This window comes from Gorilla gorilla, chromosome 13, assembly GCF_029281585.2.
Source record: "Gorilla gorilla gorilla isolate KB3781 chromosome 13, NHGRI_mGorGor1-v2.1_pri, whole genome shotgun sequence".
Taxonomy (NCBI): Eukaryota; Metazoa; Chordata; class Mammalia; order Primates; family Hominidae; genus Gorilla; species Gorilla gorilla.
Window position 1 is genome coordinate 61,959,235 of NC_073237.2, and position 72,089 is coordinate 62,031,323.

At 41.5% G+C, this 72,089-nt stretch overlaps 1 protein-coding gene across 4 annotated transcripts; it reads right to left on the bottom strand.

Annotated features, from left to right (window-relative positions):
* Positions 1-15,232: 15,232 nt before the first annotated feature.
* On the bottom strand, positions 15,233-48,383 carry VLDLR (very low density lipoprotein receptor). 4 transcript variants are annotated; one of them, XM_004047752.5, is made up of 19 exons: positions 47,456-48,383; positions 34,159-34,278; positions 29,761-29,883; positions 28,243-28,365; positions 26,211-26,582; positions 25,992-26,114; positions 25,783-25,905; positions 24,879-24,998; positions 24,650-24,775; positions 23,987-24,158; positions 23,179-23,397; positions 22,148-22,266; positions 21,393-21,532; positions 20,930-21,071; positions 19,220-19,366; positions 18,221-18,304; positions 17,761-17,841; positions 16,760-16,929; positions 15,233-15,885 (listed from the first exon to the last, which is right to left on the bottom strand). In XM_004047752.5, exons 1-19 carry the CDS (start codon positions 48,324-48,326, stop codon positions 15,850-15,852), a joined length of 3,411 nt encoding a protein of 1,136 aa, XP_004047800.4. In that variant the 5' UTR covers positions 48,327-48,383; the 3' UTR covers positions 15,233-15,849. The 4 variants fall into 4 exon arrangements, with proteins under 4 accessions (XP_004047800.4, XP_004047799.4, XP_018889673.3 ...); XM_004047751.5 differs by lacking the exon at positions 18,221-18,304; XM_019034128.4 differs by lacking the exon at positions 28,243-28,365 and having other exon boundaries at positions 47,456-48,175.
* Positions 48,384-72,089: the final 23,706 nt, after the last annotated feature.

Genomic DNA, 72,089 nt, shown 5'->3' on the forward strand with positions numbered 1-72,089 from the left:
TGAGTTTCACTTTATTGCATTGGCTCTCAGGGTAGGATAGGCCAGGCCAGTGCCAACTTAAAAGTTTAGTAAGTTAAACTAAAAATAATAATATGAATTTGTCTTAAGTCTGAAACCATCATATTTTATAAGCCCTTTTCAGCTTATGAAAATATTTCCCCAAATATAAGTTTTATGAAAGCATCTTTCAGCATTTCCTTCTGAACTGCAACCCAAACAATGCCTAAGCACATTTCTAATATAATAAAGTGTTGTTGGGAAAAAACATTGTTAGGGAATGGCTTTCACTTGGCATTAGTTTGAATGACTTGGCATTGTCAACATGGGTGGTGTTATTTTAAACACAGAACATCCTGCACAGTGATTTTCATTGTAAAGTCTGTGATGTCAAACCTCAATAAAATTTCTTTCTGGAAATTGAACCTGCAAAATGCACCCATGGCAAATGTCTTTTATTCAAGTGCCTTAAAAACAAAACAAAACAAAAAAGCTCATATTTGGATCGTATACATCTGTTATCCCATCTGGTCCTCATAACAACTATGTGAAGCAACTAAGTCAAATTTTATCATTCACTCATTGTACAGATGCAGAAATGGAGGCATGGAGATGGAAGATAATTGACCACTACTATAATAAGTAAGTGGCAAAACTAAGATCAGAACTCAAATCTCTTAACTCTGGCTTTCATGCTTCTACATATGGCATACTGTCTCTCCAGAGGGACAATACAGAGATGGTGATAAAGTGATTCCTAGTTTCCAAGATTCAAAATATACACACTTGGTATATTCATAGCGTAAGCCAATATTACACTCCTGGAGTTGAATATTTTGTCAATACGTTTCCAAATGTTACAATTCCATAAAGAAATGTCTATGTTTTACTTTTAAATAAGATATTTTTTCCACCCATTAATACTCTGTTTTGATGGTATCTCAGAGAATTTACGTGTGGGATTTTAGAAAAAAAAAAACAGGCATAGATAATGTGAATTTATTTAAATGTACATAAAACAGAGGTTTCTAACTTCTGATATAGACCTTTTTAGAATCCCCATATACATAGACACCAGGAGATACAGGAATTCCTGAAATTAAATGTAAAATTTTATGAGTTTAAATGTTTTCTGAGAGGATCTTTTGGTTTCATTGGGCTTTTAAAGTGGGGTTTGTTTCTTGAAAAACAATTACTCTGATAGACACAAAAAATAATTCCTCCTGTCCTCCACCAAAGCAGCCCACAAAGATATCTCTATCTCCTGAGCTTTCAGAGAGTGTGCTATCTGTCTGGCATGTTTATTTGGGACCCACTGAGCTTTGCTTTGCCATTAAACTGTTATACATAAGAGGGACTTCATCTCAATAATCTGTTTCAGAGTACACAGAACCCTTTTGTGCCTGTAGTAGATGCTTAATAAATCATAGACTTAAATGTTGACTTTAAACTCTCTGATAACTAGGGTAAGAACCCATGAGGACTGTGGGATCAAGCAATGCTTAATTAAGGTACTTAGTTGGCAAATCAATTCTAAACACACAAAAACTAAGTAACAGGTGTGATTATCAAGCTATAGGATAACTTTAAAAATAACCCCACCAGTGTATAGTAACCTAGATGACTGTTACCATTTCAATGTAATTCCTTTTCCTGGTTATGTGTTTTTTCGAAGATGATGCTTGTATTAGTCCATTTTCACACTGCTGATGAAGGCATACCCGAGACTGGGAAGAAAAGGAGGTTTAATGGACTTACAGTTCCACGTGGCTGGGGAGGCCTCACAATCATAGCAGAAGGTAAGAAGAAGCAAGTCTTGTCTTACATGGATGGCATAGGCAAAAAGAGAGCATGTGCTCCCATTTTTGAAACCATCAGATCTTGTGAGACTTATTCACTATCATGAGAACAGCATGAGAAAGACCTATCCCCATGATTAAATTATCTCCCACCAGGTCCCTTCCACAACATGTGGGAATTATGGGAGCTACAAGATGAGATTTGGGTGGTGACACAGAGCCAAACCATATCATTCCACCCCTGGCCCCTCCCAAATTTCATGTCTTCACATTTCAAAACCAATCATGCCTTCCCAACAGTCCCCCAAAGTCTTAAGTCATTTCATCATTAACTCAAAAGTCCATAGTCCAAAGTCTCATCTGAGACAAAGCAAGTCCCTTCTGCCTATGAGTCTGTAAAATAAAAGCAAGTTAGTTACTTCCTAGATACAATGGGGGTACAGACATTAGGTAAATACAGCCATCCCAAATGGGAGAAATTGACCAAAACAAAGGGGCTACAGGCTCCATGCAAATCCAAAATCCAGTGGGCAGTCAAATCTTAAAGCTCCAAAATGATCTCCTTTAACTCGGTGTTTCACATCTAGGTCACGCTGATGCCAGAGGCAGGCTCCCACAGCCTTGAGCAGCTCTGCCCCTGTGGCTTTGCAGGGTATAGCTCCATTCCTGACTGCTTTCGTGGGCTGGTGTTGCATGTCTGTGGCTTTTCCAGGCACACAGTGCAAGTTGTTGGAAGATCTACCATTCTAGGGTCTGGAGGATGGTGGCCCTCTTCTCACAGCTCCAGTAGGTGGTGCCCCAGTAGGGACTCTGTGTGAGGGCTCTGACCCTACATTTCCCTTCTGCACTTCCCTAGCAGAGGTTCTCCATGAACGCCCCACCCTTGCAGCAAACTTCTGCCTGGACATCCAGGCATTTCCATACATGCTCAAAATTTAGGCGGAGGTTTCCAAACCCCAGTTATTGACTTCTGTGCATGTGCAGGCTCAACACCATGTAGAAGCTGCCAAGGCTTGGGGCTTCCATCCTCTGAAGCAAAAGCCCAAGGTGTACCTTGACTCCTTTTAGTCATAGTTGGAGCAGCTGGGTTGCAGGGGACCAAGTTCCTAGACTGCATACAGCAGAGGGACCCTGGGCCTGGGCCACAAAATCATTTTCTCCCTCTAAGCCTCTGGGCCTGTGATGGCAGCGGTGGGGGGGCGGAGTGGGGGCGGCTGCTGCAAAGGTCTCTGACATGCCCTGGAAATATTTACCCCATTGGATTGATGACTAACATTTGGCTCCTTGTTACTTAGGCAAATTTCTGCAGGCAGCTTGAATTTCTCCTCAGAAAATGGAATTTTCCTTTCTGTTGCATTGTCAGGCAGCAAATTTTTGGAACTTTTATGCTTTGTTTCCCCTTTAAATCTGAATGCCTTTAACAGCACCCAAGTCACCTCTTGAACGCTTTGCTGCTTAGAAATTTTTTCTACCAGATACTCTAAATCATCTCTCTTGCCAGACAGCACACTCTCTGAAAGCTCAGGAGATGGAGATATCTTTGTGGGCTGCTTTGGTGGGGGATAGGAGGAATTGTTTTTGTGTCTATCAGAGTAATGATTCCTCAAGAAACAAGTTCAAAGTTCCACAAATCTCTTGGGCAGGGCAAAATGCCACGAGTGTATTTGCTGAAATATAGCAAGAGTCACCTTTACTCTAGTTCCCAAGAAGTTCCTCATCTCTGTCTGAGACCACCTCAACCTGGATTTCACTGTCCGTATCACTATCAACATTTTGGTCAAAGCCATTCAACAAGTCTCTAGGAAGTTCCAAACTCTCCCACATTTTCCTGTCTTCTTCTGAGCCCTCCAAATGGTTCCAAACTCTGCCTGCTACCCAGCTCCAAATTCACTTCCACATTTTCTGGTATTTTTTCAGCAGCACCTCACTCTACTGGTACCAATTTGCTCTGTTAGTCTGTTTTCATGCTGCTGATAAATACATACTCAAGACTGGGAAGAAAAAGAGGTTTAATTGACTTACAGCTCCACATGGCTGGGGAGGCCTCACAATTATGCCAGGAGGCAAGAAGGAGCAAGTCACATCTTACACAGAAGGTGGCAAGCAAAAAGAGAGATTGTGCATGGAAACTCCTGTTTTTAAAACTATCAGATCTCGTGAGACTTATTCACAATCGGGAGAACAGCATGGGAAGGACCCACCCTCGTGATTCAATTATCTTCCACCTGGTCCCTCCCACAACACATGGGAATTATGGGAGCTACAAGATGAGATTTGGGTGGAGAAACAGCTAAACCATATCAATGTTATTAGCTCTACATAAAGTCTGTAGGACTTCCTCATTAGGACAGCTATGGAGGGTCTCAAAAGGGCATTAACCAGCATGACAAATTACTATGTTCCCTGATGGAAAGTGCAACGATTTTGCTGTTTCAAAATCTTAAGTCTACCTTCAAAGATGTAAGGGTTTTTTTTTTATAACAATATGTATGCAAAAATCAGCTTTGTGCTCCCTGAATATAAATCCACAATAGGACCTGTAACTTGTGTGCTGAGTAGGAAATCACCGGGATAGGCAAACAACCTCTTATGAAAACTTCTTTCAAGAGACAGTGGTTACTTGGAGGCCTAAATACTGGGATGCTTATTTACAAAATAATCTATGGTTTGCAATCATGGGATCAATTTAGTTTTACAATCCAGTATTTGAGCACTTAAAAAGCATTCAACTTTGTGCTATGTACTCAAGGCACAAAGATTGCAAAGACTAAATTCTTATATAAAAGAAGCTTGTGTTTAATTCAGTCAAGAAGTTATATACATATACATAATCTCAACCTGATGTTATACATGTTATTGTAGAATTATATGCTGGATATACAAGAGACTCATGACCCAAACTGGGACAACAGGGAAGGCTTCCTGGAAGAAGAGACATCTGAGCCCAGACCTGGAAGAATAAGAGCCAGGTAAGTAAAGGCCAGAAGGGCACTTCAGGCAGATGGAAGAGGAGGAGCAAAGGCGCACAGCCTTGTACAGGAAACAGCAGTAAAGGAGAAGGGGAAAGGGGAGTGGTTGCAAAGAGTTGGGCATTACTGAGTTGGGCTGGGGAACTGCAGGGCATAGCGGGGCTGAGCAGCAGGCTCCAGGGTCAGGTCATGGTGATCTTGAGCCTGAGTCTAGGGACCTTGGCCTTCATTCTGTAGGCATCAAGAAGTCATCTTAGATAGGGAGTGACATGGTCGTATTCACACTTTGGAAAGATGATTCCATAGTTCAAGATATTCCAAGATCCTACAAGCCATTGCTATACTTAGTTCTGTATCCTGACTAGCAAAATGCTGGGTGTATAGTATTTAAAAGCCACCTGATCCCATCTAACACATTTAATAGCTTGTGACATCATCTGGAGTCATTCTGCCCTTGAATATCCAGATAATACAGGGATGAACTTCCATTCCACATCCTGCAGAAAGTCCAGTGTCCCAGCCAGAGTTCTAAGAGTCCCTAGGTTGCTTATGTTTTCTGACTCTAAGCTCTTCAGTGACTTAATTCGTTCAGTTAACAAATTGTTCTGAAAGTTCCTTCTCTGTTCTGTTGCCATATCAACCCAGGTCTAGGACTGGGCTCCTATCTATGATTTTCATCAAAAGCCACTCCCACAACGTGTTACTGTGTGCCACAGACGTTACTGAAGGATCAGGGAGGTGATAGGGCTTACAGTGCCAAAAATGTAAGCCATCCAAAATTGCATATTGGATATTCTTGTTTGTCACCTTGAGCTCCAAATTTCCACAGCACACCATGTGCCTCTGCCCTCTTTTCCACCTTGCTGCTTCACAGCTACTTCCTCATCCCTGACTTGACTTTTCTCTCTGCAGAATACAGAGCAATGCAGCCATCTGTAGCCTACTTTCCAAACTTGGCTCAGGACCTCCTTTGGCAGATCCAGATTTTCCTTCCCTTGTAGCTATAGAGAAATTTCTCTTCCCAGGGGCATTCCTAGCCCTCCTACCAAGGCAAAAGAAGCTACAGTTGGTTTTGGTTTTAGATAATCTTTTTCCACCCCCATTTCACTGGATTTCTGAGAGACTGGAAGTTGCATACAGACCGGTGTGCCACTTTTGGTGAACTAAAAATATTAAGTAGGCCCATTGAAATATTATCTGTCTCATAATAGAGACAGTTCACAGAGTACTGGGAACACAGTGCCTGCTGCAGGGGAGGGAGAAGAGAGGGAGAATGGCACGTAGTCTCTGTTCTCAGCATAGTCCTCCCCGGAGGTTAGTGGATCCTGACATATGGGAGGTTGGCCTTCTTTTCTGAATGGAAATAGGCACTGGGGCTAATGTCTGGGAAGAGGCTGCTTTCTGTTTCATAAGCTGTTTGTTACTATTTGGCTTCTGTGACATGCATGGATGCATTTCAGAGACTCACCTTACTTCCTAACATAAAAAGAATCCTTCCCTGAAAGTTTTGGCTTTAGGAGGCTTTGTTTTCCCAAACAGCATCCATTCCTGTTTTGTTTTGTTTTGTTTTGTTTTGTTTTTATCTTAAAGAGTCACAAGTTATTGTTGAATTTACAGGCTTACTATGAGAGCAATTCTTACTCTGTGGGTGACTTAAGACATTGCTGAATGAGGTCTCCTTCCTGGTAATGTTAGGTGGCCACTTTCTGCTTCCTCAATGGGGCCTGTTGCCTCCTGTATCAGACAACTATCAGAGACTCAATGACCTTTGGGTTCCTTTTAACTCAGAAATACCAGGATTCTAAAATGTCTTAGGGAAAGTAGTTTTGATAGTTCTCCAATATTTTTAGAGACCAGACAGGTAACAGGGAAAATATAAAGCAGTTGGATAGATAGGATATTCTGGACCCTGCCTAAAGCCATCATATTTTTTAAAAATGATGCCATTCATACAAACATTCCTCCAGAGACCATTACTCAAGAGCTAGTATGGAACTCCATATTAAAATGATGCTGCCAAAATAAGTCCCTTGGAAGGCCTTTACATTGAAGGTAGAAAATAACTTCCTTTGAATGGTTGAAGCCTTTGAACTTTTTGGGGGCTGGAATTCATGCTCTGGGCTCTTCTTTTCTTCTGGATCCTGAATTCTTTTGGTTAGAGAGGAGAGGCATGGCTTTTCTCCTGCTTTCCACGCAGCCTTGTTTTTTTCCAGCCTTCCTGGTGTTGAGCCTATCATCCCTGCCCAATCAGGGAGGCAGCCAAACAGATATCCCACAGGCAGAGGGCACAGCTGAGATAGGAACTGGTGAGATTCTCCTGGATTAAGGGACCATCTACAGGCTGAATTCCCCCTACTCTGGGGAGATAGCCTGTGCACACACCCCCTGTGATGGACTGAATCTGGAGTAGAGCTTTCTTTCATCCCCACTGGCTTAGCTCACATCATGTCCATCTACCAGGGCCACTACCAGAGTCTTCTAATTTATCTCCCTATTTTCACCCTTGCCTCCCAGCCGTCCATTCCAAACAAAGCAGCCAGTGTGAGCCTTTTAAAACTGGATGTCATTCTATTGCCCCAAGCCCACTAAAAAAGTTCTGTCACTTAAAAAAAAATTGAGTCCCAACCACAGCTCTTGAAATTGACATCACTTGGTCCTCTTCCTTTCTCTCCTCCCACTCTGCCTCTGCCACCTCCTGCTACCAAGGCCACCTTGCTTCTTCTTAGAGGAATCAGGCATGCTCATGCCTCAGGATTCATTATTCATTATTCATGGCTTCAGTCTTTACTATGCCTCAGTGGGCTCATAACACATTTCCACCAGGTTGTCTGCTAAATCCTCTCTTTGGAGAGCTTCCTTGACCACTTTATCTAAAATAGCACATTCTGCTATTCTCTAGTCCCTTACTCTGTTTTGTTTATCTTTATAGATTTTATCACTGCCTAACATATAAATGTCTGTTTAGTGCCTAACTCCCAGCTAGAATGAGCACCATGAAGGATGGGGCTCTGGCCTGTCATGTTCTCTCTGGTTCCCCAGAATCCCGAACAATACCTGGTACATAGCAGGCACTAAACAAATGAATGAAGTAAAGACAGCACATATAGGGGATGTCTATGTGTGGCTATAAGGAGGGATACCTTCTGATGTGGCTGATCCATATATCCTTCCTCAATTTTGTTAAAAGTTTAAGAAATGTTTGTGCTTCCCCATAACTGATGTTTCATCTAGGATGTGCCAATTATAAAACTGTTCTGGAACCTTTTAGAAACTGTTACTTTAAGTCCCTTGAGGTCTGAGGAGGAATGCCAGTTGCTATCTAGTTATTTAAAATTATCTTCCAGCATTTAGAAGTCCTGCTTAGCAAACCACAGGGCTACTTGTTTGGGGTCAGGTCAAAAGGCAAATTTCCCTGAAACTTTAAAGAACTAATCCTCAGCAAATCTCACATGTAAGTGAGTAAATTTAAGAAAACATAAACAATGACTAAGGGTATAAAATATACTCTCTGCCCTCAAAACCAGTAGGCAAGACATGCCTCTGAATTGAACACTATAACATTAAATGTTCATGCCTAAAATCTAGCATTCCACATTTCCTAGATTGTGGGCCAATCATATTTGCTGAGCTTGATAAATCCAAAGAGTGTGCTATATCTTCTAGAGTGGTATGAGGTATAGTCTGTCTTCTTACCCCCACTAATTAAAAATACATTTCTGAATAATTGGTGAACTTAAACCAATCATCCGTGTTCTTTAATCAGCAGAGGGTCACACACGAGACTTTCTGCAAACCTAATAGGTGCAGGATGATTAATCATTTTAATTTTTTTGAGTAAAAAAAGATCACCAAATGCTAGCATTTCAAGGGGAGATTTAACAAGGAATACTTGCAAATGGAATTTTAATACAAGAGTACAGATCAAAATCAGATCTCCGAATAGACATAAGGATTTTTACTTTAAAAAAGATGAATCATTTTTTGTTTTGTTTTGTTTTGTTTTGGTGCTAGAGAGGGAAATAGCTGTTGTTTGAATGAAGCACTTTATACGTGTTGCCTCTCTCTTTTATGAGAACTCTATGAAAGTAGGTGTTGTGATTTTCAGAAGAGGACATAAGCTTGGATGGTAAGCAGCTTACTTGTGGCCACAGCTGATTAAGTAGTGGAAAAACATCCAAACTTATATCCACTTCACTGCAAAGCTGGTGAGATCAACATCTCAAACAAAATGCAACATCTCACTTATTACAGACTCACTGTTAAGCTTTAAAATATTTTTTTGACTGTTTCTCTTTCCTTCGATTTACTTATTTTTCTCCTACTCTTTTGGATCCTCTGAGTCAATTTCAAGGTTTAGTGCCCAACTAATTCAAACAACTGGGGCCATTGCTTAGAAAAGTTTTAGGTGGAATATAGCTACGACTCACAAAAGTTTTAGCCTTATAAACGAATTTCAACACAGACCATCTAAGAACTAACGAGGAGACAGCATCAAAATGATTTTACTTGTAATGTCCTTTCCTGTCCTGCCGCCCTGGGATATGCCCCCCTTTAGCCAGGTGTGGCCTGTTCTCAGTCACCTACAAGAAGGAAGTGCTAGGCTAACATTCCTAACTAAGCAACAGTAGCTTTGACTTCTGTCTTTTTCATGGGAAGGGTAGAGAGGGGAAATTTGAGAGGATAATATACTGGCTGTCCATGGTGAGGCACTAACTGTACTAAATATGGCAAGAAAGGGAACATCTCTCAGTTTTTCAGCCTGAAGAGTCCAGACCTGGGTGGCCCTACTTGTTTCCTAGAAAAGGGTGACTGAGTCATCTTCAGTGATTCAGTTGAGAAAAGGAAAAAGATTTGAGTAAAAGCTTTTATAAAAGGTCTCTAGAAAAAGGAAAGGCTCACAACAATTATCCCAAAAATAAACTTTTATTTAAATGTACAGTTCATTAGTAAAAAAAAAGTTTATTGACAGGTCATCAGGACTCTGCATTCTAACATGTGCCTTTAGAATTCTGAAGATCCTGAGCATGATAATTTGGTTGTATGTGCCGGACTCCTGAGGCATTACATGCTTTTAAATCGCATTCTAGTATCAAGTGACATTTAAAAAGAGCAAGATAGTTTTGTCAAAGCCAGTCATTTTGTTCAAAAAACTCTCTTCCTCCTTGCATGTGTGTTAATTGAGAAATACCCAAGTCTGGTAGTTCTACCAATCTGGTATATTCCAGAATACTTAAGATCCAGTCCTGGAGTTATAGCATCATTGAGTTACAAGCCACAGTTCTTCCTGTCTTTTTGGCCATGTCTCTCCCTATAGGAGAGCCTTGAAACTTAAGATTTGTTGTGGTACAGTTTGTTTTCTCCCAATATCTTATACATAAGAATGAAGTTGCCTGCTTATAAATTCCTTTAGGGAATCTTTATCATTTTCTTTGCTATCCAACAATCTACTTCTACTTCACTTGGATGGCCAAGGAAAATAATTCTGGAATGTCTAGCGTCTTGAAGGTATAACACGTAACTGAGTTAATCTGCGCTGACCTGATGTAGTTGTGGTAGTGGTACACTTCCATTACACCACCATACTGGATGCCAGCCATAGCTGGCATCTGAGGAACTGTTGAAGGATCCTAACATCAGCAATGAGGGGGACTCAGCAAACATGCAATGCAGCATCCAGCTCAATCTTTGTACAGTACTGCGTCCCCTTCTAAGAGAAGATGGCAGTAAGCACATAGGATTTGGAATCATAGATTGTTTGCAGCCTCAGTTTTTACCTATGTAAAATGGAGATACCTATTAGGGTTGCTGTGAAGAGCAAGTAAAAGACTTGGGAGCATTTACTTAGTACAAAAGTAAGCATATGGTAAGAATTTAAAGGAGATTTTAAGTGCTTTGGCAGCCATCTAAAGACTGTGCAGGCTCCCAAGTATTTGTTTCCATGTCCTAGGAGGTAGTCAAAAGAACTGAGGCAGAAACATTCCATTTATGTTTCTAGGGTTTAAACCATGCAGTCTTTTAAGCCTTCTTAACTATGCAAGATGCTATCACTCCTTAAATATCAGACTTAGATCTCTTTAGACAGGTGTAGTGGAGAACACTTGGGTCAGCATCTAACACATTACATTCATCATAGATAAAGGTACCTGTGACTTTCACCGGTAAAGTCACTTACCGGTGCCTGTGTGCGACAGTAAATACAGCCCTAGCATTGATGTGATATTCAGTAGTGACATCTGCCCTGCACATATTAGATGCCAGACACTGTGCTGAGCTTTTTGTGTGCATCTCACTAAAATCTTACCTTGTCACAGTGAGACAGTCCCGATCGTCTCTACTTTACAGAGGGAGTTAGTAACTTGCCCAAGGTACCACACACAAGACACAGAAGTCTATGCTGTTAACTACATTGCCTGCTGCTTCTAAACAGAACCACCTTGCCACCCATCTGACTTTTTCCTTGAGCGCAGTGAAGAAAAAAGCCATTTTTGATATGCCATGAGGTAACCTGCAGAGCACAAACTCCCCATCCGCAGCTGGTCTCACTCCTGTCTCAGTGTTTTTACATTGAGATTTTTACAGTGAGATTTACAGGAGAACACTGGGTCATGGTCCCACTTTGTTCTTTTTCTCATTAGCCAGGCTCAAAAACGTGAAACAGACTCAGGAGACATGATAGAGAGATGGAACACCACTGTTATCAGTTTGTTAGTAGCTTATTTATCTATGGATCCCTAAGTTTCATATCTAGAGCCTCACTGGTAAAATGCATTCAGCTTTCGTGTGTGAAGGTAGATATGAAAGGGATATGCAAAGATGTCTGATAATCCTTCACATGCAACTGTTTTGAGCTAAAAATCCTCCAGGCTGGATTAGAGAGAAATAAGTTCGAAAAACGCCATTATTCCATCTTCAGATTCATTCCCTCCATATTTGGAAATAAGTACCTTTGAAGATTTTTGTACTTTTATATATTTCTGAACTCTCATAGTTTAGGTCCATGATATGGCTGAAGCATGGATGTACAATTTTTAGTTTTCCCAAGAAAAATCTTACTTGTTAGGATACTTACTCGAGTAGTTTTTTAATATTACAATTCTAGAAGAGAAGAGAAGTCATTAGAAGCCCCTTTTGGCCTTAGAGAATAAATAATACCAAAAATACCTAAAAACCTTCTATTTAAGAGAGTGAAATCGCTTGATGTGCCCTCCCACTCTGGTTAGATGCTTAACAGACGACAGCAGACAATGCACCTCAACCAGGGCTAAGTGTGCACACTTGGCCAACAGCCGCCAACAGAACGGGCAGCAGCAGCAGTTAGCACTGACGCAACTATCGCTGCTATTGCCACTACCATCTCCCCACTAACAGGGCTTGCAGAATATGTAATACCCAGGGGATTATATATATGTGGTTTTTAGGCACCGCCTCATCACCCACAATAAGGGAAGCTTCTTTCTACTCTTTTGCTAGTTGCTACTCCTACTTGTTAGGAGTTTGATGTATCAGACCCTTTTGAGAAATGTCTATGTCACAACTACATTCAGGATAAAACAATTATGAAACTGAAGGGCTCAGATTTGGGGATCAAGATTAGCAGGTTGTATTCATTGTACTTGAACTTAAATTAGCAAAAGTATATCTGCTTTTTGCAAGTTTTTGCCACCATTGAAAGCAAAAAGTATAGTTTTCATTTGGATTCAAAATAATAAATTGTTTTACTTGGGTAAGATTTCACTAGTAAGAATTCTAGGAAATTATTCCAGTTAGATTACGTAATAGAGATAAGTGACCCCTAGAATCTTTAGGTTTGGGGTAAAGATTGTTAAAAGGTAGACTTTAAGTTGGTCTACCATTTCTACAGTGTTCTTAACTGAAGAGTTAGTCTTTTAATACCCTATAGTTTGCTATTAAAAGCTTGGCTTCTCATTTTTGAAAAGGGCTACTTGACTTCCACCAATACAAGGAACAGAAGCAAATGCCAAAGTGCAAGCCTCAATTTTTTTTTTTTTTTTTTTTTTCCTTGTATTCATCAAGAACTAAAGAGGCAGCGATACCTAGGCTTTAAAACACCTACTAGAATGTTTTAAGGGAGCTAGTTGAACAACTGGGACTATTTTTTTGCCAAATAGATAGCTTGCACAAGGGCACTTAAAAATTTGGACAGAGGAACTTGGCTGGATTTCTTTACCAGAGGCCACAAATCTGTTTATTCATCTATCATCAATCTTTGTGGCAATTCCTAAAATTTCTGGAGGGTCCACTTTCACTTTGTGTGACAGGCTCATCTAACTCCAAATATTCTCCTTTAGTGTATGATAAGCTTCATATTTTACCTCTTATTATCTTCTACATTGAACTCTAGAGACACAGCAAACTTATCCTAACAACACATTTCACATAGAATTTAAGTTATTGTTTGGGTGATAAAGCCGAGGCCTGTTATCATTCATGCACTATTATTGCAAGCTGTATTGACTAGTAGTTTAGTCATATAACTATTTTTTTCTTTTATTTTTATAAATTTTTTTTTTTGTAGAGACAGGGTCTCACCATGTTGCTCAGGCTGGTCTCAAACTCCTGGCCTCAAGTGATCCTCCTGCCTTGGCCTTCCAAAGTGCTGGGATTATAGGCATGAGCCACCATGCCTGGCCCACCAATATATCTATTCTTATTTCAATAGGAATATCTAGTTACTTTGTTTCTACAAATGAGTTTGTACCTCTTAGGTACAATGAGTTGTACCTTGGCTTCTTACTGGGGAGGACGTGGTAAAAACAATGAGACGTTTTAGACTCTTTGAGGGTTGGAAACTTTACCCAGAACATGAAAGAACATACTAGGGACAGGAATTCAAAAGATGATGATAGAGAATAATACTTTATTTGCCAAAACAAACTTTGGGCCTTATAATTAATTAATACTGTATAATCCTTATAATGGGGAAAGCAATAGTATCAAACTTCAAGCTTCTAAAGGGAATTTGGTATTACTCCAGTTAAAAAAAAAAAATCCATGTTTTTTGTACCACAGCAGGGTCAGAGCAGCAGCCAAACTCTGAAATGGCTTTCAGAGTTCATGATGAATGCTAACCTACTTACCAAACAGGCACTTCAGCTACTCACTGTCAGCAGGCCACATCCTGTTCAGTGTGATGACTAAATGTAGAGTAAGGAAAATGTGGAGAGCAGACAGTTCTATATTCATGACTACAGCCTTTTCCTTCTACATGCTTGACCTCCAAACCTCCCATGAAAAAAAGGTCCAAGGCTATCTTTTCTTTTTCATTCAGTTGACCAAAATCACAAGGGGGCATCCCTTAAGACAACAGAACCAACTTCCCCTTCATCTAGTAGGATTAATTTCCTTGCTTAAGCCACAAACAAGATGTTAACTGCCTTATATTTCATATGCAAGTGAAATATGAGTCATCCACTGATTCATGTAGCAACACAAAACATCTTCTCTTCATCCTCTTGCTACTGTGTTGGTCGGTCATTTAATTCCAGAGGAATTGCTGTACCTTCCGCAGCCAACTCTCCACCTCACTTGTGACACGCAGCATGCACCCGGTGCTTCAAGTCTTTTGTCTTTCCTTGCTTCCAGACATCCTGAGACTTTAGAGAAAGAAACTAATGGCCAACCTGATGGAAAATTCACTAAATTCCCTGTACAGTTTTTTCTTTGTCTCAAACTCCTCATCTGCTCTTCATACTGTAAGTTCCAGAAACTGTCCATAGTAAGAATCTGCCCCATCCCAGCCAGGATAAAAATTTAGGTGATATTGCAATTATATTCTTCATGAAGTCACAGTAAAACAGTGGTTTTTAAGCTTTAGTTTACATCAGTAGTGCCTGAAGCGCTTATGAAAGCAGGTTGCAGCCCTCGCCCCCAGAGTTTCTGATTCAGTAGGTCTGGGATGGGGCTGCGAACTTGCATTTCTAATACATTCCCAGGTGATGCAGATGCTTCTGTTCTCAGGACCACACTGAGAAACCTGCCTTAGACTGTTCAAGAATGCCATTGCTTGCTATCCTCCCTGGCCATCTTCACAGTAAGACAGTCTAGACTTTTATAAGAAGAAAGCCCTTATCCATGCCTTAGAAGGCACTTGTCCTTGACCTATATAAATGACAGAACATGGAAAACAGAGACTTAACTATAAAGAAGCAGAATTCATAGAAATCTTAGCACGTGTTTCTCGATCAGGAAACAAGTTAATGGAAAAGAAACTCCTCTAACCAAGAGGAATTCTAGGTATAGACTAAGCTAGCTTCTTTTACACAGTAAGAAATATTTTGGGAGCAAATGTTAAACAGTACTTCATTTTTTAACTGTACTAGGGTGTAAGAGAAACCAGCCCAATTACAGGCTTAGTTATACAACATCAAGAACTACAGCTCATACATTTAGTTAGAACACTTGATACTACTCAGGATAGGAGTTCATCCTAGAGGAACAGGCACAAACCATGGTTAAGCTGCTTGGTTTAATTTTTTAGCACTTGAAAAAAAATGTACAGTAGTTTGAACACTCAGTCTTTGCAAACCTCCATTGAGGTCAAAGATTTCATTCATACGTACAAAATTAGTTTATAAATTTTTTTGGCAATTTCATCTTAGTAACCCGTTTTATCCTATTGCCATTGTCCCAACCATTGAAAAAGTTTACAATAATTTACATAGAAATATTTTCAAAGTGCTTAAGAATAGTGATTGTTCTCTGGGATATTTACAGATGGCCTATACAATGTATGTACAGGTGGTATACACTATGGCACAAGTTTCATTGCTGGAATATGGCTTTCTAGGGAAAGTGCATATTTGGCCAGAGGTGGCAATACTGTCTAGAAATTCAAGGGTTACAGATACTCGGTAACCACATCCAAAGCTGAAGTAGAATGTGGACAAGAATATTTACAAAAGTAATATAAAAACGGTCAAGTACACAAGCTTGATCCACGCAAAGGTATCTTGATGTTCTTCCAGCCGAGAGGAAGAAAAAGAGACTTCAGCTGCTGGCTCGGTTACCATTCCGACGGGGGTTTTATTTGTTTAGACCTCAAAGGTCAACACTTGTCACAGAAGTCAAGCTAGATCATCATCTGTGCTTACAACTGATATCTGTGGAAAAGAAGAAGTATAGAATGAGCTTGGTGATCACTCACTGATGGCAACTCTAGTCTTTAAAATGGACCTTGCTTTTGAGTTGGTCATTCAAACACTCAGAGTGCTTAGAAGAAAAGTCAGTCAGATACAAAAGAGTAATGCATTTAACTTGAATTCAACTATACCTGCTTGGTAGTGAGATAAGATAGTGTGACTAATTCTGTCTTTTCTACTTAATGATCATAAGTCTTGGGGAAAAATGTGAAAAGCCATGTGTGTGTCAAGAATTGACCACCGTTCCATGTTTCACCGGAGTTTGAGAGGGGAGTGATCAATACTTGTATACTTGTTTTGTTCAGCCTGTTTCCTACGTGAAGGCCAAATACTCCACTTGGGTTTCATCTGAAGAACAAGTGAGTGACTATTGCTGGAAGAAAAGCTAGCTATACTAAAGGTGGTGGGATACTTTTTAAAGCAAAGCATATCATAATTTTGGCTAAGTGAATCTTACTCAATACACTGACTTTAAGCCAACTCCCCTATATATGATATGCTAATTTACTTTCAAATATCCAGTAGGCAATGGATTTAATAGTTCAGTAATGAGCTACTTGGTTCATGCTAGTATTTACATGTCATTTCTATAACCAAAAATATCTTAATATAGTGGTGACCTTAAGTTGACCCACTTGTCAGTTGGTGAGGGTTAGATGCTGATCAACTGACTGACTTATGTTCTAACAGGCTATACTGTCTAATAGCCAGGTAGCAGATGAAGTGTTTGTTTGGTAACTCCATCATCCTAATGGCTCTCTCTCTCTCACCCAGGTCTCCTTTCTGAGAAGTCTCACTTCAAGCCATGCTGTATAAAGACACAAAGCTGACTTACTGCTGGGTACGTGTGTCCAACAGAAGCACTGTGTCTACCAATGTCTATGGAGAGGTCCTCTTCAGTGGTTTTCAAGTACACAGGATTGTCAAAGTTCATGCTTTTCATGTTCTTGTGTTGCCAATTCCGCCACATCAAGTAGCCACCTACTGCTGCCATCACTAAGAGCACTGAAAAAAATCAGAGGGTAGCTAAGTGAGCTAAGTCTAGTATTGGAACATACAAGAAAGGTAATAACGTTCAGGAATCCATAATAATTGACATTAGTAAAAATGCCATGTTTTATGGAGCTAGGATAACTAGAAGTTGGAATACACATGGGCCAGGAGCTTGAAACAAGTTCAGCCCAGAGGTAGCTCTATGCACTGGAGCTGGACTAGCCACATCCATCCAGGCAAGGGCAGGGTCCTCGGTCCCACCTTAGGCTCACCAAATTAAAATTGCAGAAGGTTCTGGAGAGCTATTCAGGTGGTCCTGGTGTGTTAGCTAAGCTTGGGTCTATTAATTTAGGACAAAGGTTTTTATAGCAAAGTCCTTATAATTTGCATGTCTCATAATAGTTTTAGAGGTCCTTTTCCGTAGGTTTGAAAATTCTTAACTGCTTTTAATTTATCCTCAACAAGTCCTGTAACTCTTAGCATTTAAGCATTTGTGCATCTCCTCTGTAGGAAGCATTACACACATTTCAAAGGGGGAACAGAACAGTACACTAGTTAAAGAGACTTATTAGAAAAGGGGATAAGCCAGGTTAACAGTGCGGAAGTAGAAAGCACTAACTGTTGAACACTTATCATGCCAGTTACTGTGCCAAAGGTACAACTGAAGAGAAAGATATGGGCCTTAATTTAGTGTATTATGTGGTGGAGAAAGCGAACGTAATTCAGTGTCATAAATGCTAGACAGCATAAAGGGCCGTGAAAGGGGTAGCTCCAGATGAACAAAAAATCTTCATCTGGTGTCTAAGAAGTTCTTGAACCCAGACTTGTAGGAAATCTACTTACAGAGAGGAAGAATGGCCCATGCGGCAGAAGTCCCTTTTGGGGGAACACTGACCTCTGATACTGCTGTGGTCACATTGATCCCTACAGAGGAATAAAAGGAATCAGTTTAGAAGGATCTGTATTCAGACTTAGAAATTTACCCATCAGGTAAGGAGCCAAAACCTTTGCATCCAATATTGATGTTCAGTATCTACTACAATTGAACACCAGGAACAACTCTGGCTTAGAAGTATTTGAGTCACATGCTGTAGTAGCCATTGCACTGACAGACAGTTCTCTACTAGAAACCTTTAAGATCAGTCAGGAAAAGATATGCAAGTTTTAAGTCTTTGGTGTTTAAATATAGGTTACCAATTGGGGCAGAAATAGTAGTTAAAGGCTGCATTAATTATTTAAGCTATAAATACAAAGAGTGTGGCTGTTAGTTGAGATTAACAGTTTGCAGTACTGAACTCAATACCTCCAGGAACTAGTCCACTAGTTGGTGAAATTTCTGTTGTGTTCGTATCTTTTGTCTCACTGTAAGTCACAGTAGTTGCAGTACCTGAATTATAAAAACCAAGAACCTGGTTAATGCCAAGGTTCCAGCATGGCTAGCTGTTTTGTCCAGACAAGCCATGTAAAAGGTTATTTTAAAACCAGGTAAAATAGACAAACCACTGCTGAACTAAGTTGTACAGCTGATGTGTCAAAATTGAAATAGAAAATTGAAATAGCAATCTTCATGCAAAAAAGAGATACATGAAACTTTGGGAAGAACAGTCGTTGTTTGGAATGTGACAATTCAAAATGATGGACAACCATATTTTATCCCTCTAAACAACATCCCATGTTCCTGGAAACTATGAGAAGTGTTCTCAAGATGCTCTGGTATACCAGGCATACCAGACTGTCTTGCAACTAATTTCTTGGTAAACTGAGCTAATCCCTGCCTGACCATGAATTACGCTAATAAAAACCTCATCAGCCTCACCATACAAGCTCCTTGATCACACAAATGACTTTAATTTGCCACTTAATCAATCAAAAGTTAAGAACAGAAGACTAAATGCAAATTCAGCTTAAGTGTTATTTTAGGGTAGCATCACCCACTGAGGCAATGAGGTTTCTGTAACCATGGCCTTCCTTAAGCATAATTTCTGTCCTCCTCCTTTTGAGGAAAAATGTTAAGGCCTCGTTTAATTACCTGCAAGTTGGCTAGCTCAGTGCTGTTAAGGGACTAGGTACAAATTAGTGTAAGGTATGTTGACACTTTAGTCTCCTATAAACTCATTTAATGTTGAAATGGGTTAAAGTCAGTTCTAAAGAAATGACATGATAACCCGGCATACAACAATAGCAGATATCTTCTCAAATCTATTCAAAGAATTAGCTAAAACAGAATTCTTAAAAATCCAAGCTTGTGTCTTATATTGCTTGTTGTAGGTTCTACTTGTGGTTGAAACACAAAATGCCTTACTTTGACAGTCTCGGCCATTTTCCTCTACATTGTACCCATTGGGACAGGAACAGGTATATTTTGGAGAGTGATCATTAATCTGTGGTGCTGGCAGGCATAGGTATTCACATCCTCCATTCTCCATGTCTTCTTCACACCAATTTTTACCTAGTCAGGAAAAAAAATACCACTAAAATGGGTATTCCGGTGCCTAGTATATATAAAGCCTTGTTCTACATGTTGAAGACCTGAGTCCTTGCCCCCAAGAGCTTAAACTTGTCTACTCTGCCAGTCCTTCAAGTGAGAGCAATATCAAGGAAGAATAAGTATAAAGGTACAGGCAGCATGCTCTAAGGACACCAGATAAGGGACCTCTTGGAGATAGATAGACTGTAAAAGTTATGCCTTTAAGAGATAGATGCCAAAAGAGGAGGTAGGGAAGGGAGGTGAGGGACCAGGACCGGCTCTCACTATTTGCCCAAGGTTTAGCGTGAAGGCTTAGAGAAAGGAGACTAGGCATGTTCTCCTGGTTTTCTCTTGACTTGCTCCAACAAAATGGAAGGAAACTCAGCCTTAGGAAGGTTTGAAGGTTTTATTTAGATAGAACCAGCCAAGTGTTTTCAGCAGGAGATAATATAACCCGATGTGTTTGAGAATCTACACAATCCTATATCAGGTGTGTCACAGGGGGAAGGTAGGTGTTATGAGTTGAATGGTGTCCCTCCCTAAAATTCATATATTGAAGTCCTAGTACCTCAGAATGTGATCTTATTTGGAGATATTGAGGATAGGATATTTACAGAGGTAATCAAATTAAAATGAAGTCATTAAGGTGGGCTCTAATCCAATATGACTGTTATTACAGCTCACGCCTGTAATTCCAGCACTTTAGGAGGCCGAGGCAGGCAGATTACTTTGGGTCAGGAGTTGGAGACCAGTCTGGCCAACATGGTGAAACCCCATCTCTACTAAAAATACAAAGTTTAGCTGGACGTGGTGGCTCACTCCTGTAGTCCCAGCTACTCGGGAGGCCGAGGCAGGAGAATTGCTTGAACACAGGAGGCGGAGGTTGCAGTGAGCCGAGATTGTGCCACTGCACTCCAGCCTGGGTGACAGAGTGAGAGTCAGTCTCCAAAAAAAAGAAAAAGAAAGAAAGCAAGAAAGCTGGACACGAGCATATACAGAGGGAAGATGATGTGAAGAGACAAAGGGGGAAGAGCACCAACAACAGACCAAGAAGAGGCCTGGAACAGACCCTTCCCTCACAGCCCTCAAGAGGCACCAACCCTCCTGGCACCTTGATTTCAGACTTCTGGCCTCCAGAATTTTGAGACAATAAATTTCTGTTGTTTAAGGCAGTTTGTGGTACTTCATTGCAAAAATCCTAGCAAACTAACAGTAGAGAAAGCTTGTAGCACAAAAGCTACTTGGGAGGCTACTGCAATAGTCTTGGCAAGAGGGGCTGAAGGCCAAGGGGACATGAATGAAACAGAAATAAAAGCTCTGACACTGAGGCTTGGGAGGAAAGCTAGGAGCTGAAGTTGAGAAGCCATTTCTCTAAGGCAGCAGAAATAAAAAAATAACATGTGAAATGTTTAAGGTAGGGTACAGGAGGGCAAAAGTTCCCTTTTAAAGAAAACTGAGTTGCCAAGAGCTACTGACATCCAGCAGGCTCTGTGTCATGCTGCTTCCCTTAAAGTAGTTATTAAGGACTGTGCTTCTCCACGGTACCTGATGGCTGTACAAGTTCATGATAGACAATGATGTCTTGGGCATCATTAAGGTTGTTGACTAGAGTGGCTAGCTCTGATCCAGTGAATTTATTGGCACCATAGACTGCTTCATTTTCCCCATCTATCCAGTAGACACGATCCTAAAACAGAACCCCACAATTAGCATGTACATCCAGGATTAACACAAGTCCATTTCTAAGGTCATCATCATTTACTTCTCATTTAATGGACTCAGTTTACTGAATGCTGAACTGGGACACTGGATATAAAACTGTAAAAGAATCAAGTTTAGGTTTGGAGTGCTTCTGGGAATTAGTGTCTAATTTGTACCAGGTTTTAAGTGAAAGCAGTTTCTCAAGCCATGTTCAGCTGCTCTTCCCTCCTCCCGCTATGTCTGTTATTTCTTCTCAAAGTGATATAGTAGCTCAAAGGTACACACTTTGATGTGAGACACATCTTACCTCAAATATTGTTAGTGCAAGAGGATGAGCTAGGAACTCCAGAGACTTTAGTACTATCCTACGATCTTGGCCATTCAAGTCCACGCTGGATAACATGTGCAACTTAGAATCAAGCCAATAGAGGCGACTTTTTATAAGGTCTAGGTAGGAAAAGAATTGTCATTACATGACAAGCCACTACTACTCTGGCTTCCATTTAAAATATCTAATGAATTAATAATCTACTTTCATGGTTCTTTCCCCAGCAGGGTTTCTTAACAGGGGTCAGACAAACCTTGCAAAGCAGCATGCAGAGCCTGTATCCACATTCATTTTTGGGGACTAACAGGGTACCTGAGATTCTCAAAGTAAATGACTTAAGAAATATTACTCACATTACAGAAAATATTAAAAGAGGCTACCATTTTGTTGTTCTCCTCCAAAAACCCAGAAGAAAACTGTTAAAATCCTGCAATTCAGGAAATGCTAAGGCACTCATGCCCAGAATATTTAGTATGAGTGCACCCAAGACCCAACATTCACTGAATTTGTGTCACATATTAGGCCCAGCTGGACAACAGGCCAGTAATTATGGAATGTGTAATTTGTTAATCCACCATTTTACTTGTGTTGTTCAGTTACTCCCATTGAAAATTCCTGCTAGAATTTAGGCGGAAGCAGTAGAGTCATCTGCTAGTCCAGAATTCACCATGGAGATAAATGGAAACACTATGAAGATAGCTGAGTGGGTGGTCGACACGGAAGCACATACATACCAAGTGTAATTCCGTTAGGCCACTGGATATCCGCTGTCACCAGTGGACGTCTATCGAATCCATTCATTCCTGCTTTTTCTATTTTAGCTGGTTCACCCCAGTCTGACCAGTAAACAAAGCTGTGAAAAATTAAATGAGAAATAAGCCTCAGTGGTTTAGAAGGAATAAAGTTGTAGCTTGAAACAAAAATTTAAAATTTGAGCAGAAAACTCAAGGCATTCTCTAGTGACAAACAGTAACACTTAAGGGTCTAAATTATGTTCTAGGTAAATAAAACTGAATATTAAGAATCTACAAGCTCATTATTAACTATAATAATCTATGTCTGTCTGACATTTAAATTTCGGCCCAAAGTCACAAGGTTATGTTTCCTCTTTAAAAGGTCAGTTCTTTCAGAGGAGTGAAAGACAAACATCCTTCAAATTTCATAGCAGGGGTTGGCTGACTGATTCTAATGAGGCTGCATGGGGGCCAGTTGTGATGACTACAGCCTTAGTCAACTTCCTAAGCTGCTCTTCTATGTTACTTAGTGGCAATTTACAGAACCCCCTTAGTGAAATGTTTCTAGAAAGGTCTGTTTATTTCTGCTGGACTTTCAGACAACTTGCACACTTAGATGCAATGTGGTTACCCAAATCCTCACAATTCAGGCTGTCATTTAGGTTTGATCATCCAGAGCTAGCCCAGCAAAGCATTCAGTCAAAAATTAAAAAATCACTTGCGTAGAAACTGGGTGGACAAAAGGGTTCAGATACAGCTTTTGGTACACACATCAGATCAGGAATGTTAATTCATTAATGTCAACCAGCAATCAGTCATACGAGAGTCAGACAGGAGGACCTGTCATATAGATAAGGACATCCCAGGGTCACTGAACTGGGGAAAAACTGATACCTTGAATTAGAATTCTAATTCTTTGTTGTAGAAGGCTCATAAACCTTGAGATTTTAGTACTAATTCAGGTATGAGAAAGCTCCTGACCTACACAGATACCATTCCAAAGGCTATGTGATGGAAAACAGACTACAAACCCAGACAGTGGGTCCACAGCTATGGAGGCAGGCTCTCGCAAGTCAGAGTTAAACAGGAACTTCCTCTTGGTTCCATCTAGGGTAGCTACTGAAATAGTCTTAGAAGCCGCATCAGTCCAGTAGATGGTCTTGTACACCCAATCAACAGCAATGGCTGCAGGATTATAGACATTGTCGATCATTTTAACATGTCTACCAACCTTGTCATCAATTGAGGCACTGAAACAGAATAGGTCACAAGAAATTTAAGAGTTTGACACAATTAGAGCTTGGAGAATGGACTTTTTGCTTACAAAATGGTCAATGACTTTGTTCAGAAAGAAATCTAGTTAACACCACAGTTCACCACTCAAATTATTTAACCATGCTGCTTACTGATCCTAAATTAATAATGCTGTAGATTATCTAGTTGCTGGTATGTATTCTATATACAAGAACAACAAATTTCTAAGTGAAGCTATTTGTTTCAGTATCCATCATCTGAGTTTCTATAGTTCCCATTAAGAAAAGGCTGTACTACCATTTCTATTTGTAGCAACAATGAACAGTTCTCAATTAACTGTAGAGAAAAGGGAGAAAATATAAAAAAATATGAAAGATGTCATCTTTTACTTCATAGACAATTGTTAGTTTCTAATTAGGAAGTGATAACAGTTTAATAAAGAATTAGCATTAGATTTAATGTCCCCAGGTAATTCGATGCTAGATGGGGCTAGACACAAAAGAAACTCCTCCAAACTATCCCACAGATCACTTCCCAAGTGACAATGACTTATGTCAAGACACCACAAAAGGAACTGAAAGTTACCTGAAGATAGCCTTTTGGCTTAGATCAGCCCAGAATAGTTTCTGAGCAGCAATGTCAGCATCGAGAGCCACAGTGTTTCTTAGCTGTTCAACTAGTTGGATATATTCTTTCCTCTCTAAGCCGATCTTCCTGATGTCTCTTCGATTAGTGAAGATCAGACTTGGCTCTTTGCCTGCAAGATGGAAGTCAGGGTTACTTAGTTTTGCTTTAAGAAGGCAAGGTCTTTCTAAACCACCTCCTCCCAGCAGAGGAGCACTTAGAAAATAAAGGTATTGTGGAATACCTCAGTAGTATCTGTTCTGGAGTTCCTGCCCCTGGGACCTGCAAGTGCTTCCTACAGTTTAGGAAGGCAGCCCTGGGGTTACAGCCTTAGACAACAGGGTGGGTGATGAATAAGTCACTTATTTGAGTTGCACTCAAGTTTTGGAAATAGAGCATGCAAACCTGGTAGGTATTCATGGTATCATATGCAAAAGGAATGATCAAGGTAGGTATCTAGGGGAGAGATCTGCTATTTGACCTATACTGCTGTATTATGAGGTTAGCAGCATTGTTCTCAAGTACAATTTCATGTTTAGTTTGACTATTGTAGTCACTGGCTGTACCTTTTAGAGGCACTTACTCATAAAGGTACAATAGCCATACCAGTCCAAGTTCATTTACCTACTGCCTTGCACACGCCAGTAGCAAGATCCATTTGATAGCCACGACTACATTCACACTTGTAACCGCCTTTTAAGTTGATACAAATTTGACTGCAGATTCCTGGATTTTGGCATTCATCAATATCTAGGAGGGAAATCAGAATTAGTCTTGCTGCTCCTATACCTTACTAGGTACATACTATCCTTTCCCATCACCTGCAGGGTCCAGGTTTTCTTCTTAGACTCACCTCCACAGGTTTTCCTGTCTATCAGTTCAAACCCAGCTGCACAGTCACACTCGTAGCCTATAACTAGGTCTTTGCAGATATGGGAACATCCACCATTATTTACCAAGCATTCGTTTATATCTGGAATAAAAATGTAGCAGTCACTTGACAACTTACTTTCAATTAATATCTGTCTTTCACATTTAAAACCCAGGCTATTTGTGATAACTTATCTAGTTGGCCTGGTCAAACCCATGATTTGTCTAAGACCTAATCATTTATTTTATAGGTATATATTTCAGGGTGGATTATCTAACTCCTTGGCAAGTTACCAGTTGGTCAAGCATTTAGTCAAGTTTCTCTATTGATGATCAGTTATCTTTAAGGAGGTTAAACTATAAACCAGTTTGGGCCGGGCGCGGTGGCTCATGCCTGTAATCCCAGCACTTTGGAAGGCCGAGGCGGGTGGATCACGAGGTCAGGAGTTCGAGACCAGCCTGGCCAACATGGTGAAACCCTGTCTCTACTAAAAATACAAAAAAAAAAAAAAAAATTATCCGGGCGCGGTGGTGGGTGCCTATAGTCCCAGCTACTCAGGAGGCTGAGGCAGGAGAACTGCTTGAACCCGGGAGGCAGAGGTTGCAGTGAGCCGAGATTGCATCATTGCACTCCAGCCTGGGCAACAAGAGTGGAACTCCATCTCAAAAAAAAAAAAAAAAAAAAACAAAAAACAACAAAAACAAAAACTATAAACTAGTTTGTCCTACCTGGGCTTTTAAGTCATAAAGTTTCACTCTGAAGTCTACAACTGAACTTCAGTACATTCAAAAGTTTAACTAGCCATCACGGGGGGTCCACACAGTGTTAGCCATACTGGATTGTATCAAACTTCCAGGATCTGTACTTGAACAACAAGTACACTTACGACACTCTTTCAGGGGCTCATCACTCCAGTCCCTGCAGTCCTGCTCCTGGTTACATACTTTGCTGATATCTATGCATTCTCCACTTCTGCACTTGAATTTTCCAGGGCCCAAGCACTGATTGACTACAAAGAGAAACAAAGAAGAGAGATTCCATGAGTGGGTCTGGTCAGAGCAATCCATTGCTTAACCAACAAGAAGAAACCCTTACCATTTTTGCAGTTGACTTCATCGGAACCATCGACACAGTCTCGGATACCATTACACTGCCTGCTGCCGTGGATGCAGCTGCCATCCTCACATTCAAATTGGTCAGGTCGGCAAGTTCGAGAGGCTACAAAGGGAGGAAACACCATGGAATGAAGCCAGCAAATTGTCCCAGTTGATACAGGGAAGAGAACTGAACATGCCATGCTAGAAAGCTACTTACGACAGTTGACCTCATCACTGCCGTCCTTGCAGTCAGGGTCCCCATCACATCGCCACTTCTTATGGATGCACTCGCCAGAGCTGCACTGGATTTCGCTGGCCGGACACTTGGTGTGTATAACTGGCTGACGGCCACACTGCTCCAGGGACTCATCAGATTGGTCGGAGCAGTCTGCATCATCGTCGCATACCCAGCTGATGGGGATGCAGGAGGAGGTGCTGCACTGGAACTCATGGGCGCCACAGGTTGGCGGGGCACAGTCCAGCTCATCACTGCCATCGCTGCAGTCATCCTGGCCATTGCATACAAAGTTCCTGGAGATGCAGCGGCCACTGGAGCAGGTGAACTCATTGGGACTACATGTTATATTGCCTATTAAGAGAGAGGATGCCCCATTGAAAATGCATCAAGATTGGTCCTTTCAAGATTCTTGTCCCAAAATCTAATACATTGATCTTTATTCATTAATCCTAACTTACTAGCCCAACTTAAAGGCTACAATGGAGTTAAATCAAGAACTTTTGTACAGTCTCATTGTACAAAAAATAAAGGCACACAATAAATAAGAAGAACAGAAATAAAGAACCAAGAAAATAGTTGAAGACTGGAAATTAATTTGAGATGAGAACCACAATTGACTCTAAAAGTGGCCATCATAAATAACAAACTGTAACAAGGGATTTCAATTTGGAAGGCAGAGATTGAGTTGTCCTTGAATCAACATACTGCTTGTCAGATCTTATCACGAGTTGAGAATATCATGCAATGTAATACTCACAACAAGCATTAAGACTTTGTCACCAAAACAGGTGAACCACATACCACCATACATGGTTCCTCTTTTTGGTCCTTTAAATAAGGATCAGGAATAACAAGTCTTAAACACTTTCCATTTTGAAAAAGTCACTGCCAGGGCTATAATCACCATTTAACAATCAGGTATGCTAACAATGATAAGCTAGTCCTACTAGCCAATTGGTACTTTGACTTAAATTCCTGCCAAATGTTTCAAGGTCACAATTTGGTAGCAATTAGAATAGAGACCACGACTCTCTTGGGAAGCAAAGTCTAGATTTATAAGGGAAACACTTGGCAGCACCAGGGCTTACCAATACAGAAAACCCAATTCTAGGATTGAACACTAAAACTCATTGGACTAGGTGCAGTGGTACTGACCTCAGGAGGCGACTTCTACACACAAGACTGGTGTTTCAACTGTAAGTGCCCTGAGCTCCCTTGACTACTACCATATCAGGAGGCCCATGCTTGTCAGACTTGGGAGCTGTAGGTTTTAGAGGCCCTATAAAAAGGGCAGTAGCTTGAAAGAACATTCAAAGCACTGTTTGTTCAACCTAGTGATTTTCCCAGGACCTCACCTTCAACATGCAGCATTTTATTAAAGATTTTCCAAGACCAGAAACATGAAAGAATAGGAAGCAGAGTTAGCTTTCAGAGACAGGAACTGCAACAGGAGACAAAGGTATCACCAGTTGGGTAGACTTTTCTTTGGGTATCTGAGGCAAGATGTTAATTCATGCTTCTGTGTCTTTTTTTTTTTTTTTTCTGGGAAAGTTATGCCAGAATCTAGTTCATGGGCAAAGAAATGCTTGTATAATACTCAAATAATTTATTCCGATAACCCAATCAAATTTAGACCTATGACTGTGTTTGCCAACCCTACTCACCTTCTAATTTTATTGTGCCAAAGTGCAAAAGACACATGAATTACTGTCAAAACAAAAGCCCACACAATTGCTGCTTCCCTGAGCTACTTCTATATATAAGTGCCTTGAATGACTTACCTTCTTATTTCTATTTGCCTAAAAGAAACACCAAGCAATGGTCAATTGCCATATGAATGTCTTTTAGGGTTTTAGGGCAGTTATGAAGGACAAGTAATTGAGCAGATAGTGAAGTCACTGAAAAGTGAGTCAATGTCAGTGCGTCTTCAGGCTTAGGTTAGTTTCCCCTGCCCACCCTTCCTTTAGGAAAAGGGTCTTTGGGTTACGTCACTCAACACTGATCTTCTTACCACAGTTTTCTTCATCTTCTCCACTGTCACAATCATTTTCACCATCACATCTCCAGGACACTGGGATACACTGAGTAGAATGGGCGCCACAGCTGATTTCATTTATGCGGCATGTTCTCATATCTGTTGATGATATACAGTCTCAAAAGAGCCTCAGAACTGATCAATGCAAAGCTGCTGCTCCTGTGCTGCCTGGAAGCACTAATACCTGTGACTCAGTAGCCTGGCACACTGGTGAAATTCTACTAACTGGCTGAAGCCTGGGGAGCTCTTTCATCAGCTCCATTCCTTAGAAGCTGTGCCAACCTATGCTACCTGGCAGTGTACGTGACAGCTTTGACCACGTCACTCCTTCAGGGTCCCATGGCGTGCTCAGTTCTGGCTTTTGTTTTACTTGGCGTGGTGAAGTTTATTGGCTGGCCTGCTCCTAGACCACTGTTTATCTGTTGGATATCAAGTGGGCACACCCAAATATTGTCATCTAATCTCAAATACATGAAAAGTCAGATGGTCAAACACCTACAAAATCTTCTATTGCCTAGATTCCTTTACAGGCCTCCTTCACAACGTCCTTTAGATTGACATCTTGCAAAGTAGCAGCATGCCCTAATGCTTGACTTGACCAGGTCATTCTCCACTAAAAGTTGAGGCTGAATCTTTACACAACCTGTCTTTAGCTCACAGGCCTTGAACTCACTTGCCTTGACCAATATTACTCCCCTCACTTCTTATCTAGAAAATTGAAAGTAACACCCTTATCTTCCTTTCTATTTGATTTTCTTTCATAATCACATTTTAGACCTAAATTGTGTTCATGTTAGTCCTTTTTTAGTGCTTCTACCAGTGCAGGCCTCTACTGACTCAAACTCTAAGACTTTCTTTGCCTTGACATTCATGTGATCTCAATTTATATGATCCCAAACCATCATTCTTTATGGTCTCATAGACTTTTTCCTAAGGACACAGGTATATACTTGCATACCTATGAAGTTTCTCTTATTTAAGAACAAGGTGTAAGATCTCCATTTTAGTAACTTTAGGTTACGTGTGTGTCAGAAGTCACTATATCACCCAATTACTAGATACCTTATCTCTTCAGTAATAGCTTTTTAATAGTATGATAAGCTGTGCTTCTAAAAGCTTTTGCTTGGCCCACAGGGAACCCTCACTTCTTGACTTAGCTTCCAGGACCAGAGTACCATCTGCTCAGTTATTATAATCAAACATTTGAAATCTATGCACCTAGTCAAGGAGTTCTTGATTGAATCTGCTGACTTCAGTTTTAAGTATTCAACAGTGAAGCTACCCAAGAGAATGTCAGTCTTGTTGGACCAGGGAGAACATTCTTTAAAGGAGGCTGATAAACTGGTAATGATTTGACTGCCCTTGGAGTCAACTGACCTAAACTTTAAGGCAGGCAAAGAAAAATGAATACCAAGTAGGAGATTAAGCAATACTTAGAAATGTTAGACACCGAACAACTTGGGAAAGTTCACGGCCAAAGCAAGTTACACTCACGGCACTGTTCTGGGCTTTCATCTGAACCATCTTCACAGTCAGGATCTCCATCACACTTCCATCGGCTGGGAACACACTGGCCATTGTTGCACACGAAGTCAGATTCAGCACACGTCTTCTTTACTACAAACGTTTATTTGAAGGGTTAAAGTTGAAGTCATTTACCCACAGCCCTAGCTTCACATGAGGGCTCATACTGCATTTTGGCATGTTTTGCTCTAAAAAAAGCTGAGTCAATGGGAACTCAACTGCCAATATCCAGGGGAAACTTCAGAAAAATTATTATTTTTTTTCAGAGGAGGAAGATGGTCATTTGACTTGGAGGAAACTGAAGTCAAAGTCAGACAGAGGTTGCCCATTATCTTACAACTCGGAGATACCTTACATTTAACTTCCTGCCTGTTTTATAATGTTGAGATTAAGTAACACTTTCATTTTCTACATGCATTTCTTCCAAGTTATTCAAGTACTTCATTTAACAGCTAAACATTCTATCTTCTGACTGGATCATAGTAGAACTGCTTGCTGGGGACTGAATGTTTGTCTCCACCCAAAATTCACGTGTTGAAATCCTAACCCCTAACATGATGTTATTAGGAGGTAGGGCCTCTGGGAGGTAATTAAGTCATAAGGGTGGAGCCCCCATGAATGGGATGAGCACCCTCATAAAAAGAAACCAGAGCACTTACTCTCTCTCTCTTTGTTATCTACTATGTAAGGATACAGTGAGAAGATGGTCATCTGCAAACCAGGAAGACAGCCCTCACCTGATATCAGATCTACTGGCAGATCTCTTCTCAGCCTCCACAACTATGAGAAATAAATTTCTGTTGTTTCAGCCACCCATTTATGGTATTTTTGTGAGAGCAGTCTGAGCTGACTAATATACTGTTCAAGGGGCATCCCTTAACAACACATGTGTTTAGTGTGGAGAATGAAGGCCAAACCCCAGTACTGAATATTGTCACCCATACTGGTCTACAGGGGCAAAGAAACTCATCAGGTAGAAAGGGGAGAAAACTCAATCAGTGTAACAAGAGATGTTGTATTTAGAATTCAAGGGAGAGAAGATTTTAGCCTTTCTAGCCAAGGGGTAGGCTAACATCAACCAGCTAAAAGTCATTGAAGCTGTCAGTGCTAACATCCATAACTGACTGCTAATGTTAAAATAGCCTAAGGAGAGGAATTGATTCTGTTGCTAATTCTTCCTGGGGCAGGTCTTTCCCCTATACTTAGGGTTACCATGCAATTTTTTGTCCAAACTGGGACAGTCTCAGCAGAAAGGGGACACTTTTAATTATATCTGGAAGATAAGCATAAACCAGGACTGTCCTAAGCAAATCGGGCAGCTTGATTATCCTACCCATGAAGGAATCACGGAGCAGGATGAATCTTGATATAAAGTAGCCACACAGGATACCCTAAGCTTATCTTTCTTAGATTATATTCTTTCTTGCCTATATGCTTATACCTTCTACCCAATTTCTATTTTAAAACATTCCTCTATAACATATATTCTGTGAAGGTAAATAAGTGAAAAATTCACAATTTGATGAACATTTGAAAGGGACTGTTTCTCAAATCACTGGTTTAAAGCAGGTAGAACTCTCAGAGCTTAGAGTTTGCCCTTGGACCATCTGGTTGAGAGTAAGATATTGTAATGGAGAGAGACAGTGATTACAGTTAATTTCTAGAACTCAAGATGGGTTGACAAATTATGATGATCTATAAAGGATTGTCTCCTTGAATTACACAGCCAAGGACACAAGACTGGCCATGCTAGCTTTAGATTCATGCCTGTTTCTAAAATCACTGAAAAACTCAAACACTAATGTTAATGAATTAAGTGCTATTCAAGGTCTATGTTCTCCTGAGCATGGAGGAAGAAGTCAGAGGGTCTGCAGGGTTAGTTGCTATAATTCAACCTGTGATATTCTTTGGAAGCTACAAAAGAGGGAGTAGCGGAATGGCTGTAAAGAGACCCCATGATTGACTGATTGATTGATTTTTTATTTATTTTTATTTATTTTTGAGATGGAGTCTCACTCTGTCACCCAGGCTGGAGTGCAGTGGCGCGGTCTTGGCTCACTGCAAGCTCCGCCTCCCGGGTTCACGCCATTCTCCTGCCTCAGCCTCCCGAGTAGCTGGGACTACAGGCGCCTGCCACCATGCCCGGCTAAATTTTTTTGTATTTTTAGTAGAGACAGGGTTTCACTGTGTTAGCCAGGGTGGTCTCGATCTCCTGACCTCGTGATTCGCCTGCCTCGGCCGCCCAAAGTGCTGGGATTATAGGCATGAGCCACCACACCTGGCCCCCCATGATTTTAAGTCTTAGAAAACTTAAGGAGGATGTGAAAGATTGGCTGTATACCACAGTGTTTGAGCAAAAGATAAACAGAGACAGACAAATTGCCGTATGGTTATCTCTCTTCATTTGGAGCATAGACTGGGAGGGTAAAGAAAGGATATGTGAACTGGGCCTTGAGAGACAAATAGGAATTTAGATGTGCTACAGAGGAAGAGAATTAGCAGTTACATATTTAGAGTACTTAGGTTGCTGATTAATTAGCTCAGCCTAACATTATAAAAGAATGAGTTAATGGGACCAACAGAAGCACATGGCTAATAGAATCTAAGGTTAAGTTGACTATGCCCATTGACATACTGGAAATAAAGAACTATGCTAAATATTGTAACCAAGTTCCATATTAAGAGATTAGACTAAAAATAGTAGGCAGCTTTGGAAGTTTTAAGTAATTCTATAGCTTTCCTCTTCCATAGAGAAAGTAAGCACTCAGACCTTCCCTGATTGTAATATTTCTACTTTCTTTCTCTACTGTCACACACAGGAAGTAGAGACAAATTTTGGCTAAGGATATAATTTTTCCGCCTCAAATGATCTTGATTAGATATACATCTACCTCTTTTTCTTTGCCAAACTCTCCTACCATGTGGCTAGTAGAGAGTACTTATACAAGACTATTTTAGAAAAATCCCAAGTTGACCCAGGTTAGTTCCTACTGAGTCACATGGTAAAAGAAGACTTGTGCAATATAAAGAGAATAATTACTTTTTAGGAACAAGCAATGGGTTTTGCCAAATATATCGTTTAGAAGAGAGGAAAAAAAATTGCAACTTACAACAGGAAAATAGTTGACAAGAGTGAGGACTCTCTAGGGAGATATTTAGTAAGAGAACTAAATTACCTAGGTAACCCAGAAATAGCATGAAACTCAATGTCTTGTGGAATAGATTAAAATCTTAGTGTTAAAATGCAAATGATGAGAAAGTGTTGCACAGAAGAACTATTCTTGGTCCTGAGACTGGATGTAAGTTTCTTCCCTGAGATGGTAGAATGGACTTTCTTATGCTTCTAGAGGAGCTACTGATCTGCTTTACACATTGGCATGAAAACACCTGTGATACTGCTCTGAGAGATCAGGTGTAGAACAAGGTCTGCCATGATGCATACTTTATAGCATTTTAGTAATGATGCATGAAGAAGCAGGTAAAGGCATAACAAGATGGCAGTTGATGAAACCTACATTCAGTCTCTACTTTTCTTCTGTATTTCTACCTTGTATAGTGAACATCTTTATATAACATCTTTTAAAAGATAAATGACAATGTTAGCACCAATATTCACATAGAATATTGTTTCAGAATGTTTACAACCCTGAACAAAGGGATCCTAGAGCAAATTTCAGCATGTATTCATGGTATCTAAATGTAATCTTGCCATGCAGTTCTCAGCTATTTTGGCTTGACATGAGGTTGTATAGATTGCATACATAGGCATTTCTCACAATGATCTTTTAATAGATGCTGATTGATGGATGTGACACTGTATCCCCATTCTCTTGGGGAGAGAATGTCTTCCGCCCTGCTAATGCTTTAGAATTAGCAACTATTGTAGGCAGAGAATTAAAAAAGAATCCTTATCTGATCTTTGATCTGTGCTGGCTTGTAGTTTCTATGTCAGGGGTTAATTAACCCCCTGAAACTTTAGGGGATTTTCTCATGTCCATGGCTTGCCTTCTTTTCTAGGATCAGAGCCATTTGAAAATTAAAAGGGGAAAAAAGTCCCTTCTAAGCAATCTTCTGTTTGTCTCTATTTCTGGTCCTCTTCTCCCTTCTCCCAGATTCCTATTCCACATGTTTGTCTGATCTAAGATAAATTAGGTCCTGTCATTTAAATGGAACATCACCTTATCATTCCATTCTCAAGTTGATAACCCCATTTCAAACATTCAATTTTATTCCTTTACACAGAGAAGTATAGATTCTTTCAAAGCAATTATTAGATGTGGATTTTATTTTCAGAATCTCAATACATTTGCAGATTAAGATAATATCATATTTTAACAAAATGCATAAGTCATCAAACTCTTTACTTACCACAGTTCTTTTCATCACTGCCGTCAACACAGTCTTCATCTCCATCACATTTCCACAACAGCGTAATACAGCGACCATTTGTGCACTGGAATTGGGAGGGTTCACATTTGGCTTTTCTCCCTAGAATAAGAAGGGAACATTCAGTAAAGCAAGGATTAGTTATAGATTCAAGATACCTAATACCCATGGATGGGGACCTTCTCAGAAGGATACTGCAGACTCGGCAGGCTATGACATCCTAAGGGCCAGAGTAGGATGGATCTTCAGCCAGTGACTGACAGTAATTGCATTCTTAGCTGGGTACATGCTAAGACTAAATACTAGATTTTCAAGCCTCTTTCTCAGTGAGGTGCAGCCAAGGGACTACATTCTGACTAATGGAATGTAAACTAAAATGGTATATACAACTTTGGTAAATGTCCTTAAGAAGATAGAGGATCCATTTTCTTTCCATCTGTTCATTTCTGGTACCTGAACATTGGGCATGGTGGCTGGAACAGTGATCTCGGGCAAATGGAGCCAGACGAAAATAGAAGGAATCCAGATTGCCCAGAGACCACAAGGGGCATCATCTCTGCCTGTGGACTCATCTCTCTCATTTGTTGAAACTATGTGTGTGGCTATAATCAGCCAAGTCCTAATCCTTTAATGGCATTTCTTGTCCACATCCATACTATTATCCATTAATGATGTTTCTATTACAAGCACAGTGAAGAAGATTTAGAAGGAGCAGCAAGAATACGGTAGAAATAGAGATTTAATACATGATTCCTCCTCTTAGAAACTGAGGTCTAATTGGAAAAACACAGGTTTAAAAAACAGCTCCAAGATAAAAGCAAGAAGAAAGTATAGTTAAGAGGGAAAGGAAGATCATTTGTCATTTAAAGACGAGAGGAAAGGAAAGTGAGGTGGAGCTGAAGATGTAGACTCTATTTCTCTGAATCTGTTTTTCTATGCTTAATGTATGGATATTTAATTCACACAATGGTGTGAACTAAGACTTCTAAGTGGGACAGTTGGTGTTTTGCCCGGCACAGGCCAGCTAATGTTCAGGTGCTTCCTATCATTAGCGGTTCTGTCCTTCTGGCGGATGTGATTGCTTCAAGATAAAAGGCACAGATGTGGCCCTTAAAGCAAATATGCTGCAAATATTTGAGAAAAACAGTGGAATCATATAGTTCACGCAGATTACTTAGGGAGGGTGTCCAAGCAGAAGGCCTTCCGATTTCCTGCCACCTTTCAGCATTTGCAGCTGTGGCATGCTGGCATAAGAACTGATATTACAGAGACAAGCACAGACTGGAACTCTTGTGTTATGTGCACAATACCCTAGTTGGTCTCCCTAGTGTCAGCTACTCCCTGCTGTCTGGGAGCATTTTGTGCTTTGTGGCTCTTCCCAGGGAGATTAAAATTTGGCCCAAATCAAGGTGACCATATGGGTGTGGTTACTTCCTTGGATATTAAATATGTTGCTTTTAAAACTGCATCTATCACTCTGCTCCCATGAGTCTAATTAAGCTAGGACCCAGCTACAAAGCAGAATGGTTTCCTGCCTTCATTTCATAATACTTTTTCATTCTTCACATGTTTTATTGGTTGTAATATACTAGGGATTTAGAAGGGGAACTAGAGGAGGGTAGAGATTGTTGTCAGGAAGCATCACCTGTGTTGTTTTATACTGCTAAACCAAATCTGAGGTACCTGGTGCCTCTCCCCTCTCCCCTCATTGCCACTGGATTCTTAATATGTTTGCAATATTCTCAATGCTGAGGGTACATGTCTTGCAGTTCTATATAACCTTACTACCTTTGGGGACTGTGAAAGTGGTAAGACTCTACCTTGAGTAATCAGAAAAAGAATGATTTGTAGTCTGAGAACATAGGTATAAATATACTTGGAAAGAATAGTCAGGTTGGAGTTAAGATACAGTAAAGACTGAAAGCCTCTGATTTTTTTTAAAGGTTTTAGTTACCAAAGGTTATTAAGTCAAAATGAGACAACAACATTGACATTGATATCTACATAGTTAAAATGGAAACCTTGTAATCAGATTTGAATAGGAACTTAAAGGTCAATGTCAATTGATAGTTTCCCACCTCAGGGTTAAGGTACCTGGAAGACAACATCCTTAAGAATGAGTTTGAAGCTACAGATTTCCTAGGCACTCAGAGTGGCCTGGGATTAAATATGGGCATACAGTATCCCAAGGCTGATATTTACTCTACTATTGCCTTAAAGAGGGTCTCTGAATTTAGTTGTAATATACAAGCTATCAACAGTAATAAATTCTATTAAAATCCTAGCAGCTCTGCTCTAAGAGTCTATATTGAGGAGACTCAGGACAGGCATCAGCATTTTCTACTAAGAAAATATCCAAAGCCAAAAAGGAGTTTAATTTCTAGCTTCTCTTATCCGAGATATTTCCACTTTACTCAAGCTTCTGCCTGATCATCATAAAGCTGTGTTTTACCCTCTCTCTCTCAACCACACACACACACACACACATACACACACTCTCTCTCTCTCTCTCTCCAATAAGAAGTAGCAATAGGCATTAGGAGTACAGTGTGCTACTAAAATGTCCCTGCCTGTTTAAAAGAATGACATTGGGGTGGGGGTGGGAAGACAAGCTGGCTTTATAAAGGACTCTTTAAAGACAGGCAAATAAAGACCTTAAGCTTTATGGCTATGCCTCTTCGTTTCCTAGTTTCCTAAGCACTTCGTTTTGAGGGACTGCTACTGGGCAGAAAGTGCTCCCTAGTTCTGTTTAATTCTCTGCTTCCCACAGAGAGGGAGAGCTCAGACACTAAATCGAATGCCCAGCCCTTAGCCACCTGACTGGAACACTGTTAAGTTTCTGTTCAAGTTTTTAAAAGGTTCTACCTATCCACCTCTGGTGCTCAGCTGGGACTGCTGCTGTGCAGAGCTCTAGGAGAATTGAAAGCACCAAATGAGTTAAGAGGCTTTTGGTTTCCAAAGCTTTGGGATTATAGGATTGTGGACCTGCAGTCTATTTCCATCCATGAAAGTTAACGTCTCAAATTCAGTATTATACTTTCATAAAGGGAACAAGTTGAGCTTGAAATCATCTACACTCGAGATTCTTTTAATTCTTAGGGCTGAACTAAAGCCGATGACACCTCAAAAAATACGTTGGAAGTAGAAGTGCTAGGCACTTCTGCTCAGACAGGTGAGAAGATGGGGCAAAATGCAATTGTTAGTGGGTTCCTCAAAGCCATGAGGTTTCACAAGAATGCCGCAGGCTAGAGGGGTGGTTGAAGTGGAGGGAAAGGCCACAGTAGCAGAGGCCCTGTGTGTTCCACCTCTGCCTCTACCAAGACTTTCTTTTGAATATTGGATTTTGGTGTAAGAATTTGAAAAGGGTTCTATTAAGAAATTGTCTAGGTTTTCTTCCAGCTCTAATCCTTAGAATATCTCTGCTCCTTTGGGTGAGGGGGTTGGAAGTCACTTGTACCTACTCACTTATGTGCCTATTTAAATTTGTAATGAATGAATTCCTGGAGCGTCAAAAAATTCTCACTTTTACTGTCACTTATATAGATGGAATCAGACTATAGACTATGCACACTAACTTCAAGGACCTATTTTCCTGGGAGCCTTGCTTCTCTAAATAGTTAACTTTGCTACACAGACACATTGGCAGTTCACTGGCTCCAAGAAAAACAGGGTTCTTCTTGGTGGTGTTTGTATAAATTTATGGGGTATATGTAAAATTTTGTCACATGTATGTAATGAATCTATACTGATGAAATCCAAGGATTTAGGGTGTCTATCACGCGAGTACATTTTTGTTAACTACAGTCATTGACGTTATTTCTTCTACCTTACTGTATGTTTGTATTCTTTAACCCACTTCCTTTCATCTGCCCTCCCTTTCCCCCCACTTTTGAGTCTCTGTCATCTTTCTACCATCTACCTCCATGGAATGAAATATTTAAGCTTCCACATACGATTGAGAACATAAGACATTTGTCTTGCTGTGCCTGGCTTATTTCCCTTAGCATAATGACCTCCAATTCCATCCCCATGCTGCTGCAAATGGCATGATTTCATTCATTTTCATGGATGAATAGTATTCCATCGTGTATATGTGCCATATTTTCTTTACCCTTTCATTATTGATGGGCATTTAGGTTGATTCTGTATCTTTGTTATTGTGAATAGTGCTGCAATAAACATGCCAGTGCAGGTATCCCTTGGATATACTGATTTTTCCTTTGGGTAGATACCCAGTAGGGGGACTGCTGGATCAAATGTTAATTCCAGTTTTAGTTTTTTGGGAAATCTGCATATTGTTTTCCTTAGTGGCTGTATTAGTTTACATTCTCACCAGCAGTGTATAAGACTTCCCTTTTCTCCATATCCTCAGCAACATCTGTTGTATTTTGTCTTTTTACTAATAGCCATTCTGACTGGTATAAGATGATATGTCATTTTGGTTTTGGTTTGCATTTCTCTAATGATTAGTAATGGTAATGATTTTTTCATGTATCTGTTGGTTATTTTTATGTCCTCTTTTGAGAAATGTCTATTCATGTCCTTTCTCCACTTTTTAATGGGATTATTTTTTCCCCATTGTTTGAGTTTGTATATTCTGGATATTAGTCTCCTGTCAGATAATAGTTTGCAAATATTTTCTCCCATTCGGCAGGTTGTTCTTCACTTTGTTGATTATTTCTTTTGCTGTGCAGAAGCTTTTTAGTTTAATTAAGTCCCATTTGTCTATTTTGTTTTTGCGGCCTAAGCTTTTGAGGTCTTTTTCATAAATTCCTTGTCTAGACCAATGTCCTAGAGGGAAACTCAGGGTTTTTAATGCATATAGAAGTCAGCCGCCATTGTCTAATTTTCCCTGTAGCGGTTGACATGGAGGACTAATACATAAGCTTCAGTAAAAAACTGCATAGGCCTTCGAGTAAATACCAAGCCTTCCAAATGGACTACAAATCTCCCTATGGGGCTCCGAGCAGCACCCTGGCAGGAGCACTCCAAGATGCATGCCCAGAATATAGAGAAAGTGTCTCTGGGTACCAGGCTCAGAGCGTACTTCAACCTGCACAGAGGCTCATGCTGCCACACTGCTGGGGCCACCAGGGCCAAGCATTTACATCTCTCATGCCCTTACTCATTGCTTGAGCATATGACTGTTATTTGGTGGAATTCCTTCCGTCCATTTGTTTTGGCACTTCTGGGGCCACCAAGGGCATTTATTTTTAGTCTAGTTCACTTCTACTGCTTGCCACTTTAATGACAGTGTTTCTATTTGTAAGCTAAAACTCCTTTCAGGACAAGCAAATTTCTGAGTCAGCAAAAAAGTTTTCCTAAGGGGAGAAGGGTTTGTAAGAGGCAAAGTACCACAACAGGTGTTAAGGGAAATGTTCTGAGCTGTCAAGCACAAAGGTTGTGTTCTGGCCTTAAAGTCAGCCTCTGAAACATTGTAAGAACCAGTTCGGGCCAGGCACGGTGGCCCATGCCTGTAATCCCAGCACTTTGGGAGGCTGAGGCGGGCAGATGACCTGAGGTCAGGAGTTCAAGACCAGCCTGGTCAACATGGTGAAACCCCGTCTCTGCTAAAAATACAAAAATTAGCCAGGCATTACACACACCTGTAATCCCAGCTACTTGGGAGGCTGATGCAGGAGAATTGTTTGAACCTGGGAGGTAGAGGTTGCAGTGAGCCGAGATAGTGCCATTGCACTCCAGCCTGGGCAACAAGAGTGAAACTCCATCTCAAAAACAAACAAACAAACAGCAACAAAAAAACTAGTTCGGGGGCCACTAAAAAGTGGTGAATATGTAGGCTAATTCTTCTGAGTCATGGATATAAGTGAATTTTACAGTTCCATTGTCAGTTTTTCCATTTACATCAAATTGATCTTAAGAATCATGGATATAATCGAATCGTTTTTGTTGTTGGTCAAACATTGCTCTAAGACTTCACATCTCTTAGCTTTTAAAATTCTTAATCCTGCATAGTTGGCCCTATTATTCCTCTTTTACAGATCAGGAAACCTGCTAGAGAAGGAAAGTACAGTCACTTGTCCCAGATTGCCCTGGGCAGAGCTAGGAGTTGAACCCAGGCACTGGCTCTAGATACTGTGTTACTAAGCATCAATTTAGATTTAGCCTTGTTGTTGAGATGGAGGCCTGCTTTCCTTCCTCATTCTAAGTTTTTAAAAATGTTTCTAGAATTCCTCAGCAAGTCTTCTAAAAGGATTACAGCTTTTGGTTTTCTTGTCTAGGGTTCAAGTCAGAGGAAAGGCCCTCCATCGGATATACCTTGAAAATCGTTAGCTTCTGTGAGTGGTAAACTAAGTCAGTCGTTCTCAAGCTCCCGTGTGCATCAGAATCCCCAGGAAGACTTGTTAAAACACAGAATGCTGGGCCCCAGCCTGGATTCTGATTCAGCAGGTCTAGAACAGGGCCTAAGTTTGCATTTCTAATGAGTCAATGTTGACACATGAACTCAATTAACATTGAATTAATGTTGCCAATTTCGGTCCACACTTTGAGAACCACTGCACTAAGGTTAAGAAGCTACAGCTTCTAGCCATAATGTTAAGTGGCTCTTTCATTTTCAGGGTTGTAACATATACCAATAACAACCTCATAAGGCCTAATGTTCATCACAGGAGGGACACAGGAGATAAATGCCTCGTTTACAATACACATGATAGTAACATGTGAGTAAAGCCCTCAAAACTATTTTGCAGAAAAAATTTATTTGGGTGTCTTACTAGGCAGAGGTTCTTCTAAAATCCATCCTTCTCTCCCTGTGTAGTCTATCTTTGATTGGCCCCATTAGTTACTCTAAATCAGTACTCCAGAAATGAGCCCAAATTCTTCCCTGACATTTGGCCATCAAGCCCTGGCTATGTCCCAGCCCTCCTCTCACCTGATCTAAATTTAAATCTCTTGTTCCTTTGCCTCCAGGCTCCACATTCTCTACCCATATCAAGCAACCTAGTGATTCAAGCAACCTAGAATAGCCAAGAATGGGATCATTTCTCGGCTTACCACTATCTCTAGGATTAAGTTCCCTACTAATTTCCTCAGACTTTTCCCTATTGGTCACCACCCACCATCTGCTATACGGGCTGAGCTAAGAGCTCAAAGGGGACCCACTCACTTCCCCATGGCTTTGCCCTTCCTCATGGCTGCTTTGTCTCAGTTTGTTCATGTTGCCCTTGTCCACCCATTCACCAGAAGTGGGCTCAGATTGTATGTCTTGAATGAGGCCTCAATGCCTTTTTTGGAAAAACTAGGTATGGTCTGGCTGCTTTCTCATAATAGTCCCTGTCACAGAGCCATCACCCAAGGAGATGAGTTCAGCTACCATTTTTCACCTTTAGACACAGAGATCCCCTAAGGCATGGCTTGCAGTTTACATTTGTAACTCAGGACCTGGTGCCTGACATCCTATATTCTCTAGGCACTAGTTGGTAGTCTTGGGTGCATGAGTTGATTTATTAGTTTACTAATAAAGCTGGTCTGAACTAAAAACTTTTGTCAAAAACATTTCCCCCAGCTTTTTCAGAACTTGAAACCAAGTGTGACTGGTTGTTTTACTAGCTAGAATACTTTGAAAGACTCTAGGTTATAAAGGTCCCTGTTCCCTAGGCCTATGAGGGTACCTTCACCTCATCTTTGTAGCAATTTTTTTTTTTTTTTTTTGAGATGGAGTCTCGCACTGTAGCCCAGGCTGGAGTGCAGTGGCGCTGTCTCGGCTCACTGAAACCTCTGCCACCCGGGTTCAAGTGATTCTCCTGCCTCAGCCTCCTGAGTAGCTGGGATTACAGGCTCGCACCACCACACCCAGCTAATTTTTTTGTATTTTTAGTAGAGATGGGCTTTCACTATGTTGGCCAGGCTGGTCTCGAACTCCTGACCTCGTGATCTGCCCGCCTCGGCCTCCCAAAGCACTGGGATTATAGGTTTGAGCCACCGCGCCCGGCCTCTTTGTTGCAATTTATCATTTAAAAACAGTGCATTTTCACACACTTGTCTGTCAGAATGAGTGTGTCCCTTTGGGTGTGTTGGCTTCATTTCCATGTGAAAAGGGAGGTTCCAACACCTGAGAAGGTTAGCAGCGGCTAACTGGTAAAGTTGAGTTTGATATATCAGACCCAGATTTTACTTCTGACATGTTTTAATGCTCTTTGGTAATACTGGCAGTAATCCATTGTTGCTTTAATCATATCACTTTTGTAGGATTATTGGCAGATATAGAATTATTTCTGGCTTTTTGAAATTAAAGTCTAAGTTCTTGGTAATTTTAGGGAAACTTCATAAGCTAGCACCCAGATAGCATATGGAAATTCCAGCAATCTTCAGCTGCTATCTGCCTCTTTTACGATTAAGTCTTAAACACTGGATCTGCTCACTCCTCTTCAGAGCTTCTATTCCAAGCGGTCTTTGGCTGTTTCCTGCTTTGATTCCCCTACTAGACTAAGTGCCACAAAGGAAGGAGCCAGTGCTGTGGTCACTCTGTCCCCATGCCTGGTGCCATATGGTAGGTACTCAGTAGATGTACATTAAGTGGTTTCAAGAAGATGCACAAAGATGACCAATATCAATCTGCAACCTACTTAGTGAACATATAGATCAGTTAATACCTCAGATCTGGGGAAGTCTTTCTTAAGAAAATGAAAGATTAGAGGCAGTCTATAAAATAGAAAGCCTGTTTACTCACAGCATGTGGGAGAACTATTAAGTTCTAACATGTGATGTAACTCACAAATGCTGTCTATCGCCGAGGCTTTGTTATGTCCCTTGGTTGGCAAATTGCAAGCCCCCCATCCCCACCACCTCGTCTACATACATAAAGGCTACCCAGATGGCCCCCAAGTTGGCAAAATCAGCTGCTCTAGCCAGAGGCTCCATCTTATAGTTTCCAGCATCTCTAAACTACAAAGTAGGCAAAGGATCTCTAAGCAAGCATTGAAACATTTCTAACAGAATCTCCACACTTACTCTCACAGGACCTAGCAGGCATTCTCTTGCTTAGAGACTCAAAATAACTATTGGGCCCAAGCTTTCCTAGGAGACTTCACTCAAGGGGAAAAGTATGCTAAATTTATGGTCCAGGTTGAGCATCCCTAATCCGCAATCTGAGATGCTCCAAAATCCAAAACTTTGAGTGCTGACATGATGCCGTAAGTGTGGAAATTCCACACCTGACATCACGTGACAAGTTGCAGTCAAAACTTTGTTTCTTGTATAAAATCATTAAGAATAGTTTATAAAATTACCTTCAGGCTATGTGTATAAGGTGTATGTGAAATATAAACGAATTTCATGTTTAGACTTGGGTCCCATCCCCAAGATACCTTATTATGTATGTGTGAATGTCCCAAAATCTGAAAAAATCTAAACTCTGTGGAACCCTTCTGGTTTCAAGTATTTCAGATAAAGGACACTTAACCTGTGTTATCACCTGCCATCTCATTTGGTTCCTGCAGTGCAGTTAGTGTACTTAACTAAGTGGTATTAACAGTGTTTAGAGTTTTTGTTGCAAGCCAATAGAAGAACTTAGCAAAGAGACACTGATTTAGTTTGAAAAATGCAGACAGTAAAATTGAGATGATTTTTACTTAAAAGCCAGATTCTCCTATAGCTAGGTTAGACTCTGCCCCAACTCTTCAGAAAAACTATCAGTCCTCAGATTTTCTAGCCCAAAACTCTTTAGGTGGCAGAAAAAATTGTCCCTGGACTACTTACTTCTACTTAACAAGTATATCTCGCCCATAACCTCAGCAGACAGTATTTTTGGACTGTTTGCCTTGAAAGTAGTCTATCACTCTGTTGTCCAAGTATTCTTTTGAGATTAAATTAGTAGGGACCAAACTAAGCAATTTTGAATTTATCAACAAACCATGTAGAGGGCAGTTGTATTAGCCACCACAAGGAGCTCCCTAAGGCAGGTACATTTACAATGAACATCATTATAGACCTCATCAAGCCCTTTAATACATTTAATTTCTTATAGGCTAGTATGTGAAGGTGGTTTTCCAAATGAAAGTCAGTATCCAAAGTGAATGCAATCATTACTTTAAGTCATGTAGGCAACTGCCTTGTCTTAAACACTTTTCCCTGCACCGAAAAGAACAAATTTACATTCTGTGAGAAATAGAATATGGGCTAGATATTTAAAATGAATTAGCTGTATTTCTATGCTGTGTGCTAAGTCTTCAAGGTTTGGGATCAAAACCCGAAGCCATACGGCTGGGTACTATCTGTTCCCTTGATCTTATGGTCATGTTCTACTCTAGGAGTTCTTGTTAAGTCTTATCGGTTTGATACCCCTCCTGGAGCAGAAGGGGCTTGTAACAACTTTTTTCCTCTTCCAAAACTGTAATGAAACTACTCAAGTCAAGTTTATGGTTATTCAGTTTTATGACAGGTAGAGACACTTGGATCAGGTCTTCACTTCTTTTGAGCATGGAGACTGTCACCTTTGCTAGCAATGTTTAGTGTTAAATAGCAGTCTATTGTACTAAAGTCTTAATATTTGGCAGCTCTACTTGACCTTTATACATGCTTTAAGTATCTGGGGACTCAGGCCATAAAAGCAAACAATCAAAATGACACAGGACAGGCACTATAGGTAAATGCCACATAAAGTGGGCAAGAGGGTGATTCAGGGAACAAAGCTACACTAGATTTCATGAAGCTGTTACTGCCAAGGAGGGCTTGGCTGGTGACCTTCCTTTACGCAGTCCCTGCTCACATGAGTGATCAGTCTTTGATAAGGGTTACTATCATTGTCATACCTTCATTGGTGCTATCTGGATGAGCCAAGTTTACTTTCCGTGCCAACCAGTTTCCTACCTCCAGGTCTATTACTACCACCAGTACCACCAACCCACTTCTCACAATGAGGGAATTTTCTTTCTACTCTTAGGCTAGTTGCTAGCCATATATGAATAGCTCTCAAAAAACCTTGGTTCTTTTAGACTCTGGCCTTAAAGAATATATCATACCACAGATCTTAATCTTGACTACTTAGGCTGGAGGAAAATGTCCTAGAACCCCCAGGAATTGTGCAATCAGGTATACCAACTTCTCGTTAGCCTTAAGTTCCTTGCCAGAGTCTCAGTGCTCACCTGTCTTGTCCAGGAGTATTGTGGAACAGCACCATGTGCCAGTGGACAGAAGGGGTATGTGTAGAAGCTCCAGGGTAGAAAGTCAGCCCACATGCCCTGAGACTTTGAACTTAAGACAGATGCCAGTTGGGGTTGGTTTAGGGTCAATACCTGCCTCAGCCCAAATTTCCTCCAGTTCTGGAAGAATCTGCTTCCTCTCCTTTGAAGAATTTGTTTTTCCATTGTTCATGGCATGTCAAATATTTCACACGTGACAAAGTGAAAAGGATCCTCACCTGCCTAATACAAGGTGAACATCTGGCTTTGACTAACTCATGTCAGTAGTTTAGGTGCATTCCTAGCATTCTATAAGGTAAAGTTAACCTCTAGTGGAAGGGACATGCAGCAAAAACGAAACTTTTCTCTCACCTTCCTGGATAATTGTCCCTCCTTCTGGTATACCTTAGTGTTTTGAAATGTTACAAAAGGCATAATGCAAGTCATGGCACTATACTGAGAAATCGTTTAATAAGTTAGTATTACTCATCTATTAATGATTAATGCTAGCGTTTGGAAACTCTTGTAAGCAGAGCTTCTCTAGGCTCTCAGGCTTGTTACACATCAGATTCCATGTTCACTACACATTCGTCCTCTTCAAAGAGTCCAGGCAGGGGAAGGCATTTGAGAGAACAGCCCATAAGAGCCTGTGGAGTCTCCTACTTTCCATTGAAAATAACACTTCCCATGCTGCTCACTTAAGAGTCCGCGGAACCATGTGACCAACCTAAACGTGATCGCACCGCTAACCAATCGCAGAGGGCAGAAAGGCCAGTCCCAGTTCACACGCTCCGGACAGTGGCAACCAAAGGGCAGGGGCATTCGGAGACGTAAAAACCCCAGGCATTGCCCGACAGTCTCCTTGACCACATACTTTAAAGTTCGCTCTCACTTCAGGAGCACGTGACTGCAGGCAGGCAGGGCCCCTTAAGCCACCTGGCGACGGGAGCTAGGGACTCTGGAATGGGTGTTAAGGGCCTGGGCGGCTTTCAGTCCCAATTCCCTGCAGCTGGCAAGCAAGCCCCTTGGCGTCACATCTGAAGACCACTTCGGGGACGCGCTAGGATTCTGACTGAGTCCTCTTAGAAAGGCTTCCTGTCGCTTGTCCAGGAAAGTTATGAGGCCCCAAGTGGGAACGTGGCTGAAGACCAGGCAGGGCCCCCAAGCCCCTGCGGCAGACTCTAGGGACCCGACAGTAGTCACCACCGCCCTTCCCAACAAGACAGGGCCACACACTCGCTCTCGCGCTGCTCCTTTGATCTATTGTTTAGAATGAAGGCTAATTACAGTCACTAGCCTAGGACTCAATTCCTCTCGAGGAAACGTCACCGGGAAGGAGGATCAGCAAACTAACCTGATTAAGTCTTCCTTCCACTCCCCCTCCGCGTTCAGCTACACGAGAGACCCGAGAGGTTTCCAAATGCCGCCCGAGGCGTGGAAAAGGGAGAGGAGAAACACCCAGAGGAGAGTCCTGCGTAAAGCCCCGCTCCTCCCCTACCCCGCACGCCGGAGAGGCGGCCCCGCGCCGGGGGAGTCGCAGTCTGGGTGCGCAGGCTGCGCACTGCCCTCGGCTCCGCGGAGCCTCCCGGCTGCCGCCCACCGAACGTGCGCCAGCTCACGGCCGCCGGAAAACTCTGAACCCCGGCCGGCACCTGGCGCTCCGCGTCCCCGGAGGCGCTCACCTTCTCCCACCGTCCGCTCCCACAGTCCCTGAGGTCCGAGGGGTGCGCCCGAGGCTGCTGCACACGTCTTGGCCCTCTACCTCCTTCCTAACACTCCGCCTGGCAGAGGAGGCAGAACCATTGTTCAATGCTCAGAAGCCTACATACCTCAGCCCCTGTCAAGAGGGCGAGAAACGAGGCAAAGCAGCGGCTTTGGGGGAGGCGGTGTGAGGGATCGAAGACTAGTTCAGGCGAGGCGTCAGGACACCCCAAACCCCACTATTCCCCAAGCCCGGCTCCCTTTAGCCTCGGCGCTGACAGCTCAGAGGCGCCACCACGGCGGGGAGGGAGAGAAGGCGAGGAGAACCGAGAGGCGCCTCCTAGGAGGCGGGTAGGCAAACGGAGACCTGCGCCTCGGGGTCTCCCGGTGCCCCGGCTGGGTCCCGCCCGCCGGCGGAGGGGCGCGTCCTCACTCACCGGTTCCGGTGGCGCCGCTCTCCCGGGGCGCCCAGCACAGCGCGAGCAGCAGCCAGAGCGCCCAGAGCGCGGACGTGCCCATGGTGCCCGCCTGGATGGTGCCGCCGCCGCCGCCGCCGCCGCCGTTCGCTCCGCACAACAAGTTACCAGCCCTTCCGAAAGGAGGAAGAAGGTGGGGGCGGGGAGGGGAAAGGGGGAGAAGGAGGGGGAAGGAGTTAGGGGGGGAAGGGAGCGGGGAAGAAGAGGGCACCCCCTCCCCTACAACTTGCACAATCTCCTCCCCACCAACCAACCCACCCACCCACCCACCTCCCCGGGCTGCAGCAGCAATGCAAGCCGAGCCTGCGGGCAGAAAATAATGCAGGCGCTGCAGAGGAGGGGAGGCAAGGGGAGAGGAGGGAAGGGAGAGGGGGTGGGGAGCCGAGAGCAGAAGAGAGGGCAGAACAGAGAGGAGCCGGTAGCGGAGCACCCACACCGGCGGCGGCTGGAGAGCGGGGTGAGGAGCGGGGAGGGGGCAGGAGGGGGAGTGGTCAACGGGAGGCGCGGCGGGCGGGCGAGAGCGCGGCGGCTTCAGCCCTCCTTTCCCTCGACGCGCTCCTCTTACACGCGCCGGGCAGCCGGGTGCCCGCGCGGGGAGTGTGCGAGTGTGAGCGTGCGTGAGTGACCGTGGTCGTGGTCGTGGCTGCCGCCGCCGCCACCCGAACTGCTCTAGGGGCCCGGCTGCTCCGCGCGTTCGCCTGGGGCTCACGGGGGCCCGGGGCGGCCGCTGGTTGGCTCGCGCACCGCCCTCGCCTCCAATCCCCGGTGCCTGTCCTAATTTCCTGATCCAGGGAACCTGCCGCCGCAGCAGCTGTGCGCTCCCTACAGTCATTACTGTACCCTCCCGGCAGCCTCCAGCAGAACATGCAGCAGCAGCAGCAGTTAGCGCTGATGCAACTATCGTTGCTATTGCCACCGCCTCCCCATTAACGGGGCGTGCACCTGGGGGTACTTGCAGTTTCCAGGGGCAACAAGCATCTCTCTACCACCCTCTCCTGCGCCCCTGAGAGAGGCTGGTAGGTAGCATCTTCTTCGGGCCTCCTCTATCCACTCAGAAAGTGATGAAGCGGAGGGGCTCCAAACGTTTGGGCTGCTCAAATGTGGGGTTTGGGATGCCGGTCTCAATCGCACGCTGAGATGCCATTTTGCTAAAAACTAAATGTGTCTTTAAGTGAGAGATTGTGTATGTTTGAAAGAGAGTGCGCGCGGTTGTGGCTGGTCCTCTGTAATAGAACAAGACTGAAATAACCCAGCCTGGGATGAGGAGAAGGGAAATTGCTAGCGCAGCTTTGCATTTGCTCATCAACGATTATAGTTAATTGCTAATTGCACAAAATGATAGTTTGAGGGCCTGTAATTAAAAGCTTAACCTTTTCTTGTTTGGAAGAGAGGGGCCCCATACGTTTATTCCTCTTGATATACTTTGTAACATTCAGTTACAAGAATCGAGGAAAGAATAAAGGAAGCAAAGACAAGACTCCTAGAAAGGGTTGATTCTTCTTTTGTGCCTGACAGTACCTGAGTCTATAATTTGCTTTTTGTGTACTTCAGTTTTCTTGCACACTTAGCCCTGGTTGAGGTGCATTGTCTGCTGTGGTCTGTTAAGCATCTAACCAGAGTGGGAGGGCACATCGAGCGATTTCACTTTCTTAAATAAAAGGTTTTTGGTATTTTTAAAAAGTTGTTTTTATCTTAATTCAAACTTGGAAGTTTTCAATAATATCATATTCTGACTCTATTCTGTTGGTGATCTGAAGAGCAGCGGGCACTGCCTCACTGTCTTCTCCTTGCCCTGGTTCTCCTGGAAATTTGTCAAGGCTAGCAATCAGAGGAGATGTTTATTAGGAACTTACTATATCCAGGAGACACACAGGAGAGGAAAATTCCAGTCAGGATAGGTTTCCATGGGCCAAAGATATCCTGATTGTGACTGCTAAGCATGAAAGGGCTTATCTCTAGGTATGGATGGTATCTTGCACTATAGCTCGTTTTGAATGCTATTTTGCCCGCCCTGTGGTTACATAGTTGATACAAACTGCAGCAGCCACACAGGTTGCATGTGAAACAACTAAAATTTGTTTGTATGACATTTAGTAGTGAAGATGCATGCCGGTGTTATTCACCTAATGTCATTGAGATGCGATAGGAAAACCTTAGTGCATGATGTCTTTCATATTCTCAGGGTTCTGAAATGCCATCTGATGAGCTATTGCTTTACAGAAGAGGAAAGGAGTAGAAGGGATGGGTGGAATCAATACAAAAAGAGGCAGCATTAATAAACAGTCATATGACTTGTTTTTAATACTTTACTCAGAGATATAGGTATACTACAAGCTATACATTGATATGGTATAATAAGACTTAACTTTGAAAAACGTGTGTGAGTACTTTCTAATTCTCCAAGGGATATAAATAAACTTTCAGTGAACTTAGCTGCAGCTCTGTGTTCAATCCTGTAGCTTTTTTGTTGACTCAAAAGAAAGCATAACTTTTGGCTCCATCTCTGATTGACTGTGTAACTTGGGAAAAATCACTGTGCCTCTCTGTGTCTGCCTTTTGGCCTGTAAACTGAAAAGAAAGCCAACCCACATTATATCAAAGTGCTCCGTGGCCTCAAGGACCAGCTCTCTGCAAGGTGTTGTTTATTAGAAAAAAAAGGTTGTATGGAGAAATTCAATGGATTATGATAGAAAGTAGCTAATAACTAAAAAGATAAATTGATGATAAGTGGATATTGAAGTGGTTGAACTAACAGAGCTAATTGATCATAAGTGGAGACTGAAATGGTTGAACTAACTGGGTTCAGAGTTGACACTGCTGGATTCCCGATGCCTTCAGGTAAATGCAGAGGTAATCCCATTCACTCCTACAATCCACCACATTCATTTATTTGTTGAAGCAACACATACTGAGCATCCCTGGCTAGCGGGCACTGTGCAAAGTAATGGGCATACAGAAGTGCTTATCTAGGAAGCTCAGCATCTGGTAGGGGAGGCAGGCAAGTGGGCAACTGTAGTACCCTATGTATAGCACTCTGATTAAGAGATGCTTAAAGTGCTATAAGATTGCAAGGAAGAAGCAGCTATTCTGGCTGCAGGATGAAGGTATCAGAAAAGGCTTCACAGAGCGTTTGTCTCTGAGCTTTTTTCATAATTTTTACCCAGTAATCTGAATTCTCCCTACTTCTGGACACATGGTAGGATTGGACGTCCTGGCCCCCTTATGGTTGGATGGGGTCGAAAGACTAACTTTGGCTAATTATTTGTGAGCCTAAGTTACAGGGTGCCACTTTCAGACTGGAGCATTTAATTGCTTATGTGAAACCCTCTTTTTGTGTCTGCGTGGTGACAAGAAATGTTTAAGAGGTGGCTGCTGCATTAGCCCAGGTCTCTGAGTGATTAGATTCATTTAGAACTACCCATGTGAGTAGTTCCCTGCTGTCTATGTGTCTTTAGCACTGGTCACATAGAGTAGAGGTTAGCAAACTAGGGCTCATGGGCCAAGTCTAGCCAGTCACCTGTTTTTGTATGGCCTACAAATAAGAGTGATCTTTACATTTAAAAAGAGTTTTACAAAGAAGAGGAATAGTGTGCAACAGAGACTGTATGTTGCTCACAAAGCCTAAAATATTTACCATCTAGCCCTTTAGAAAAAAAAAAATCAAACAAACTTGCCAACCCCTGACATAGAACGGGTGAGAGAGCAGTAAATCTTTGTCATCTTCATCTACTGAGATTTTGTTACCTCAGCATAACCTAGTGTTAACCTGACTGATACACCAGGGGAAGAGGGAAGGAAAACCATGGTGAGCAGAGGGCACAAAGGCAAAAGAGCAGTATATATTCAAGGCAATGGAAGGGATTCAGGGTGATTCAAGGGTGGGGTTCAAATGGACTAACAATGTGAAGTAAGGCTGAAGAAGAAAGGCAAGGACTGGATTAGCTGGAGTCTAGGATGTCATGCTAAGGCTTTGGATTTTATCCTGTGAACCATAGTAAGGACTTGTGATAGATTTTGATCAGAGGCCTGACATCCAGTTTCTTTCACTGTGACAATGGTATGGAAAGCAACTTGTTTAGGGTGTGGGATAGGGTTAGACTAGAGGAAGAAACATTAGTTAGAGGCCCCAGTAGTGAGGGAGTGCATTGAAGAAAGTAGAGGAGGCCGGGTGTGGTGGCTCACACCTGTAATACCAACACTTTGAGAGGCCGAGGCAGGCAGATCACCTGAGCTCAGGAGTTCAAGACCAGCCTGGGCATCATGGCAAAACCCCACAAAAAATACAAAAAACTAGCTGGACGTGGTGGTGCGCACCTATAGACTCAGCTACTGGGGGTGGAGGGGGGCCTGAGGCAAGAGAATTGCTTGAGCCCTGGAGGGTGAGGCTGCAGTGAGCTGTGATCATGCCATTGTACTGCTGCCTGGGTGACGCAGGGAGCCGTGTCTCGAAAAAAATAAAAATAAAAATAAGGGGAAGAAACTACCGTTTGATTAGTCAGAAGCATTCAAATAATTCCTCCATGAGATTTTTCTCCTTGATTTTTTTGGCTTTATCTCCTTGAAGCATTTTCCAAACATATATAATCCCTGTGTATCACTGGCTATGTCTGCTAAAAGTACAGATTCTCAGGCCCCTCCGTTGATGATCCTGATTCAATTGGTCTAGGGTAGAACCCAGGAATCTGTATATGTAACCCTATTCTAGTTGATTCTTAGGATTAGTCATGATTAAGAAACTGTTTTAGAGAATGACTTCTTCAGTGCCATTTAATTGCTAAGTAGGTTTACTTCTGTCATATTTGTGTAAATTAATTTGTCAAATTTCTCCTAAGGGAGTAGGTTAGGACCCATAGAAAATGCTAAGGTTGATGCTTGTCATTATTTTTCTTCAAGGTCCTTAGACTGATAATATTGGCATCTGAAATAATCTTCAAACCAATTTGCTAATTTGTAGTACTCATCACTGTGATTTCTACCCCACAGCCTCAGCATAGAAAGTAAGATGTGAAATGAGCTGTCCTCTTCTGGGGCCATCCCCTTCTGAAGTGTTTCGATGGTAACTTCACAGGCCTCCATTCCATTATTTTCTAATTGTGTAACAGCCCAGGGAAATGAGTGGAATTCACCGTTCTAGGCTCCATGAGTAGGACCTGATGGTCAAAATCAGTGGGTCACACATTTTAGCTTCCATCAGAATCACTTGGAAGGCTTGTTAAAACATAGATTGCTGGGCCCCACCTCCAGAGTTTCTGAATCAGTAGGCCCAAGAATTTGCATTTTTAGTAAGTTCCCAGATGATGTTAATGCCACTGGTCAGGGAGCATACTTTGAGAACCACTGTTCTAAACCCATTGACATTACTTTCCCCCTTAGCTACTGTGATTGGTTTAAGGGCCTCAGCCAGTCAACCTATGGCCTTCCTCTGTTGGCATTGATTGGATGCTTCAGCCTTAGGCACATTACAAAAGCTAGCTCAGTTACGATGAAGCTCAGGGCTTTTGCTTGGCTAGAAAGGCATTATCTTCTAAGTAATGAGATGTGTGGACGTAAGGCCGGAACAGCTTCTGCCATTTTGCCACCCTGAAGGAAGCCAGTTGGAAGACGAAACTGACTTATGGAGAAGAGGAAACTGAAATAAATGGCACTCATATTTGTAAGCCCAAGCCCAGATCAGCTTGTTTCAAAAGCTGCCATTCTGTGTGACTTCTTGTTTACCTGCACCAAAAAATTCCCTTTGTTGCTGAAGTCGGTTTAGATTGCGTTTTCTCTTACTTGCTACCTAAATGACAGAGGTGCCCTCTTGAGGGATGGAATGTGCTTACCTGAAAGCAATAGGCAAAACTCTGCACATGGCTAACCCCTCCTGGAGGGCATTCAGAAGAGGAATACAGGTATTAGTAAGGACTGTTTTGAACAACTGTATTCTTGTGTAACCTGGCCACATCAATTCCCCACTCTAAATCAGGGGTTAATGTGGACGTATTATAAATGAATGCCGATTGAGGGTTACAATCTGGTAACAACAAAATTTTTGAAATTCCAAGGCCAAAGACAATTTTACACACTGCTTTTGAACAATTTCAGAAAGTAAAAAATGTGGCCAAATGTAAAAATAGTGGAAATTCCAAAATGGGTTGAATATGAGGCTAGACAAATGGTTATTAACTGGAAGCAATTGTAGACTCAATAAATGTTTGTCAATGTCTTGAGACATTTTTCACTGTCATGCCTGGGGAGAGGTACTCCTGGGAGATGTACCCTCTACTGGGTAGAGGCCAGGGATGCTGCTGAACATCCTACAGTGCACAGGACTGGGCCCCACAATGAGTTATTCAGTCTAAAATGTCAATGGTGCCACAGTTGAGACATTCTGAGCTAGACTTAGGAGAAGTCAGATGGCTCTGTATGTGCGAGATTTTTATCTGGGTTGGGTGGAAGGAGATTACTTAGGACTTGGGTGGCCTAATAGAAAGATGTTCTATCTCACGACAGAGCAAGGACAAGCTGGGTTTTGTCCAGTCAATGACAGATGTGAATGCAGTGTCAGAGGAGGTTGTGGGTGGATTTACAGAACGGGGAGATGTAAAGCAAAACACGCGTAGTTTACATTTTAAGTTGAAATAGGTCAATGTAGGGGACATTCTAGGCTGCATTGTGAACTCACCAGGGTTCTTTGTTTTGTAGCGTTGAGTTTTGTTTCCTTTGGTTTACAGTGCAGGAATGAAATACTGTACCACTTATTTTTGGAAGCCCTGATAATTAATTCCTACGACTCTGGCCCCAAATTTGATTGTTCTCACTTGTCATAAATGTAATTTATAGGAGGTTTTGGAATATAGGGCTATAGCATTTAAAACACTCTTACAATGGGAGTTTCTATGGAAATAGAGGCATTGTGGCCTCTACCGAGTTAGTTAAGCATAGATTGCTTATTAGAACGTAAGAATTTTAATCTGCAAGTTAGAGTAATGAAGCAAGTTCTTTAAGTATTACCATTTCACCATGATATTTCATTTTTGAACTTTTAAGAGTTTTGTGGAAGTAGATAGTTGATTTCTTTAATGTTTTCTTACTTGGTTATGTAAGGAGGTTTAAATTCATATTATACTGCTGCTCACATTCCTTGAAGGGCTGAGTTTCTGAATGAATATGCTTCCTTCCAGCCTGGCTATTTGGGAGGGTTATGTCCTAGCATCTCTGTATTGTTTTGGAAACACATTTATGAGGAGTTCTAATGCTGATAATGACCGTGTCTGCAGAGTGGAGGGGAGGCCCAGTTTTTGAGCCTGGCTTTAGGGTTATACGGTACATGTAAAAACTGCAAGTAACTCAGAATTTTTGGAGGACAGATTCCAGAGGAGATACTGGAGAGGAAGGCAAGTACAATTAAGGAAGGCATTTGTATATTGTTTGTTTGTTTATCTGCAAAGCATTTAGTAAACGATTGAAGGTTTTTGATCAAGAGATGATTTGTTTGGATATGAGTATTATGAATATGACTATCTGAAAAGGTGATTATGTATGTATGGGGTCCAGAGGGCACTCTTGTGGTACCTGAAAGCCTTTGTGTGTTGAATGAATGCAGAGAGGCAGTATTGGTTAATGGTTAAGAGAGTGGGTGCTGGAGTGAGTCTTCCTCAGTTCAAAGCCTGGCTCTGACCCTGTGAAATCTTAGGCAAATTATTTAGCCTCTCTTTATGCCTTAGTTTTTTCACCTGAAAAATAGGGGTGGGAAGAACACCCACTTCTTATGAGGGTTGGATACATTTATAATAAAGCATATAGAACAGTGCCTGGCATATAATAAATCAGCAGCTTCAATGTATAAGAGAGGCAATTACAGGTATGGGCCTAGGATTTGAACAATGTAAGACTGTGGTCCTCAACCCTGATGGTACATTAAAGTCTCCTGGAGAGCTTTTAAGAATATCAACACAGGAACAGCTCTATCTAGGCCAACTGAATAACATGTCTGGAGTGGGGCCTGGGCACGAGCAGTTTTTAGCTTTCCAGGTGAGTCTAATGTGCATTCTAATTGTGATTCACTCGGTGTCAAGCCTGGAGCTGTGGCCACTGGGGTATAGAAGGGGAGCTGTGTGGTAGGTTTTGAATGAGAATGCACTCTTAGGGAGACAGGGATGTTGTGGTGACTGTGGCAGGAGAAACAAATGCAAATTCCTCCTAGTGTTCCACGACAGCCTCTCAGTCGTCGCTTTGTGCATCCTGCTCCTGGCCCAGCATCTCACATCCAGCTAGATTTGTCAGCTGTAAGGGAGCCAAGAACCATGGGAGGTCAGAAGCTGGGCACAGCTAGACTGTTTGGAACCCAGCTGGTGTCTACCTATCAGGTGATGGATTACATATCACTGGTCTCATGCCTTTACAAATCAATCTACCAACAAGGACTTGTTGAGCACCTTCTTTTGGGACCTACAGTGTGCCAGGTGACTGGAGGGCAGCAACCAGATAGCAATGTGGCTGCTCTCAGGGGTGAGTTGTTATTGTTTTGTTTGCTTTTTCTGCAGGAGCCAAAACTCAGGCTTGTTAAGTGGTAATTGACAGTCCTTCTAAGGAAGTTTCTCTTGGATTTGCTGCCAACAGGAAGAGAATTATTTCTCAGAGCACTATAGCATTCATTTATCGAGTGCCCACTCAATTATGAGGCATGACAGAGTTTGCCATCTAAAAGAGGAAAGACCACTTAATGATTCCTAGAGTCAAAAGTCAGGAATAAATGGATAGACAGATCAAAGAGTTAAGGGGATTCTATTGTAATTGGAGAAGCACTTTTAGCAGGAGCCAGGTCTTCCACTGAGATCTTAAAGGAGCTCTTGAATGAGTTGTGTGTGAGGGAAAGTATGCTTTTGAACATAAAGAAATAGTGATTTGGCCAGGTGCGGTGGCTCACGCCTGTAATCCCAGCACTTTGGGAGGCTGAGGCGGGCAGATCACCTGAGGTCGGAGTTTGAGACCAGCCTGACCAGCATGGCAAAACCCCCTCTCTACTAAAAATACAAAAATTAGCCAGGCGTGGTGGTGGGCACCTGTAATACCAACTACTCAGGAAGCTGAGGCAGGAGAATCGCTTGAAACTGGGAGGTGGAGGTTGCAGTGAGCTGAGATTGCACCATTGCACTCCAGCCTGGGTAATAGAGCAAGACTCCGTCTCAAAAAAAAAAAAAAAAAAAGTGATTTTCAGCTGTTCCTGTGATAGGATAACAAGATGTAGGCTGTGGTTTTATTGCTAAACCACGGTGGGAGCAGATTTAAGATCTGGTAGAAAGTGGAATTCTATTTTGGAATTCTGTTTCCCCGACCTCAGGAGACATTTGAACTCTCTCAGAAGGCGTGTTTATCACAGCAATTTTCACAGTCTCATTGTTTTTCTGAATGGACGAGGCTTGCATGTGAGAAAAATAAGAAGTTTCACCCTTTGGGAGAAGTTTCCTTGTATAGTTGAAGAACTGGTCATGGTTACTGACCCAAATTAAAAGATAATTGACTGTTAATGACCCAAATCAGACCTCGTTCCTAAATTGACTTGGATTTGCTTTGGGAAGAAGAAAATGAAAGGTCATTCGGAAGCACCAGAGAGGTCTCTTTGTGGATAGAGATGGAGAGGGGAAATGTTGGGATTGGGAGAGGAAACTTGGGGAATGAGACATACCTGAGACTGCTATTGACTCTAATATTTGCTTTTTGCATTCTTAGCCATAATACCACAATTGATATTGATAACACCACAATATCAACAGTGTCCTTCTTTGCAATCAAAGCTTTCTATTTTCCTGCTATGAGGAGTAAATACTGTGAAGGCAAAAATTATGATTTAAATACTTGAAGGGCTTACAATGTTTGTGGAATTGAATTGGAATATGGGAAGAGATCTTTTAGTCAGGTTTTCTTGGTGAACTCTAGGCACCTTTCAGGGCATCTACAAGGAGGATGGATCATTGTTTAGTTTTCTCTCTTTATATTTCTTCTTCCCTCCCTTCCTCCCATTTGCCAGGGACTGCAAGAAAAGACAAAGAAGAGATGGAGAGAGAGTTGGCTGGCATAAAGACTGCTCAAAACAAAATGACAGATGCTGGCAAGGATACGGAGAAAAGGAAACCCTTATATGGTGTTGGTGCGAATGTAAATTAGTACAGCCACTATGGAAAATAGTATGGAGTTTCTCAATAAACTGAAAACAGAACTACCATACTATCCAGCAATTTCATTACTGGGTATTTATCCAAGAGAAAAGAAGTCAGTATATCAAAGGGATACCTGCACTTGCATGTTTATTGCAGCACTATTCACATTAGCAAAGACATGGAATCAACCTAAGTGCCCATCAATGGGTGAATGGACAAAGAAAATGTGGTATAGCTACACAACGGAATCCTATTCAGTTATAAAAAAAGAATAAGTTTATGTCATTTGCAGTAACATAGATGGAACTGAAGGTCATTATGCTGAGTGAAATAAGCCAGGAACAGAAAGACAAATACCTCATGTTCTCACACTCATGAGGGAGCTAAAAAAGTTGATCTCATGGAGATAGAGAGTAGAATGACAGATAGCAGAGGCTAGGAAGAGAATGGAGGGACAGTAAAGAGAGGCTGGTTAATGGATACAGATATACAGTTAGACACAAGCAATAAGCTCTAATGTTTGACAGTAAAGTGACCATAGTTAACAAGAACGTATTATATATTTCAAAATAGCTAGAACGGAGAACTTGAAATGTTTCCGACACATAGTAATTATAAATACTTGAGGTTATGAGTACCCCAAATACCCTGATTGAACCATTACACCATCTATGCACATAACAAAATATCACACGCACTCTATAAATATGTCAAGTATTCATATCCATAAAAACAGTTTTTAAAAAGACTCCTCAAAACAAGCAACAAAAGATACATGAAGGTCATGGGAGATCTCATCTTTCCTTTGCAGCGATTTCATCATAGACCTTGCCTGGCTAGAGGAGCAGTTTTCTAAATGTGAAACGAAAAAATGATCACTATGTCTTACATAGTATGAGAAGAATGTCTTGAGTTTGTGTGTTGCCTTTCTTCTGAGTAGGTTCAAAGTACTTTGCAAACATGACATCAGTACTCCCTGGGAGGAGGCTGCAGATGAATTCTGAGGAGAATAATCCCTTTTCAGCAGTTAGGAGGAGCTAAGGCACAGATCAACTTCCTCAGTGAATTTATGCGAAGTGTCCCCTGACAGTTCTAAGTCTCATACACAGAAGGATGGCATTAATACTTAATGTGGCTAGATGAAGTCTAAGTGAGATCCTTGATGAACTCCACGTCTTATACTTTAAAAAGGCACACTGTAAACTTTTATAGTTTATTTTTTTCTTGCCAGTGGCCATTCTTAGAACTGGCCTTCCTCTAACATCTGTTTGTGGAGCAAGGCAAAAATAAAATGAGAACAAAACAAGAGATACCAAGTAGTATTTATGTTAGCATGACTTGGTACCAAATTGGATCACCTCAGGGAAAACTTGGAGTCTTAGAGGACCCCCTGAAGAGGGAAGTGAAGCATCCTTTTTCCCTCTGTTGTTTTGATCAGGATCTTGTAGCAAAGTATGGCAGTTAAAAATTCTGTTAGTAACTTGAAGGAAAAATAAATCAATAGTTATAATTTGCAGCAGTTACAACTTCTTTTTCTGTTTTTACAAAGAAATTTAAGTCTCATCCACTAAAGCTGCTTGTATTTTCCTTTTTTGATTCTAGCCCTACTCCCTTAATCTCTGTCCTGTCTTCTGTTTGGCTCTCTTAAGAAATCTCAGGAGGCCCTACCCGTGGAAGAAAGTTTATAGAATATGAAGAGAAATGGAGCTGTGCCTTGTAGATCTAATATTGTTTCCTCTAATCAAGTTCACTTCAGGAGACAATTCATTGGAGAAATTACCGGAAATATTGCAGCAAGGATTATTTGGAAATTGAAGGTGAAAAGAGGAACTATTCATCAGGTCAAATTCTTTTCCCATTTCCTTTGTCTCTGATATGAACTGGCTTCAGTTGGTTTGTACTAACAGGTCTAATATACTGTCAGATAGAATAGCTCTTCTATTAGAATCTTTTTTTTCATTTTTTGTGTATTTTCAAATTTATTAATATTATTTTTAATTGACAAATCATAATTGTATACATTTATGGAGTATGATGTGATGTTTTGATATATGTATACAATGTGACATGGTTAAATTAACCTAATTAACATATCTATTATTACCTCACTCACCTATCATGTTTTATGGTGAGACATTTGAAATTATGGTGAGACATATGGTTAAAGTTATTTTGAAATGTACAGTGCACGATTATTGACTGTAGTCACCCTGTTGTGCAATAGATCTCAAAATCTATTCCTTCTGTTTGATATGTTCTTCAATTTGATCAACAAATTTCCATTCCCTCCCTCCCCACCTCCCCCAGCCTCTGGTCATCATCAGAATCTTTCTTTTCTTTTTTTTGAGATGGAGTCTCACTCTGTCACCCAGGCTGGAGTGCAGTGGCGCGATCTTGGCTCACTGCTACCTCTGCCTCCTGGGTTTAAGCAATTCTCCTGCCTCAGCACCCCCTAGTAGCTGGGATTACAGGCGCGTGCCACCATGCCCAGCTATTTTTTTTTTTTTTGTATTTTTAGTAGAGACAGTGTTTCACCATGTTGGTCATGCTGGTCTCGAACTCCTGACCTTAGATAATCCGCCCGCCTCGGCCTCCCAAAGTGCTAGGATTACAGGTGTGGGCCACTGTGCCTGGCCAGAATCTTTTCCTTAATCACCAAAGTATTTCTGGTAGGAAAAGTTACTGGCCATTTAAATTTGCTCAGCTATAAATACTTGTCCCGTATCTAGACTTGGCAGTGTACATATTTGGATTTATAAGCAAAGTAGCAAGTTGACTGTGCCTTTCATGTGGTTATCTGGATTTGGGGGGTGGGGGGTGCAGGGGTGGGGTGGGTCTTTGTATTTTTCTCCCCAAAGACTCCCTGGTTAATTTTTAAAAATATTCTTGGGGGTTTGGTGGGAGTTATTGCTTTATATGGATTAAATAAGAGACTGTGATGTTTTGTGGCATCTATTTAAAATTTCACTGCCAAATTCATCTTGTCAACTTTTTTTGTCATACACATTATCCTTGCTGATAAATTTTCAGTGTCTTCCCTTCCCAAGCCTAAATCAACCCCTTGGTGTGGGCACTTGGAAACTCCTACCCCGACAAAAACTCCCTTTTCCCCCCAAAAATGATGTTCCCTTTTCTCACCCAGAAATACCTGCTACAGTCCTGTGTTTCCTTTGGTCTTGATCTCTAGTATCATGTGGGAGTGGATCTGTGGAATTTTTGTCATTATATACATGTTGTCATGTTTAATAAGGTTGGAGAGCATTTCTCTTTTTGCCTTGTAACTTTGTCTTCCTTTTGTTGTTTTTAACCTTTTCTTCAAGCGCATTGACATTTGTGATGTTTGGGACCGTAACCACAGAGCCCACAGTAGGAGGCCCCAGCATGCACACACTTAAAGCACCCTTTAAGTGACTAACGAGGGTAATCTGTATCCAGACTATACTTATCGTGTCTTCCATAACCACTGAAATTCTACTGCAATCAGAACTTGGACTGAAAATGTTTAAAGCCCTGGTAAAGTTGTGTCCTTTGGAGGACATAGCATGAACCTCTCATAGACATGACAGTTTGTACTGTAATCCTTGTGTAACATGGCAGCACACAGTCTTGGACCAGATACAAGAGACACTTATCTTGTACTAAAGTTGTTTCATGAAAAGAAGTTAACACTAAGGATCCACTGTGTGTAATTTTAACCACTGAATGTGAATCTATGGTACTTGTTCATTGACATAGACAATGTGGATCAAGTACCAGTCTTAACATATAAACTCTGACAAGTGGGCACTGGGGAGGTGGGGGTACCCATGTCTGTCCTATGTTCAGCCTGAAGGTGCTCCCATTGGTAGTAGCAAGCACCAGTTTTCCAGGTGCCAGAAGCCTGTAGCCACTCTCCCTTGCAGAGCTGCATGTGGTTCTTGGATCTGGGTGAGCTCTCAGAGGTGCTCAGGAGAGCATTGCTTTGCTCTCCAGAGTTCAGAGGTGCCCTGAGAGGAGACTGGTGGGTGCCCAGTGTTTGTTAAGGGAAAGAAAGAGTGGCCCTTGTCAAAACAACATGGGATTTCAGAGCATAAAGAGACCTTAAGCTCCCTCATTATGAGCAGGAAAACATACTAAAAAATGTGCTCTTTAAACTTCTGGCTCTTCCTCAGGCTCTGTAGGACCTTTGAGTTCAGGAATGCAGGGGCTAATAAGCTGGAAATGTTTGATAATTCCAATATGAAGTCTGCAGCCCCCAGATAAGATTTTAGGTTGTGTAGGTAAATGTCCCATTCCATTAATAAGCAGCCGAGCATGTAACAGGTGGGAGTTTGGGTATGAGTGTGCATGAGTTGTGTGTGTTAGAAGGATTTCTGGCCCACATTCAATATAAAGTACCATCTAAATTGTAAGTAATATTTTCTCTGCTTATCTAGAGGATGACTCTAGTTACCTTGCTTAAGAAAGAAGGAAAAAACTTTCAAAGACGTGTTGTAGAAGGAACTTGTTTGACTCTGAGATGGCTTTGCAAAATTTTCCATCACCTTACTATGGTGTGACCCATGCTGGCATTTGGATTCAAAAGCTAGGGTTTTTGTCCAGGCTCTGCCATTCATGAGCTCTGTGTCCTTGACAAAGTCCCGTAACTCCTTCTGAGCCTCACTTTCTTCAGTTGGGGAAAGGAAATAATTCTTGCTCAACCTCTGGCCTTTTATAGCATTTCATCTGGATCCAAAGGGAGAATGAGTATATAAAGTGACTGTCAGTAGTTTTGGTGGAGTGTCCAGTGAGGTTTTCACTGGGACAGTGTACAGATATTCAGAATTTAAAATTGTAAGGAAGAAAGCAGGATAGAGGTAAGTAAACTTCCATAAGGATTTTAATGGTCCTCCTGGGAGAGAAGGGACCAAAATCTCTCAAACTCCTCTTCTTGTAATTTCAGGTTACAGAAACCTTTGAGTGGGCTGGGTGATCCAATGCCATAGGAATATAAAAAAGGTCCCTGTATTAAAGTGCCTATGGGGACAGACAGAGTTGTGCTGGATGTTAGCAATGGCATTGGATCCTGCCTTGTTCCAAAAAGTGAAGGATTCTGCTTTGAGCAAATGGCTTGGGCATTTGAATCTAAAAAGATGGCAGCTGGTAGCCCAAATCACTTTTGGCATACAGCATCCTCAGCTGCGATAACAATGAGTAAAGAAGCCTCCTTTTTTTAACCTGAAGATCCACATTACTCATATTACTCACTTGCACTCTGTTAGGTAGGAGAGTAGAGTGATTCCCAATGCTATCAGTTGCCCTTTCAGGTAAGAAATATCTTGAAATGCCCTTTCCCTGTCCTGAAATGAAAATCATAGATAAGATATATGTACACATATAATCTATAAAAAATAATCAAAATAATGTCCTGAGTATAATATAAAGAAAACGTGAAGGGAAAATAATTTATAAAAAAGCAATATGGCCAAACCACATCAGAAGACAACATGCAGTGGTCAGATATTGCACATGTAGGATCTTCATGAATGTGGCAGCCCATAGGCCATCGTATCCATCTGATACTGGTATAGTAGAATAGAATGGACACTGTCATATCACAAGTAGCGTCACTGTTAGTGACATGATTTTCTGAAATGGTGAGCCACAATTGGTGATGTTCCAAGTTAAATACATAGCAATCTTCCCTTTTCTAGACAGAGTAGCTGCAATCCTGAAAAATTCAGTTATCATAAAATTGTAAAAAAGTAATTTTTGCTTATATATAAGACAAAATCAAAACCTTTGCTCAGATAATTATAAATAAGTGGGAAACCCTTGATGCCTATTGGAACATCTTTGGATATATGAGGCATGTAGACCTTTTTTTTTTTTTTTTTTTCAGGTTCTCGCTATTTTGCTCAGGCTGGAGTGCAGTGGCATGACCATAACTTACTACAGCCTTAACTTCTGAGCTCCCAGCCATCCTCCTTCCTCAGCTTCCCAAGTAGCTGGGACTACAGGCATGCGTCACTGTGCCTGGCTAAGGTTTTATTTATTTGTTTATTTTTTGAGACAAGGTCTTGCTATGTTGCCTAGTTTGGTCTTGAACTCCTGGTCTTAAGTGACCCTCCTGCCTTAGTCTCCTGTAGACCATTTTTCTTGATATGTAGGATGTGTCACCTGCTTTGCAGGATGTCTGGAATCCTGGCCCACTAAAAGCCAGCAACACAAAACCTTCAGTCATTATGACAACTAAAATGTGTCCTCATATTTCCAAGACACCCTCTGGGAATGCTAACATTGTCATAAGAAACTCGAGGGTAGAGGCCTAGCCTCACTTAAACTGTTTTGGACATAGCTGGAGGTGACCATGCCTTCTAGTGAAGTCAGGGTTAGTCAATGGAAGACCTTTTTAAACTTTATGGGACACCAGGTTTCTGGACTAATTTTGTTTTCTAAAGCAACTGTCTTCTGTTGCAAGCTATTATGGTACTCTGGAGATCAAAGAAGCATGACTGAGTTCTGGCTCTGGCGGCTAACTGGGAGAAAGCAGGACTGGCAGACCCTCTGCCCATGAGCAAGTACCTGGAACTTCTTAGCTCTATTGGAGTGAACAAGCCATGGAAAGAGGATTTAGACTTTCTGCTCTTCTGGACAAATGGAGTCCCAATGACATCACGTTTAAGAGTATTTATTTGGGAGTTGGACAAATCTGGGTTTGAATCCTGTTTCTGTTCATATGATAGCTGTTTGACTTTGGACAAGTTACTCAGTGGTCTGAGCCTGAACACTAAAATGGAGATAGACCTACTGTCTTAGTCCATTCCTGCTGCTCTAACAAAATACCTTAAATGGAATCTATAAACAACAGAATTTATTGCTGATAATTCTAGAGGCTAGGAAGTCCAAGATCAAGGTGCCAGCAGATTTGGTGTCTGGTGTGGGCCTGTTCCTCGTAGATGGCAACTTCTAGGCATCCTCATATAGTAGAAGGAGCAAATCAGCATCCTCACACCTCTTATAAGGGCACTAATCCCTCATGACCTCATCATCTCCCAGATGCCCCATATTCTAATACTATCATGTTGGTAATTAGGACTCAGCTTAGGAATTTGTAAGGGACACAAATATTCAGACCACAGCACCTACCTAGAAGGCTGGTGGTGAAGGACAATGAGATCTTCATAAAGAGCTTTGCATTGTTCCAGGCACATAGTAAGAACTTAGTTAACTCCAGTGAACTCCAACAACTTAACTGTTGTTGCTTACAGTCATACAGTCATCTTTTGGGGGCTTTTAAAAACTTTTAAATTCAGGGATACATGTACAGGTTTGTTACATATGTAAACTTCTGTCATGGGGGTTTGTTGTACAGGTTATTCATCACCCAAATATTAAGCCTAGTATCTATTAATTATTTTTCCTGATCCTCTTCCTCTCCCCACCTTTTACCATCTGATCAGCCCCATTGTGTGTTGTTTCCCTCTATGTATCCATGTGTTCTTATCATTTAGCTCCCACTTATACCTGACATCATGTGGTACTTGGCTTTCTGTTCCTGCCTTAGTTTGCTGAGAATGATGGCCTCCAGCTCCATCCATGTCCCTGCAAAGGACATGACCTCATTCTTTTTTATGGCTACATAGTATTCCATGGTGTATATGTACCACATTTTCTTTATCCAGTCTGTCACTGTTGGGCATTTAGGTTGATTCCATATCTTTGCCATTGTGAATAGTGTTGCAGTGAACATACATGTGCATGTGTCTTTATAATGGAATTATTTATATGCCTTTAGGTATATACCCAGTAATGAGATTGCTGGGTTGAATGGTATTTCTGTCTTTAGGTCTTTGAAGAATCACCACACTGTCTTCCACAATGGTTGAGCTAATTTTTGCTCCCACCAGCAGTGTATAAGAGTTCCTTTTTCTTGACAATCTTGCCCCCATCTGTTACTTTTTGATGTTTTAATAATAGGGGGCTTATGTTTGTGGGGAAGGGCATTAGTGACAACTAAGGCTCTATAGAACAATCCTGCAACAAGGTACAGCTCCATTTCAGCAAAAAAGGGTGAGAGTTTTTCTAGAAAGTCATTGAGGGGGAAAAACAAGCCAGCTCTGGATTATATTGAAGGGAATGTCTTAAACATGATAGCACATCTTCTCTATAACCCTTAATACTTAAGATTATGTACTTTTAATACTTCCTACTGAGTTCCAAAGAGCCTGAGTAACAAGGCAGTATGATGATCACACAATAACCTTTATACAACAGGAGGTAAACACAAGCTCTGCCATGAAATTCCAGGTTTGCTGTCTCATGTGACTTCTCCCCAGCTAAGCAGAGCTAGAACCTATTACTGCTCTGCAAGGGCCCTGGAACAGAAACTCATGTGATTGTTTCTTATATATGTGCTTTTCCTAAAAAGTGAATATTAAGGTGTCCTTTTGTTGATGCAAAACAAGCAACCAGGTACGCTCATGCACACGCATTTTCCTAGGACAAACCACAAAGAAAAACTGTTTGAATATGTTTAATGAAAACATTTCCCAGCTCAAAACTTCTTAAAGAGATCCAGCTTTCCTATGGAAAACAGCCCAGGATTCATAGAGAAAATATTGAAGTATTCTTCTTTTCCTTGATCAGTGTTGTTTTGCCAAAGAAGATGCTGTCTGTCTTTTTCACTGAAGAGTGAAAGGAAGTTCTGACCATATGTCTCCATCACTCCATGGGCAATTGTTCAAATTTGTTTTCCCTTATAACAGTGGGGCAAGTGCTTTTCTTATAACTGTCTTGGTTCATAAAAACTTTAAGACAATAAAAAAATAAGAATATAAAATAAATGAGGACTAAGGGGAAGGATAAATATGGCAAAGGTAAGTATGGAAAATGTATACCTGTGGAATAAAAATTTGACTGTAGGCTTCCTAGTGACTAGAGCAAAGAGGAAAATCCCATTTGGTTATGTGATTTAAAAAAATGAAGTTTTTTAGGAGGAGCTCAGTTGTCCCTGGTGTTAAGAACAGAAGTGAGTTTTCTCACAGTTACGCATAAAAAGTATTTTGAGCTCTGATGATTAGGTTCCTAAAATGCCCTGCAGTGACTGCGACTGAATTGTGTCGGACCTCTTTGTATAACGTCCCTCATTCTTGGCATTTTGCCAAAGTATAATTCTATAAAGGGAAAGAAAGAACCTCCAGGCAATCTTCCATTTATACTATTTATTTTCAACTGAAGTTTTGCAAAATATTGAGCAGCACAGAGTTAGAGGTCATCTCTGATAAGTACCTGGAATGCAACTCTTCTCAGCAGATGGGAAAGTGCAAAGCCACAGGCTTGCAACAGTTCACTAAGCTGGGCAGAAATGACATTGCATTATAAATATGAAAAGGACGCCCAAAGATATGGGGGCTGGAAGAGAAGGTCACCCACCTTGCCATGTAGAGAGGAAAGTGCATCAAAGAAGATGTAGAAAGTTTGAGAGGAAGGGGAAGAAAAAAATGAACAATAATTTTATTAACTTAAGATAACCACTATTCACACTTTTGTATATTTCCTTCTTTTTTTTTTTGTCCTCCTAGTGGGTAATGTTAACAATCAGAATACGCACACAGGCTGGGTGCAGTGGCTCACACCTGTAATCTCAGCACTTTGGGAGGCTGAGGTGGGAGGCTGTGGTGAGCCCAGGAGTTCAAGGCTGTGGTGAGTTGTGATAGCACCACTGCACTCCAGCCTGGGTGACAGAGCAAGACCCTTCCCCCTGACCCCCCCCAAAAGACTAGGCATACAATTTTATAAATCATTTTTCACTCAATTAAGCACCATAAAATTAGTTATTATAGTTTGTTTTATAGGGATTTTTGGGCTTCTGTAATATAATCCCCATCATGGCTTCTGACCTTCTATAAAATGTGTCATATACCCCCTGCCATGAGTAAGTGATGCTTTAGGAAAATTAGGAAAAGAGGCTGTTTAAATAGACTGGGAATCAATAAAGAGGCCAGAGGGGATGTAGGAGGTGAGAGCTGAGTGTGGGGAGTTATTCAGCAGAAACAGAGAATCAGAAGGGGAAATGACTGGGAGAATATAAACCCCAAGAGAATTTACTAACCACGTGGGGCTCCCTATGAATGTGGCATTAGTGATTCAATTTTATCTCAAGATGGAACAAGTGCACCTTTTGTAATTTTTTTAAAAATATAAACATGCCTAAGTTCTGCCCTTTCATAAAAAGGTAGAAATAGAACAGTGATGGGTCATGATAATATGGTAGTACAATTTGGCAAGATTTTTCTCTTTTAAAAGCAGCTTTCCAGAAATCACATTTTTCCATAGTCAAGAATTTCTCTTTTTTGGGGGGGTGTGGCGGGTAGCAAAAGTATTACTTTTTTTTTTTTGAGATGGAGTTTCACTCTATCACCCAGGCTGGAGTGCAGTGGTGTGATCCCAGCTCACTGCAACTTCTGCCTCCTCGGTTCAAGCGATTCTCCTGCCTCAGGCTCCTGAGTAGCTGGGATTACAGGCACGCGCCACCAGGCCCAGCTAATTTTTTGTACTTTTAGTGGAGACGGGGTTTCACCATGTTGGCCAGGCTGGTCTTGAACTCCTGACCTCAGGAGATCTACCTGCCTCGGCCTCCCAAACTGTTGGGATTACAGGCGGGAGCCACCAAGCCTGGCCAGTAATCTGTTACTTACAGAGGAAGACTGGTGTTTACACTCAAATCAGCCCCATATACAGACACTTCTTAATTATCTACCGCTTACTTTGTTAAATTTTGTATCTCTCTTTCCCGAAATAGAAATGTTTTTGATGCTTAAATACAACCACAAAGTCATTGAAGACATATCTTGAATGACCATTAGGCTCTGATATTCCTTCTTTGACCTTGTACAGACTTTTTTCTCCTCTTATTGTTTTGAAATGTGTCACTTTTTTCTTTGCTACTTTGAATTACCTTCTGTTCCAGGAAGGGACGGGTAAATACATTTTCTTCAACCCTGGTAGTTTTCTGCTGGCCAGATGTTGTGGTAAAATTCTACCTTCTCCAGGGACTAAAGTGTGACTATTGAATGAGGAGGCTAATCTTTTTTTCTTTTTATCATATGTGGCGTATAGGAATCAGCCCCACTGTGTATGATGATTGCTTTGTCCTCTGACAGCCTTCAAAAGTACTGGGAGGGAATCTGTCAGTTGATTGTCTCAGACAATCCCTTTCTGCACTAAGAGATTATGTCTTCTAAAGAAATTCAACCAAGTGTGACTTTAGCCATCTAAAATCTTCTCCCAATAAATGGGTTTAAGTATCTGAAAAGACACAATGAAATTAGCAACTTCCAATTGATTTAATTAAGCAGCTGGGATTAATGAGAGGATGTATTCTTCCTGCAGTTATAAAGTCTCTTTCATTCTCTAGTATTCAGTTAATGAAAGGAAATAATATATATTTGGAATTTTTTCTTCTCTCCAATACTGCAAATTTTATAAGCTGCTAGTTTCACTACTGATATTAAAGTCTTATAAGGAAAAAAAAACCCTTTTTTATATCAAAAGGGAATGGATTTTGTGTTTCTAGCACAACAAGTAGTCTGCCGCTAGGTGGTATGTTTCCTTATTGCCCATACTTAGGTTTCGGAGATGTAAATGCAGTATAGGTACCTCATCATACAAAAGTTCGATTTCCTGAAAAATTCATAATTTAACTGTAAAGAGAATTCTCTTTCTTTATTGGCTCCTATTTTAAAGCCAGAATAACATTTCCTTACTGAACTATATAAATGCATTGAAAGTATCTGATGGGAAGTTCTGGTGTTGACCAGGTCCCTGGAATTCTGGGAACATGGGTGGAATTTACCCATCGACTATAATTCTCTTCTCTCCTTTGGAGCCTCTGGTAGTACTTCCTAGAAGGACTTCCCTGGGTCCTTCCCTGTATCCGAAGAATTTCTGTCTCATATTTGTGGCTTCTAGAACTTTATCTTTGTTTATTCCTTACTTTGAGTACTTACAACCTCTGACAGAGCTGGGTTCCATATCATTTCACCATGGGGCTTACTAAGCGCCTCATAGAGCCTTTCAAATGGAAGTTTCCTCCCCTTCTTCATCAGTCTCACTCCCTCTCTCTCTCATTTTCCCCCTCTAGTCCTACCCCTCTCTCTCTCCCACTCCTTTGCCCTCCCTCAGTCTCATCATCCTTTTGGTCTCTTCTTTTTCATTTTGACATATTTTTTAAAAATAGCAATGCCATGTAAAATTTAATTAACAGTTTATACCCACAATTTTATTTTTTAATACAAGAAAACATAACAAATACAATTAAAGTCCTTTTTGATGCTCAGGCTCCATTCTCTTCCTCTTGCTCTATTAAATATCTCACAAAGCCAAAAGATCCATCTGATGACCCTTTGCACAGCTGTGTTACCAGAAGCCTCATGGGAGGGTGTTCTCTTGCTTTAGGTCATTAATTTATTAGATGTTGATGGGGGTGCTTTGCTAAATGGGGGCAGTGAGTAGTCCAGAAGCAAATTTAATGAATATCTACTCTTACCCAAATTGTATGGGAAAATAAGTAGATTTGATGGGCCATGGGGTAAACTTGTGAGGAAGAATCAAGTGCAGGAGAGTTTAGCAGAATTAGTGACTGCTCCTAATTCCCATTTCCTTTCCAGGAAACCTGACTTGGGTCTTCAGCATTCCTGATCTCATTCTTCATAGTTCTTTTTTTTTTTTTTTTTAATGGTTTTAATGTTTATATATCTAACCCTGGCCTCATGGCTGTTTTTTGATTTTCTGGCTATGTGATGGTTTGAATTTGATGTTCTCAAATCTACACCATCCCCAAGCTCTGCTTAATTTAGTTGAAGACACAATCAATGGGCTCAGATACGGTCTCCTCATCCTAACCCATCAGGGCAAGCTTGAAGGTAGACAGAGGTTGGCTATATAACTGACTTAAACGTTGACTGTGTCCCTAGATCTGCACAGCTTTGTCCCATTATTGCCAATTTTCCTGTCCCTAAGGGTAAGTGGGTACCCAAGAAGAAAGGCACCAAAACTTAGCAGTGCCAGGGAACCTAGAGACTGAGGTGTCAACATCAACTTGTTGCCTACCAAGACAGATCTTAGTGGGAGGCATGTTGAAATTGGCCACAGTTCCAAGGTTCTCTTCTAGGTCCTCTCTTGGTATTGACTCTAGGACCTGTAGCCACTGTCATTGATAGTGACACAGATAATGAGACTGATGATGCTGGGCTAGTGCTGGGTGTATGTGGGGACACTCTAGTCCTGGCTAGACTGGATCCACCACCTTCATTGTATGTGCAGTGGTGAATTTGTAAGCTTTTTATGAGCTTCTTGTCCTTCTTCTCCTTCTCCTTCTCCTCCTCCTTTTCCTCTTTCTCTTCCTCCTCCTTCTTCTACCTTTTTTTTTTCTTGAGACAAGGTCTTACTGTGTCACCCAGGCTGGAGTGCAGTGGCACTAACATGACTCACTGCAGCCTTGACCTCCTGGGCTCAGGCAATCTTCCTGCTTCAGCCCCCCAAGTAGCTGAGACTACGGGCATGCACTATCATTCCTGCTTATTTTTGTACTTTTTGTAGAGACAGGTTTTGCCACATTGCCTAGGCTGGTCTTGAACTCCTGGGCTTAAGTGATCCTCCCTCTTGGGCCTCCCAAAGTGCTGGAATTACAGGTGTGAGCCGTCATGCCTGGCCTGTTTTGCTTCTTTTAACCATTCTTGCTTCAGCTTCTTTCCATTACTTTTTTCCTTCTCTCTTTGCCTTGACTTGAGTATCTGCTTGGCTTTCTGTCCTATGCTGTATCCGGTTAACTTGTCCTCTCAGCTGTGAATTGTAGTGACACATAAATGGGGAAATGAAAAATATTGATCAGCCTTGTATAAAGCCTGCCAAAATTTTCATCATCCCTTCTCACTTTGACTGAATACCAGGGAAATTATGTGATGGGTAATAGACTCCCTCAAGCATCTGAGATTCGAGGCTCGTGCTGTAGATGGTACTTGCTGTGGGGGAAAAGACTTGATGTAGTCCATGAAAAATAATAAAACTAAAGAACAATCATCTCTTTGTTTTTACATGTTCCATTTTTAGCTTTCTTTGGTCTTATTACTTCCTAGTGATTGGACTTGTGGTCCTGAGGAAGAGTAATTGATCCACTTTCTCTCCGTGCTGTTAAGCCATCTTTATTCAGGATTAAGTTATAGTGTTTGAGGGCATTTAACCCCAATTTCATGCTTTTTAAGGAAAACAAACATAAAACATCAAACAAAGTGAGACTGAAATGAAAACTTTCCTCATCCTACTAGAAGTTAGAAGATCCTCAAAGTTCAAATTTCCAGCCATACTGCTCAGTAAGTGCCTCTTCCTGGCAGCAGCAAGAATATGAGTCAAATGTCACTAGAGCATCTGCCTGGATTCTAATGCTAGTTCCAGCATTTACCAGCTGGGGGTCATATAATCCCTTAAAACCTCCTTTT

Excerpts from the sequence above, each read along its gene's own strand:
- VLDLR (XM_004047752.5), bottom strand. The coding sequence starts at position 48,326 with ATGACTGTAGGGAGCGCACAGCTGCTGCGGCGGCAGGTTCCCTGGATC. Across the intron at positions 24,776-24,878 it reads AGACAGGAAAACCTGTGGAG|ATATTGATGAATGCCAAAAT; the intron begins GTGAGTCTAAGA and ends TTTCCCTCCTAG. Across the intron at positions 18,305-19,219 it reads AAATGGCCGAGACTGTCAAA|GTACTGCAACTACTGTGACT; the intron begins GTAAGGCATTTT and ends TTTATAATTCAG.